The sequence below is a fragment of the Suncus etruscus genome, chromosome 8 (genome assembly GCF_024139225.1).
Source record: "Suncus etruscus isolate mSunEtr1 chromosome 8, mSunEtr1.pri.cur, whole genome shotgun sequence".
Taxonomy (NCBI): Eukaryota; Metazoa; Chordata; class Mammalia; order Eulipotyphla; family Soricidae; genus Suncus; species Suncus etruscus.
In genome coordinates, this window is record NC_064855.1 from 33548936 (window position 1) to 33601435 (window position 52500).

The 52500-nt window shown below is 49.5% G+C and overlaps 2 protein-coding genes across 2 annotated transcripts; one reads left to right on the forward strand and one right to left on the reverse strand.

The window, feature by feature from the left end:
• The first annotated feature begins 7406 nt into the window (after nucleotides 1–7406).
• On the forward strand, nucleotides 7407–17160 carry HNRNPH1 (heterogeneous nuclear ribonucleoprotein H1). Its single transcript, XM_049778352.1, is given in 16 exon segments — nucleotides 7407–7445; nucleotides 7447–7504; nucleotides 9894–9898; nucleotides 9900–9974; nucleotides 9977–10012; nucleotides 10015–10057; nucleotides 10272–10415; nucleotides 11900–12038; nucleotides 13012–13190; nucleotides 13287–13358; nucleotides 13435–13547; nucleotides 13846–13981; nucleotides 14316–14375; nucleotides 14468–14557; nucleotides 15196–15288; nucleotides 16396–17160. Coding segments are annotated over 16 exon segments (1404 nt in total). The 3' UTR covers nucleotides 16518–17160.
• A 2842-nt stretch (nucleotides 17161–20002) lies between these two features.
• Nucleotides 20003–45134, reverse strand: RUFY1 (RUN and FYVE domain containing 1). Its single transcript, XM_049778233.1, has 18 exons — nucleotides 45079–45134; nucleotides 44736–44912; nucleotides 43520–43637; nucleotides 41183–41284; nucleotides 39000–39123; nucleotides 37987–38048; nucleotides 36696–36761; nucleotides 34800–34869; nucleotides 29874–29975; nucleotides 27602–27718; nucleotides 26746–26913; nucleotides 24606–24703; nucleotides 23494–23613; nucleotides 23100–23229; nucleotides 21772–21866; nucleotides 20856–20904; nucleotides 20426–20503; nucleotides 20003–20340 (listed from the first exon to the last, which is right to left on the reverse strand). Exons 2-18 carry the CDS (start codon nucleotides 44896–44898, stop codon nucleotides 20194–20196), a joined length of 1809 nt encoding a protein of 602 aa, XP_049634190.1. The 5' UTR covers nucleotides 44899–44912; nucleotides 45079–45134; the 3' UTR covers nucleotides 20003–20193.
• Nucleotides 45135–52500: the final 7366 nt, after the last annotated feature.

Here is a 52500-nt window from a genome sequence, read left to right on the forward strand (position 1 = left end):
AGGATTTCTACAACTTTCACATATGGCACCTTGAAGAGACTTGAAAAGACTGCAAAATAGTGGGTGAGATGACTCCCAGGTGGGTCAGGTGGATAATTCCTTTGTGAATTGTTACCCCATCCCCCATTCTTCCTGTGTAACCTTACCTGCTAGTAAGACCTGCCCATTTCTGGGAGAGGTCTTTGGGAGGTATCAAGAAGATCACCTCAGGGTAAGGAAGAGATTTTGGAGGAGAGATTGGGAGAGATTCAGCAAGGGAGAAGAAGCAGAAGAGGAAATGGTGGAGAGAAGTTAAGATGCAGGGCTTACATATGATAGAAGCCACACCTGTTGGCTAGGGCCTTGAATAAAGCTGATGTCTCCTGAAACCTGACTGATGTGAGTCTTCCTTGCAACCACCCAGAACCCTCAGACCTGCCGGTTGAAGAAGCTTGCAGAGGTGTGGCCTGGGCTAGAGGAGAAAGGCCCCTCCCTCCATCCCATCACCATCCAGCCTCATCCAGGGCTGTTATTCAACAGTGGATCTGGGCCACAACCCCTTTTTGGATCAAGGCTATAATCATCTCCTGGCTTTGGAATGAGGGATTAGGCTTTTTTTTTCCATATCCCTACTATCTTTATTTTTTTTTGGGGGGGGGTCACACCCGGCAGCGCTCAGGGTTTACTCCTGGCTCTACACTCAGAAATCACTCCTGACAGGCTCAGGGGACCATATGGGATAGTGGGATTCAAACCATCGTCCTTCTGTATGCAAGGCAAATGCCCTATCTCCATGCTATCTTTCTGGCCCCTGTTTGTTTGTTTGTTTGTTTTGGTTTTTAGGTCACACCTGGCTGTACTCTGGGGTTACTCCTGGCTCTATGCTCAGAAACCACTCCTGGCAGGCTCAGGGGACCCTATGGGATGCCAGGATTTGAACCACCGACCTTCTGCATGCAAGGCAAATGCTCTACCTTCATGCTATCTCTCTGGCCCTCTTACTATCTTTTTAAAGCCCTTTACCATGTCCTTTAAAGGAGTGGTGATATGCATATTAGGAAGTTTCATGTTGGGGCCAGAGAGATAGCATAGAGATAGGGTGTCTTGCAGTGTTTGAATCCCAGCATCCCATATGGTCCCCTGAGCCTGCCAGGAGCGATTTCTGAGCATAGAGCCAGGAGTAACCCAAACCACACCCCCCAAAAAAAGAAAGTACTCATAGCTTTATGCTGTTGTGGTCCTTTTTCATATATAGTGTATTATGGGATGTATGGTCCAAACTTTCCAAAATGTCTTCCACATCAGAAAGTAAAAGTGCTCTCAAAAAATAAAAGTGCTCTCAATTGGACCATAGCAGTGATGCAAAGTGGTAAGGTGTCTGCCTTGCCGGCGCTAGCCTAGGAAGAACCTCAGTTCTATTCCCTGCCATCCCATATGGTCCCCAAACCAGGAGCCATTTCTTAGCACACAACCAGGAGTAGCCCCTGAGCGTCACTGGGTGTGCCCCCCCCAATAAAAGTGCTCCCATCTGCCAGGAGTGACTTCTGAGTGCAGAGCCAGGAGTTAACTCCTGAGTGCCACCAGGTGTGGACCCCCCCCCCAAAAAAAAGAAGCAACCCTAAGGCCAGTAATTTGCCACTCAGCACTGACCACCACTGGCATTACACCAGACGCAGGGGTCCTCAAACTTTTTAAACAGGGGGCCAGTTCACTGTCCCTCAGACCATTGGAGGGTCCGACTATAGTAGAAACAAAACTTATGAACGAATTCTTTTTTTTTTTTTTTTTTTTTTTGGTTTTTGGGCCACACCCGGTAATGCTCAGGGGTTACTCCTGGCTATGCGCTCAGAAGTTGCTCCTGGCTTGGGGGACCATATGGGATACCGGGGGATCGAACTGTGGTCCGTCCAAGGCTAGCGCAGGCAAGGCAGGCACCTTACCTCTAGCGCCACCGCCCCGGCCCATGAACGAATTCTTATGCACACTGCATATATCTTATTTTGCAATGAAGAAACAAAACAGTTACAAATACAGTATGTGGCCCGTGGGTCTTAGTTTGAGGACCACTGCACCAGAGGAACCATCGTCTGCTGGGACTAACATAGCAGATGAAAGAGATGCTGAAGATGAGCTGGCTACTACTTCTTCAGACTAAAGTGCCGAAAGTGGCTCTGTAGGAATGCTCCCCACTCTCCCCCAGAGTGGGAGCCAGTCAGAGTGTGCAAGAGATTCAGCTTTTTCCATCTGGTGGATAATCAACCCTCATCCTATGTGGGCATGAACATGGCCTCACTCAGCCAATTCAAGAAAACCTGTTCAGGGGCTGGAGTGATAACATAGTGGGGAGGGCATTTGCTTTACATGTGGCAGACCCAGGTTCAATCCCCAGCATCCCATATGGTCCCCCCAAAACCTGCCAGGAGTAATTTCTTAGCACAGAGCCAGGAGTAAGCCTGAATGCAGCCAGGTATGCTCCCCGGACAAAAAAAAAAAAAAAAAAAAAAAGCCTGTTCAGCATTTGGGCCAACTTCAGCATTTCAGCTTTTTTTTTTTTTTTTTTTTTTGGTTTTTGGATCACACCCGGCAGTGCTCAGTGGTTACTCCTGGCTCTATGCTCGAAATCGCCCCTGGCAGGCACAGGGGGACCATATGGGATGCCGGGATATGAACTGCTGTCCTTCTGCATGAAAGGCAAACGCCTTACCTCCATGCTATCTCTCCGGCCCCGATTTGTGAACTCTTTTTCAGGCAAAGGGCCTTAAGCAAATATTCAGATGCAGGCGACCCTACCTCGTGCTATTTTAGAGCACGTCTGTGAGGTAGTGCTATGAGCTTGGGAAAAGATTGGTGCTGATGATGAATTTAAAGGAAGTTATACTAGAATCTTCCAGGAAGTTTTGGAGCCATATGCAGTATTTCTGGGGAAACTTTGGATGCTTCTGAGGCAAATTAGAGGTATGGAAACACAGAAAAACAAACAAACAAACAACCTGATAAGACTTTCGAGAAGGCCAAAGAAGATCATCAGGCTACCTTGAACCCTAATAGAGAAAGAGAAAATGGAAAATGGAAGATTCAGGATAAGACTTGTATGAACTCTATGGAGGTTTATTCTTTTTATTTATTTTTTTTGGTTTTTGGTTTTTGGGTCACACCCAGCAGCACTCAGAGGTTACTACTCCTGGCTCTATGCTCAGACATCGCTCCTGGCAGGCTTGGGGACCATATGGAATGCCAGGATTTGAACCACCTTCCTTCTGCATGAAAGGCAAATGCCCTACCTCCCTGCCATCTGTCCAGCCCCCCAGGAGCGATTTCTGAGTGCAGAGGCAGGAGTAACACCTGAGCGCTGCTGGGAGTGGTTCAAAAACCAACCAACAAACAAAAAATACCACAAAACAAAATAAAGGGATAACTAGATTTTATCCTTGGAATCATAAAATAGTGAAAGTTAGGGGCTGGCGAGGTGGCGCTAGAGGTAAGGTGTCTGCCTTGCAAGTGCTAGCCAAGGAAGGACCGTGGTTCCATCCCCCGGCGCCCCATATTGTCCCCCCAAGCCAGGGGTAGTTTCTGAGTGCTTAGCCAGGAGTAACCCCTGAGCATCAAACGGGTGTGGCTCGAAAAAACAACAACAACAACAACAACAACAACAAAAATAGTGAATGTTACTGAAGATCCTTGTCAGAAGTAAGCCCTGAACACAGATGGGTATGGCATAAAAACCACACACACGGGGCCGGGCGGTGGCGCTGGAGGTAAGGTGCCTGCCTTGCCTGCGCTAGCCTAGGACGGACCGCGGTTCGATCCCCCGGCGTCCCATATGGTCCCCCAAGAAGCCAGGAGCAACTTCTGAGCGCATAGCCAGGAGTAACCCCTGAGCGTCACAGGGTGTGGCCCAAAAACCAAAAAACAAACAAACAAACAAAAAAAAACCACACACACGCATATGAAAGTAGAGCTTGGATATGTTTGTGTTTGAGTATTCTAGGGTGCCCTGTTTGGTGTTGAGGGTATTTATCCAACTTGGGCTCACTTTGCAATGCTGGGAATTAAACTCTAGACCAGGGGTCTTCAAACTACGGCCCTCGGGCCACATCGGCCCACCAGCAGTGAGCGCTGTTTGGTTGCCAAGATACCTGCCAGCATATACAATCAGTGTATATCCAAATATCAGGAACCATGCACTCAAAATGGAAACCATCTTTGGTAGCACTTATGCCTGTGAACAGACTTTTTTCAAGAATGAAACATCTGAAATCTCCAACCAGATCAAGATTAACTGATGCCCACTTGCATCACTTGTTATGGCTGGCAGTGACAAATATGGAACCGGACATTGACCATCTCATTAGCCAAAAGCAGGCCCACAGTTCCCATTGAAATACTGGTGCGTGGGCCGGGAAGGTGGCGCTATAGGTAAGGTGTCAGCCTTGCAAGCACTAGCGTAGGACGGACCTCGGTTCGATCCCCCGGTGTCCCATATGGTCCCCCCAAGCCAGGGGCGATTTCTGAGCGCATAGCCAGGAGTAACCCCTGAGCGTCAAACGGGTGTGGCCCAAAAAAAAAAAAAAAAAAAAAGAAATACTGGTGCGTGATCTGTTTATTTATAAATGGTTTTCATTTTATTTATATAAAATATGTGCAGTGTGAGTAGGAATTAGTAGCTCATATAGTCCGGCCCTCCAGCTCTCTAAGGGACCGTAATCCGGCCCCCACTTTAAAAAGTTTGAAGACCCCTGCTCTAGACCTACTGCTAGCGAAATATGCACTTAGGGCTGGAGGAAGAGCACAGCAGGTAGAGTGTTTGCCTTGTGTGAAGTGGACAGGGCTTGACCTCCAGCATTTCTTATGGTCTCCTGAATACCGCCAGGTATGATTCCGGACTGTAGAGATGGGAGTAACTGGGGCCGGGTAGGTGGCAGCTGGAGGGTAAGGTGTCTGCCTTTGCAAGCGCTAGCCAGGAAGAGGACCGCGGTTTCGATCCCCCGGCGTCCCATATGGTCCCCCCAAGCCAGGGGCGATTTCTGAGCACATAGCCAGGAGTAACCCCTGAGCGTCAAACGGGTGTGGCCCAAAAACCAAAAAAAAAAAAAAAAAAAAAAGAGATGGGAGTAACTTCTGTTTTTGTTTTTGGGTCACACCCAGCATTGCTCAGGGGTTACTCCTGGCTCCACGCTCAGAAATTGCTCTTGGCAGGCTTGGGGGACTGTATTCGACACCGGGATTCGAACCAATGACCTTCTTCTGCATGAAGAGGCAAATGCTCTTGCCTCCATGCTATCTTTCCGGCCCTGAGATAGGAGTAAATTCAGAGCAACACTGGCTGGGTGACCTCCCTACTAATATGAATACACTCAGATCCTCTTCCTCTTCAGATCCAGAACCGATGTTTAGATTTTTGTGAGGATGGAGCTATAAGACAGTGGCAGAGTGCTTGCATTGTTGCCCTTTTAATTTTTATTCAGGGGTAGTGTGGATAGATGATATCGAGAATGTTGGATCCTGGGCTTGCAGAGTGCTTACAGAGTCAATCCATCAGCAAGCAACTTCCGGGGAGATAACTAGGATTTTATTTAGATGAGAGTGGCTGGAGTGAACTGTGTGTTAGAGAAAGCAAGGGTGTGAGCTCTGTGTTTAGCTACAAAGTGGGATGGGCGGGAGACAGAGCACAGTGGTAGGGCGTCTGCCTTCCACGCAGCTGATCCAGGACGGATGGTGGTTCGAATCCAGGCATCCCATATGGTTCCCAGTGCCTGCCAGGAGCGATTTCTGAGCGCAGCCCGGCGGCTGTCCAAATGGCGGAGGGCTGAGGAACCGGTGTACCCCGGAGCTCCTCTCTGCTTTTAAGCTGGGGGTGCAGGACTGCTATCAATTCCTTACATGTGGGGGAGGAGCCTTGGCTTGGCTGGGCCCTCGCACACCGATCCCCCCAAGGCCTCTTAGGCGCATCGTGTATTATGGAGATAAGTGGGGGGCCCCCCAAGAACCAGGCACGACCACCCAAGGGGAAGGGCGGCGCCTGGCGCGCACGAGGCTCGGCTCCCCAGGAACCCCTTTTGTGAGCGCGCCAGGCGAACGTTGAGGGTCCGCAGCCGGCCTCAGTGCTGACGTGGGGCGACGGGCAGAGACCCCGAGGGCGGCAGGTAAGGGAGGTGCAGGCGCCCCGAGATGCTTCAGAGCCGAGGAGTCTCAGGGTGTCTGGGGGGGAAGGAAGAGTCTGTGAACCTCGCGCCTTCCCCAGCAAGGCTTTTTGTTTGTTTGTTTTTGGATTTTGGGTCACACCCTGCAGCGCTCAGGGGTTTCTCCTGGCTCTACGCTCAGAAATGGCCCCTGGCTGGCGCGGGGGATCCTATGGGATACCGGGATTCGAACCACCGTCCTTCTGCACGCAAAGCAAACGCAATATCTGCATGCTATCTCTCTTCCCACCCCCCAAAACAAGACTTTTGGGACAGTGGGGCGCTGAGGGGAGAGAAGTGGGGCGTGATTTCTGCACATCATCCCGGACCACCGGCACGAAGCAAGCTCAAACCATCTAACCGGGGAATCGGGGAGGGCGCCTCCTAACCCGACAGGTCCTGGGGGGGGGCAGCAAGGTCGCCGCCATTGACCCCTCCCCCCTAACCCGGGAGCGGTTGGCAGCCAGCAGGAACGCATGCGCAGTCCGGGAGCTCGCCGACAGAATGCGGGAAGGCGCAGGCGCAGAAACCCCACCCGCGTCGCCCACTCCCGTGTGGGAAAGGGCGGGGCCGCGTCCGAAATTCTCGCATAAAGGCCCTAGGCGGTCTGGTTCGTGGGCGGGGCGATCGCGGCCGCGCATTGCGCCCTACCATCGGGTGGCGCAAATGGGCGGGGCCGAGAGGCCTCTGGCGCATGCGCATTGCCGTCCAACCGGACCTTATTTAGGCAGCGCAGGGCCGCCCGCGGGGCCATTTTGCCTCAGCCGCCGTGGTGGTGGCCTGCATCCTCCTCTTGTCAGTCTTTGTGTCTCGGTGAGTGCCCTACTCCCGGGCCCCGGCCGCCTTTGGGGCCGCGGGGGATGCAGGGAGAGGGCTGATCGGCGGCCGGCGGCGCCCCTTTCCCCGCGCGGGCCGAGCCGTTTCTTCGGCCGCCGCGGTCGCCGTGGGGGCCTCCGAGGCCTCCGGGCCGCGCCGCGCCTATTGTGTGCGAGGCGGGAGGGAGGCGAGCGGAAGCGGCGGCCGCCATTTCCTCGGCCCCCGTGCGGGCGCTCCGGGTCCAGCCGGGCCGTGCCGCTCTCGGGGCCGGGCGGGATGCGACTGGGCGGCGCGCCGGGCGGGGCCGCGTGGCGGGGGGCGGGGGGCGGAGGGGAGGGGTCCTGATCCTGATCCTGATCCTGATCCGCTCCGCGGCCGCTTCTCGCCCCCGCCAGGGTCCGTCCGCCGCCGCGCGGCAACCCGACGCAGGCCATGATGCTGAGCACCGAGGGCGGCGAGGGCTTCGTGGTTGAAGGTGCGGGGCCTGCCGTGGTCCTGCTCGGCCGACGAGGTGCAGCGCTTCTTTGCGGGTGAGCGCGGCGGCGGGCGGGGGGGGGGTGGCAGGCGGGGAGCCCAGGGCGCCCCCTGGCGGGCGGCGCCGCAGCTCCGGAGCTCGCCGGCTTATGGCGCAATGGAAATTGCGAGAAGGGAGCCTTGGCGACGTCTTTTGCATTGGATTTCCTTCTCACGCGGGGTTTTTGTTTTGTTTTGGTTTTGGGTCTCACCCGGTAGTGCTCAGGGCTTACTCCTGGCTCTGTATTCAGGAATTACTCCTGGTAGGCTCCCTGCCTGGAATTGAGGTTACTGGAATTTAGGTTATATTCAGGAATTACTCCCTGGCAGGCACAGGGATTCGAACCACCGACCTTCCGCATGCAAGGCAAACGCTCTGCCTCCATGTTAATCTCTCCAGCCCCTGTTTTTTTTTTTTTTTCAGCCCTTACATAGCCTATTATACTCTAGCTTCTTTTGGGTCTTGCAATCCATCCTCCAGGAGGCTAGATTTGCGTGGGATGGATAATCGGGCTGAAGATTTTATTTTATTTTATTATTGCTTTTGGTTTGCTCGTTTTGTTTTGAGGCCACACCCGTTGATGCTCTTGGCATCGCTAAGAAATCGCTCCTGGCTTGGGGGGGGACCATATGGGACGCCAGGGGATGGAACCGCACTTCTTCCTTGGCTACCGCTTGCAAGGCAGACACCTTACCTCTAGTGCCACCTCTCCCGGCCCCTTTTTGGTTTGCTCTTTGTTAATTCCAAACCCCTAAATATTTGAGAAAATTGGGGCGAGGGGCCTGTTGCATGAGATTTTTTTCTCTGCTCTTCATTGTCTTCGTCCATGGGGATCCTTTGGCTCTTGTTCTTTTTCTTTTTTTGGCCACACCCAGCGGCGCTTAGGAATTACTCCCCCTGCTTTGCTCTGAGAAATCCTCCTGGTTTGGGATGTCACGATCAAACAGACTCTAGGCAAATGTCCTACCGCTGTACTACCACTCCAGCCCCAGATCCTTTGGTTCTTAAGCTTCAAATCCCTAACCCCCATCTTTACAGGTGTTCTGATAATGCCCCATACCTGCTCACTGCTGCTTTTTATCAGAAAGTCATTTATCATTTTAGTTCATGATAATTTTACTTTTTTTGGGGGGGTCACACCCGTTTGATGTTCAGGGGTTACTCCTGGCTAAGCGCTCAGAAATTGCCACTGGCTTGGTGGGGGGAGACCATACGGGACGCTGGGGGATCGAATCGCAGCCCTTCCTTGGCTAGCGGTTGCAAAGCAGACACCTTACCTCTAGCGCCACCTCACCGGCTATTTTACTTTTTTTGTGTGTGTGGTGTTTGGGTCACACCCAGCAGTGCTCAGGGTTTACTCCAGCTCCATGCTCAGAAATTGCTCCTGGCAGGTACGGGGCCATATGGGACACCGGGATACGAACCAATGACCTGCATGAAAGGCAAACGCCTTACCTCCATGCTATCTCTCCGGCCCCCCCCCCCATTTTTTTTTTTTTTTAGCATGGCCTGTACATCCCCCAATTAGGTTCTTCCTGGAAACTAGAGGTATTCCCATCTTAGTTGCCTGAGATGGCCTTTGTGAATTACAGGCTATTTTCCTAAGCAAGTCTTTGATGGTCGGTTAGAGGTTCCTTTGTTAAGCATCCTGGGAAACTTTTTAAAGCTTCCTAGTAAACTTGATAAGCTTTCCACGTTTTCCCCAATATTTAGTGTTTTCTTGCCTTGGTGTCCAGTTAGACAAAGGCTTGATAAAACTTGTTTGGGTTTTGTAAGGTTTTTAATTAATGTAGTTGGGTCACCTCTTGATGAGCTTAGGATATACTTCTGGCTCTTTGGAGAGGTATAACTTGTGAGAGTTTTATTCCACAATTATAATTCCTAATGTCAGGATTCAAACCCTTGTTGCATGCAAAGCAAGTGCTTTGACTTCAATCATTGCTGTCTCATATTTCTGGTTTTGTGGGCCTTTCTTGACGTGGGGTCAGAAATTGAGGTTTATTTATAGCTCAAGGCAAGCCATGGCAATGTTTTGTTTCTGTATGGCTGGGAGCTTTCTAGGTTTTTTTGAACCTCTGCCCATTACTGGCAGTTTTGGGACATTGTAATTGATAGTGGATATGCCTAGCCTAGTGACACTAGCAAGAAATGTTCCCTACTGAAAGGCTCAACAAACCCCCAGAGTTCTGGGCTCTACCAATTGGGTTCCCTGACCAAAAGGAGGGGTTCTTAGTTCTCAGTCAAGAACTTAGCTTTTTAGGAATGCAATTGAGTTTCTGAAGGTTAGATTTTGGGTTGTTGAGCCATGATAGTTTCAGGGTTGGCCAGAGGGCCACTTAAGCTGCAATTTTCCGGGGTTTATCATTGGTTTTTTGATTCTCTATTAACGGCTGTTTTCTTTCCAGACTGCAAAAATTCAAAACGGGCCCCAAGGTATTCGGTTCATCTACACCAGAGAAGGCAGACCGAGTGAGGAGGCTTTTGTTTTGAACTTGAATCAGAAGATGAAGTGAAATTGGCTCCTGAAAAAAGACAGAAGAGACTATGGCAAACACAGGATATGTTGAAGGTTTGGTTCTGAATGCCCTAGTAATGGTCAATCCAGCTATGCAGAGTGAGGTGTCCTCTCCCCTTCTGAGTTTGAGGTGTTTGTTGGACCAACATGGCAATGTTTTTCCTAGGGGAGTCTGGGTGCTCTTCCTAGATTTGTTCTTGACCCAAAATCCTGAAACTTAGCTTTCTCTCTTTTTCCAAAGTTGACTAATTCTAAGCACCTCTTTCAGTATTCAAGTCAAACAACGTTGAGATGGATTGGGTGTTGAAGCATACTGGTCCCAATAGTCCCGACACGGCCAATGATGGCTTTGTGCGGCTTAGAGGACTGCCCTTTGGATGTAGCAAGGAGGAGATTGTTCAGTTCTTCTCAGGTATGTAGTGGGCTCTGCTGCCCAGCAGTGAGTTCTGGCTAGCTTCTGACAGGATCTGAACAGACAGGCCAGCAAGTTCAGTCACTTAGATAAGTATATACTAGCAGTGGGTGAAGTGGCAGGTGAATGAGTTCTTCCTGGAGACTGAAATCATAGATGCCATCTTCATGGTGGAATTTGTACTTGCAAAATGTTCCCTTTGCCCCTTTTATTATTTATAACCAGTCATTAATTCCAAGTAGATCTCTTGAGGATTGCCCTCCAGAGCAGCCCTGCTCTTCTCAAGTGCAGTTGAGCAGTGTTACTTGGAGGTAAAGGTAAGATCCCTTCCCATTGAGAATAGTATGGACCCTAGTGTCTGGTATAGAGGACACACTTGCTTATGTTAAAACCAATATTATAGATGATCCCCATTATCCCCTGACAAAACTGCCCAAAGGAGTAGGTATAGTCCAGGAATTTAGAATTTACTAAGTCAAAAACATTAGAAGTATCTGGAATGTTTGTAAATGTAGTAACTTGCATAGATTAATCTGAACACTGTTCTGGTATTTGAATGTTTTTTATACTGAAGAGCTGATAAAAATTGCATGTTTAGCAGTGATAGGTTGTATTAAATGAATCACAGTCTGAGAAACTGGAATTAAGAAATCCTTTCATGGTTTAGCATAGATATGGATAACAATTTTGACTAATAGCTAATGTATCAAATCTATTAATATTTTGCCAGAATTTTTGAAATCAAGTCTGTTGATTGTTTTATCTAAATTGGTGAGAACTGAATGCTGTCTGTCAACGTTAAATATGAACATAATTTCATATCTTCTAGGAAAGTGCTTTAAGCCCTTTTTGTAAGCTTGGGAATGTATCCACGGAAAGGATTTTTCATAGACGGAATTTCCAGAAGTGAATCAAACTACTGTTAGAACATAAATAAGAGTGCATGATTGTGTTGTTGCTAGATCAGTTGTTTGTTGAAAGTTTAGATTGTATTTGTTTGTCAATATATGACTTAATGCTTAATTTTGTATTTTAATATGTTTAAATGTGTTAAGATATCTTTAAAAAATGAAGTTCCACTAACTTAAATAATTAAAATTAAAATGTAAGAGGTAAAGGTGTCGCATCGAATTTAAGTAAAACTGTTGTATTATATGCTTGAAACTTTTTATTGTTATGATTTGTATAATTTTCAACGTTAAAACTGCATAGATACTTGTTTCTTAATTGTGGAATTCTTACTGCTTCCTGATTTCTAGAGTTTTCTTTTACTCTGTTCTTGGGGTGCTTTAAGAATTCTGTATTTCATAATATTGGAACTTCATATTAATCTGCAATGCATATTTTAAAGATAATTGTTGTGAAAGCATACCATTCACCTAAAAGTTAAAGTTCTGGTTTATGTAAAGCTATAAGAAGACTCATTTCTGGGCTTGTGATGTTAATATTGCCCCCTACTGGGGTTATTTGTCCTTGGGTTGAAGGGTTGGAAATCGTGCCAAATGGGATAACATTGCCGGTGGACTTCCAGGGGAGGAGTACGGGGGAGGCCTTCGTGCAGTTTGCTTCACAGGAAATAGCTGAAAAGGCTCTAAAGAAACACAAGGAAAGAATAGGGCACAGGTGGGGATGGATGGTTGGTTGGATTTGTCGCTTTTCTTATGGTAAACCATTAAATCCATATTCTCTCTGTCCAAAGCCAGGCGCACCCTGTCTGGCTCCAAGAATGGTCCTGCCCCCCCCACCCCCTTAAATTTGCCCCGGGTCCCCCAATTTGCCTTCCTTCTAAATTTCAGGTTAATTTCATGAACCAGTTGATTTGGCCTTCCTTGACAAATCACCCACATCTCAATTGGCCCTAATGGAGTTGAGAGACTATGGCTTTAAAGAAGTCACTGAATCTGGCTTTAGCTGTCATAATACCCACCTAGAAAATGATTACTGTTACCATAAGAAAATGTGATACTTTCTGATCTTGTTTTTTTTTTAAAGTTGAAATGCAACAAACTTTCTTGCTGTATAAATATTCTGCATACATTATTAATAATAAGCATAGCTTTCAAGAAATTGTCACAAAGGTTTTTTTTTACACTTTGCTTGTGACTATTTTTCATTGAAGCATGCGCTTACCTATGCTGATTCCTACTAAAAGCATAGGCGGGTTTGAGCGGCGAAAGGAAAAGCGTGGTGTGGGCTACACTGTAGGCGGAGGCCAGCTTTGTAGCCTACTTGCCATGCGTGTGCCGCCAGTGAATGAAAAACGGCCATGTTGAAAGTTGAGCGGAATCTGTTCCCTCCTACCAATTTGTATTTGCCCACCCTCCTTTCCCCCTAAGGTGGGGTGTCTCGTGCACCCCAGAGGAGTGTGTTCTTGTAAAGTAGCCGTTGAATAAAATAATCATAAAGCTGAGTGACTTTTCTGATCATGGCCTATGCACTATTTGAAACCTGGCTTTAACTAGCAGTCAGTTTTCATGGCTATGACTCTTATGTGTTGTTATTCTTTGTGTGTGTTGTGCCTCAGGCTGGGATAGCAGGCACTAATGTTGGTCTCCCCTTGCTCCTTTTCCTTCCCTCGTGACCACCAATGCTGTAGGTATATCGAAATCTTTAAGAGCAGCCGCGCCGAGGTGAGAACACACTATGATCCCCCTCGAAAGCTCATGGCCATGCAGCGACCCGGCCCCTATGACAGGCCTGGGGCCGGCAGAGGGTATAACAGCATTGGCAGAGGCGCAGGCTTTGAGAGGATGCGGCGTGGGGCATATGGTGGAGGTGAGTGGGGCCTGGGGTGTGACTGGTCTGCTTTCCGCACTGCAGGGTGTGGGCTCCCATCGACTGACACAGTCCATATTTGTCTCTGTCCCGCAGGCTATGGAGGCTATGACGACTATAATGGCTATAATGATGGCTATGGATTTGGGTCAGATAGATTTGGAAGAGGTAAGGTGAGCCTGGAATTGCCAGCCAGAAGATACTTACCCCCTCGTCCATCTAGACCTCAATTACTGTTTTTCAGGAATGTCGGATCACAGATATGGTGACGGTGGCTCCACTTTCCAGAGCACCACAGGACACTGTGTGCACATGCGGGGTTTGCCCTACAGAGCGACTGAGAACGACATCTATAATGTAAGTGGGCAAGAACCCTGGAGAGGTAGTCTCAATTGTTGGCTTCTCCCTCTAGTCCCAGAAACTGCTGCTTAGCTCTTTGAACTTTTGAGCCAATAGTGCTCAGCTTATTCCTGGTTTTGCATTTAGTGATAACATCTATCACTGTATGTGTTGCCTGGAATTGAACTCCATGGTCTGCCATGTGCCCTGCCTGCTGAACTAGCTCCAGCCACTATTCTTAGCTTATAAATGAAACTAGAACGTTTTGGTCCCACTACGGGGTAAATTGATTGTTTCTTGGAAATGTTTCCTTCAGTTTTTTTCACCACTCAACCCTGTGAGAGTCCATATTGAAATTGGGCCTGATGGCAGAGTCACTGGGGAGGCAGATGTTGAGTTTGCCACTCATGAAGATGCTGTTGCAGCCATGTCCAAAGATAAAGCAAATATGCGTAAGTGCAGTGGAGCATGCATGGCGGTTGTGTGGGGGGTATGAAACCCTGAGTTCTGGGTAGCATGGTGGCAGCTTCTATGTGTGAAGGGTGGGTAGATGGAATGTTGAGATATGTGATTATTAAAAACCAGTTAGTTCCTGGGACATGCAGATGCCCAGATTAAAGTGATAGCAGAGGGTTTAACTTGGAGATGTAACATACTCAGCCCCACTAGGAAAAAGATGGTGTTTTTCTGGGTAAATTCTGAAAGTTCCTAGAATTTGTTTAGTAACTCATATCTGGACATCCTTTGCCAACAAACAATTCCACATTTTGTTTTCTCTCATTTCAGAACACAGATATGTAGAGCTCTTCTTGAATTCTACAGCAGGAGCAAGCGGTGGTGCTTACGGTAGCCAAATGCTAGGAGGCATGGGTTTGTGTAAATATCACTTTAGTGTCCTTTTTTTAAGCTAACCTTGTATGCCTTTTCTCTCATTTCAGAACACAGATATGTAGAACTCTTCTTGAATTCTACAGCAGGAGCAAGCGGTGGTGCTTATGGTAGCCAAATGATGGGAGGCATGGGCTTGTGTAAATATCGTTAGTTTTCTTAAAAACCAAAACATTTTTTATGCTTATAAGTCAGTCATAGAAGCTAAGTTGATTTATCTTGAATTCATTTTAGCATAACTTAAATCAAAGAAAAGTTTCTATTGAATTTTGTAAAGTCTGGCGTGTACCTTTGTGAGTTTCATTGCACTTAGAGAATTTAGAATGAGTCCTGAATTTGGGGAGGGTGGGACTTAAAAGAATGATGACTACATATAAAAGTTAAAAGTGGCAAAGTACATAAGAAAGCTTGAAAATGACAGTTTAGTTGGGTGTAACTAGGTATCCAAATGACACCTGTGTTGTCAAGAGCAGAGTATAAATTCTGGGGAACTCGCTCATATAGAAATGAACAAAAGGAAGCAAGTTTATAAGGTCACACAAATGGGCTCGTTTCCCAGAGTCCTGGAGTTAGTCCTGCTGGGCATTTTGCAACCTCTGTTGAGAGTTTTGTGGCTGATTACAGGTAACAGGCAAGCAGGCAGGCTGGAAGCAAGAGGGTACTAGTGACAAGCTCATCTGGAAAGCAACTATAGTAGCTATAGTGTTTAAAAAGCCAGGTACCACCAGGTACCACCTTCCCATAGGAGTGAGATGCTCACGTGCTTTTAACTCCACAGCTAACCAGTCGAGCTATGGTGGTCCAGCCAGCCAGCAGCTGAGTGGCGGTTATGGAGGTGGCTATGGCGGCCAGAGCAGCATGAGTGGCTACGGTATGTGCTTGGGGCCGGGCTTGGGCCCTCAGGTTTAAGTGAGCATCTGTAGTGGGGAAAATAACTAATGCAGGCTCTTTCTCGGGTTTGTTTTTTTTCTGGATCATTTTGGGGGAGGTAAAACTGGCTGATAAATGTATGCTTTTCAGTCTCATTGATGTCTTCATAGTGTTACGTTGAGAACAAGTTCATGGGGGAGGGAGGAATGGAGTTTTTTTTTCCCCCTATGCACTCAGAAGTCAGAAACCTCTGCCTCCATTTCTTAAAATGCCACTGTGTTCTAGTTCACATCTCTGGTTTGGCGCTTAAGTAAAATTCTCAGTTCTGTGGCAGAGGGAGAAAGGAATGGGAACTGGGGAAGGGGTGGGTGGGCTCAGACAGTTAAGTTAACCTCAGGGTTTGGTGTGATGCCTTTTTTTTCACTTGGGCTATAGAAGAATGATGATTTGGTATTTAGCGTCTTACCCTACAAAATCCTTTTGCAGACCAAGTTTTACAGGAAAACTCCAGTGATTTTCAATCAAACATTGCCTAGGTAAATATTTTCTCAAAAAATATAAATTCCCACTAGCACCTACTGAGAATGTCGTGGTCACACTTATTTTGCATCGCAGTCAGTGGCAATGACTTGGTCCCATTGAGGCCACTTCCTGCCTTCACCCCACTCTGAACCAGAGCAGTGGGGCACCCTGGCACGTTCCCTGCTCACACAGGCAGATGAAGGACAGACAGCTGGGCAGAGGCAGCATACTTTTTGCCACATGCCTCGCCAGAGGGGCCCTTTTTTTTCTTTTTGAAAAACTGAAACTAAAACCACAACAAAGTCATTTTGCAAACTTTGAAAAACACTAGTTTTCCTTTAAACTTCACATTTATCTTGAAGCATCCCATTCACACAAACCAATAGCACAAGAGTCTGGCGACTTGGTACTGCAGAGACAAAATGGGGTTATTTGAGATTGGGCTGGCAAGTCGGGATTTCCCCCTCCCTCCTCTTTCCCATTGGGGGTAGTGGCCATTTGCACGATTCAGTCACCTATTTCCTTGGAATGCTAAGCTGCCTCCCTGAGCTGTGTTCCTCATTGGTTCTTTCTTGTTTCTCTGCAGGCAGCCAAGGAGCCCTGAGCAGCAGCTACTACAGTAGCGGGAGCCGAGCTTCTGTGGGCGTGAACGGAATGGGCGGAGGGATGGCTGGAACCTCTGCTCTGAGTGGGGGTTGGGGGGTATGAGTGGTGAGCCCCATCTATTATCCTCTGCCCCACCTTTTTTTTAAATGGAAAAAAAATGAAATTTGAGTGTACAGTTTCAGTCCCAGCATTTGTGATTGATGCTTCTTTCTGGCAGTTGGCTTGTTCCAAGACTTCAGGTTCAGTATACTTTGAACAGTTGTCTTAGAATTCGCCTAAGTGAAATTCATGTTTAAAGCCCTTTTCTGCTTTTTCGAGTTAGTTAGGATGTACTTCAGTAAGCACTCAGTGTATTTAGGTTTCAAGCAGTTGAATTATGTTCCTATCTTTGCTCCTCTTCTATCAAACCTGACCTAGAGAAAAACAACACTAGACAGGTGTGTGGAAAGACATACATAGTTTTTGTAAAGCTATTTAGGAGCTATGTCTATAATGAGCAAGTGAAAAATATTTGGCATGTTTGTTAATTCTAGTTCCTTTAATAATAACCTAAGGCACGTAAGTGCATGGTTCTTTTTTAAGTTAATGGAAAAATTGAGGCACGATTATCAATACTTCAGGATTTTGATCTCTGTATGTTCAAAATCCTGAGACCTCAATTGCCATCTCATTGTATTGTGATTTCCTTTAGTTGTATTGCGCTAAGTGAAATGTGTCCAATAAAACTTCCTTGTAAAAACCTGCACTGGAGCTTGTCTGTTTCAGTGGCTTATTTTGTGTAGACAGGTGGCAGTGGGAGGAATAATGTGCCAGCTAAGATCTTCATTTTGGGGGCAAATCAGCCTCCCAGATGGGGTCTGCATGTGTGCTACGGACATGTCTGATGTGTGGTCATGTGGGGACCCTGGCTTCTCACTGACACTATGACTTTGGGTCAGGAGTGCCAAGGAGGAAACGGGAAAAAGAGCTGTAAGCTCTGGGGCCTTGTATCAAACGCTGGGGTGGGGTTGTTGTAGGGCAGGGGTCTCAAACTCAATTTACCTGGGGGCTGCAGGAGGCAAAGTCAGGGTGAGGCAGGGCTGCATAGGGATTTCACTTACTGAATATTCGCAATAAAAAATAGCATTAGTAAGAAAAAAAATCGCATTAAACATTTGCATACCCCAAACGGAACTGCTCGGGGTACGCAAATGTTTAATGGGATTTTTTTCTTCCTTATGCGATTTTTATTGTGATTATTTGGTAAACGAATAATCGTGAATACTGTGATATTTGACCACAAAATGTACGGAGGGCTGCAAACAGCCCGCGGGCCTCGAGTTTGAGACCCATGTTGTAGGGGATGCTGGAAGCTCCAGGTTAAGAAAACTATTGAGGGGGGGCCGGGAAGGTGGCGCTAGAGATAAGGTGTCTGCCTTGTAAGCGAACGGACCTCGGTTCGATCCCCCGGCGTCCCATATGGTCCCCCCAAACCAGGGGCAATTTCTGAGCGCTTAGCCAGGAGTAACCCCTGAGCATCAAACGGGTGTGGCCCAAAAACCAAAAAAAAAAAAAAAAAAAAAAAAAAAAAGAAAACTATTGAGGGGCCGGGAAGGTGGCGCTAGAGGTAAGGTGTCTTGCTTGCAACCGCTAGTGTAGGACGGACCGAGGTTCTATCCCCCGGTGTCCCATATGGTCCCCCAAGCCAGGGGCGATTTCTGAGCGCATAGCCAGGAATAACCCCTGAGCATCAAACGAGTGTGGCCCCCCCCAAAAAAAAAAAAAAAAAAAGGAAACTATTGAAAATTTACTACTGGAGAAGGCAGCATCTTGAATCAGGACTTTCCAGAGGCAGTACAAACCCTTCAGTGCCAGGGAAAGGTAGGATGTGGATGGAGAAGACCAGGATAGCATAGACTCCCCAGAGAACAAGCTTAGTGTGTTAGTTTGTGGTCCTTAAGGTAGTTTTGGGAAAAGGGTCAGTGGCTTTAGAGATGTGATTCCATTTCTGAAAGGGACAGGTCAGGGACGTTTAAGGAGTGGGCAAGGCCTAGGAGGAAGCAGAGTAAGAAAGCAACTAGTGTTGGGATGGACCAGACATCCCGGGATTGGTGTCCAGGGATTGCTGGCCTGGGTGGAAGGAACCTGCTGCAGGCTCTTATAACTAGCCAGGCAGTTTTTGGGAACTGCTCACATCTACATAACCCATTCTTTGGAGTACTAGGGCCACACCCAACAGTGATCAATTTATTCCTGTATTCTGTCTGCCCCCGCCTCCTCCCAAGATCCTATCAACTGGGAATGTCAGGGCTGCTTTCAAAGTAAGCTTCCCTAAACTGCATATGTGAAGTGGGCTGGAACCTCCAGTTCATTCCATTCTCTTAATCTTTTGGTATTTGGTGCTTGGGTTACTCCTGGCTCTCCTGGCAGGCTCAGAGGACCATATGGGATACTGGGATTCAAACCACTGTTGGCCCTGGGTAGGCTGCAAGGCAAACACCCCACGTGCTATGCTATCGTTTCGGTCACACCCAGCAGTGCTCAGGCCTTACTCCTGGCCTGCACTCCAAAATCGCCCCTAGCATGGGGACCATATGGGACCATATGGGATCAAACACCTTCTTTCTGCATGGAAGGCAAATACCCTACCTCCATGCTATCTCTCCTGGCCCCAGGTCTCTTTTTTTTTTTTTTTTTACACCTGGCTCTATACTCAGGAACTAGTCCTGGTGGGTGTAGGGGCCATATGGGATATGAGGGACTAAGTTGGATCAGTTGAATCTTTTTGATTTGGGCCATACCTGGTGATGCTCAGAGGTTACTTCTGTGTGCCCAGAAATCGCTCCTCTTAGGTCAGACTCTTAGGTCACACCTTACCGCTGTGCCACTGCTTCAGCCCCTGGATCAGTTGGAAAAAACATTTTTTTTGGGCCACAACCAGTGACACCTCAGGGTTACTCCTGGCTTTGCCTTTAGAAATCACTCCTGGCTTGGATCATATGGGACACAGGGGGTGGGGGTGTCAAACCTCTGTCCATCCTAGGTCAGATGCGTGCAAGGCAAATACCTTATTGCTGTGTCACCACTCCGGCCCCTGGATCAGTTGAATTTTAAGCAATTGGATTCTACCCCTTTTTTGCCTCCTGCCCTGAAGCTTCCAGAATGATCCCTCCTCAGGCCAGGCCTTTGGTCTAGGCTCTACCCTGGCAGCTGGGCCTCAAGGAGCAAGCTGCTTGGACTGGGTTTCCTTAGCACTCCATACCCCCAAGTCCACAGTCAGCACAAGTCTGCAGGTATAGCCCCAAGCCAACAAGAGACATTGGGCACTGGGATGGGAGAAATTGTTATGTCTTCAGCTGGGGCTTGGCTAATAATCCTTTTTCAGAGCTAGGGTATATAGCTGGCAGGGGAAAGTGGGGAGAGGGTTCAGTGTAGATGGTGTGAAATGGGCTGTACTTTTCTGGGTGTGTGAAAGTGTCAGACTGGAGCCTGAAAAGAACCACAGAAACATGGCATGGTTCTGGGGCACTCCTATCTTTGGGGTGCCTAAAATGTATGCCAGAACCCGAGATTCATAAGCCCTCAGTCTTGAACAACATAGACCCAAGAAGCTTGAAAAATAGATTTATTCCTGTTCATGGAGGGGGTAATGAGTCAAGGATGGGAATAGGTGAACCCCACCCTCCCAAGACAGAAATGCAGCTACAAAAGAGATGAATGCTTGGCCAGTTGGTGGTACAGGAAAGTTTCCCTCTCAAATGGGGGTGGTTGAGAAAGGGGGTGCAAGGTTCCGTTCCCCCTAGGAGCTGCTGGTAGATGTGCAGCGCTGTAGCAATAGCGTGTGGCAGTTGTCACACACACGCACAGGCTTGGGGTAGGAGGCTAGTGCCAGCTCGTTGCTGGAACATGCATTGCAGAAGATGTGGCCACAGTTGCGACAATGGTGCTGGGGAACAGAAAATGTGTTTTTGTGGGTGCATGCAGCCCTTTCAGTACCTCCCCACCAAGTTAAGACACTACTCCATCCCTACCTTTCTCCGTGAGATGGAAAACTCCTTCTCGCACTGTTTACAGTGGGTCGCTTCATCGTCCTTCAGCCAAGCATGGCCCTGGTAACATCCACAAATGTTACTCTATAGGCTGGTGGTCTTGGGCACTGTACTGGCCCCCATGGAGCCAGTCTATGGGGAGCTCTCATCATACACACACTCCTTGAAGATGGCTTTAAGTCACTCACAGTACAAGGGAGGAGATGCTGAGGCTTTGTTAAGGTGTCTTGTTTTGGAGGGGGTCCCTTCTCTTCAAAGCTGACATTAGCCTCCCACTAGTCCCCACCTTCCTGTTGGGCTGGGGGCTAGCACTTAGATTCTGCCCCTTCCTTGAGGGTCCCCAGAATCAAAATCTTGTACTGGAAGCTGAAGCCAGGGGTCCATTTATTGGGGCCCCATTCTCCCTCAGTACCTTTAGTGCTTTGTTTACTTCTTTGATGTCTTCCATCTTCAGCTTTGACCTGACAAATGCACATTCCACATTTACTTTTGGCTATTAGTGGTAAGGGAATGGTGGGGGACAAAAGCACCCCAGCATTTGCTGATGTCTAAAGGGGATTTTGCAGGGGCTGGAATGATATACAGTGGGTAGTGCGCTTTACACATGACTGGCCCAGGTTAGATTCTCAGTACCCCATATGGTTCCCTGTGCCTGCCAAGAATAATCCCTGAGCACAGAGCCAGGAGTCAGCCCAGAACAGTACTGGGTATGGCCCCAAAACCAAAAATAAAGGGAACTCTGGAGTAGCCAAAGGCAGTGGGACTAGAAAGGAGGCTCCCACTCTTGCTCCTAGTGTAAGATCAGCACCCCTTGCCACACTGCTTGGAGGAACCCAGGTGCTACCTTTTCTGTGTGGATCTCATGATTGAAGTAGGAGGGGGGGATATTCTCTTGCCCCCTCTCCTGGCTAGGGTTGAATGTCTTTTAAGGAGGTGGTGGTTGTTGGAGGGACTACACCAGGGATACTCTGGGAACATGCCATGTTGGGGATGGAACTTGGGAATGTCCTCTGGACTTGGCCAGTGATGTACTTTCTGGGGGTATCATCAAAGAGATTCCCAAACTCTCCCACTCCAATTATTTCTGCTCTTGGACAGGCTCTTTAGTTGCCCTGGACTCACAGCTGGGGTTGGGGTAGCCATGATAATGAGGGGCAGAGGCAGCAAACAGCTTACAGGGATCACACCATACACAGCTCTTGCTCCCCAACTGCTACTAGGTGAGTGGAACTGTTTCATTTTAACCAACACCGTGAGGGGCCCTCCGTCAGTGCCTCAGGATCTGGTATGGGTGGTGGGAAACATAGGTAGGCTTTGAGGTATCTTACTGGCTGAGGTGCAGTCCCATTTCCTGTAGGGCCTGCTCCTGCTCCCCGCAAACCTTCTGGAGCTCCTCCTTCTCATCCTGGAGTTCCTGCATCTCCTACAATCATACAGCAGAAACCACACTCAAAAAAGGAAGTACCTTCTTTTGGGGGTTGGGTCCCCCCACCAGCAGAGCTAGACTGTGCTTGGGGATGACTCTTAGTTCTGGGCTCAGGACTGAGTGCTGGTATAGTGCTCAGAGATCATTCCTGGCTCTATGCTTGAGAAACCTATGTGGTACCAAGGCTGATCATATGCAAGGCAAGTGCCTTCCCCCTGTACCCACACTCTGGTCTCTAGGTCCTTCCCTTTATTTTTTCCTGGTCTGTTCAGCCACAGCAGCAAGCTAATGGTTTCTTGGCGCCCAGCAGTTTGAGAGTGTGAGAGCATGGAGAGGTTTACTTGTGGGGTAGTGCTTATGATGAGCCTGAAGGGTGCTTCCACACATCAAATACCTTCATAGGCTCATCTATGGTGGTAAGTGCTTGTGAGAGGCTTTCCCCCATCCAGTTCTTGGAGCAGAAGCTCCAGGCATGACCTTGCACATCAGCCATGGCTGATTACTAAGGTGACAGATCTGTGAGGGCAGTGAATTCTCAAAAAAAGGCAGGTGTACTTAAACCTGGGTGTGAGGGAGTTTTCAACAGGGTGATCCTCTGTTGGGGTTATCTGACATGATGTGTGTAAGGTCAGAGGTTATCTATGGAGGCTGTGTGAAGTGAGGGTGTCTGAGGGTGAGCCCCAAACTCTTATGTCAGGACTTCTAAGTGTAATGTGTAAGTTGTGCATGTAGTCTGTGGGTGTCTGACAAGGTTTGTTGGGTGTGGTGGCATTATGGGAGTGTGTGGTGTTTGTGTGTGAGGTTATGTGAGGTGAGAGTGTGGAGATATGTAGGGGGGATGGAGTGTCTGATGTGAGGTGGGGTAGTATGGAGTCTGATATGTGTATGCGGTATGGAGATGTTATATGGGGCGTGGAGAGCATGGAAATGTATAATATGGGGGTGTGAAGTATGGAGGTATTTTTGGGCCATACCTGTTGAGCTTACTCTTAGCTTTTCACTCATGGATTATTCCTGGCAGGCTTGGGGGACCATATGGAGTGCCAGAGATCAAATCTAGGCCTCTGTGTCTAAGGCAAACACTGTCCTCACTGTACTAGCATTTCATCCCTATGGATGTTTTGTTATATGGTAAGTGTGGGGTGTGTCTGGGCATGATTGTGGCGGGTATAGAGGTATGAATGGTGATGGTGAGGCTGTCTGCCGCCCATGTGTGCCCGTGTCTCACACCTTCCTCAGCGCCTGTAGCTCTCGCAGTTCAGCCTGCAGCCTTATGGCTTCCTCTCTCTCCTGCTGCAATTCTCGCTGGAGTGCTTGTCTCTGTTCCTTTTCCACCTTCAGCTGGGTTTCCAGGCTGGAGCTATGGGGCATACACTACTCAGCGGGGGTGCTCCCCACAGGAAAAGAGGTGCAGGGGCTGCTAGCAGAACACAAATACCCTCCTCCTCCTTCCCCACCACCACATTGGAGAGGGGTGGTCAAGATTACCCACGGTGCCAGGAAGCTGGGGAACTGAGATAGGGCCACTCGGGCAGGCAGGCAGCCAGGACAAGGAAGGTTCTAAAACAGCCTGGGAAGATCACAGGGGCAGGGTTCCCCCTTTCCCAGGATTCTGATTTCATACCACTGCTCCTGCAGCTGGGTCAGCTGCTGCTCCAGGGCCCTGCTCCGCTTGTCCAGGTCTTGCTGCAGCTGCTGGCTCCGCTCCTCTGCGCCCAGGCGAGCCTGCTCTGCCAGCTGCAATCTTATGACATAAGGAGGTGCTGGTGGTCAGAGGAAGGAGCCATTTCCATGACAATGCTCTCCCAGCAGGGTTTGGAGAAAGCTGGGGTGAAAGCACATACCTTGTATCTCATGGGACCCCAGAGCATCATGAGGGGTCGCTTCTGAGTGGAGCCAGAACACTCAGGTGGAGCAAAGTGTGACCAAATCCCTTCATCCTCTTTCCACAAAATAAGTTTTTTTTGGGTCAAAGAATATAATGGGGAAGGTGCTTGCCTTGCACAAAGCCAACCTGGGTTTGATCCCTGGAACCCCATATGGTCCACCACAAGCACTGTAGGAAGTACTGAGGTTGTATGAGCACCTCCAGGTATGACTTCAAACAACAAAAAGGTACTTTTTCTTTGGGTCACACTTGGCAGCGCTTAGGGGTTACTCAGAAATCGCTCCTGGGGGCTGGAGTTGTAGGACAGCAGTAGCAATTTCTGAGTGCAGAGCCAGGAGTCAGCCCTGAGTGTTGGCATGTGTGGACCACCCCCACCAAAAAAAAAAAAAAATCCTGTCAGGCATGGTGGACCAAATGGGATGCCAGAATTCAAACCACTGTTTGTCTTGGATTGGCTGTGTGCAAGGCAAACACCTTACCGCTGTGCTATCTCTCTGGCCCCAACAAGAGGTACTTTCATATCATTCATTATACTGCAGTTTTGGTTTGGTTTGGGGGTCACAATGAGTCATGCTGGGGAGATATACCTTGCTGGCTTAGTGCCCAGGGTCAGTGGGGACCAAGTGATGCTAACACTTTGTACAGCCTCTTGCAAACAAAGCCTGCTCTTTAGCTGGCTAAATTCTCTTGCGTACTCCATATGACTTTTTCCTGAATGCTCAGGAGTAGGCTCATGGGACCCCTTTGTAGCACTTCTCTGTCCTTCTGGTAAAGACTGATAAAACACTCAGAAACTGATGTTTGTAGGACCTAACCAGTGGGGAACTGGGGACACACAAAGAGAGTACCTTTCTTCCATTTGCTTCATGCTAGACACTACTTGATTGGTTTTGTCTTCAAAAGCCCCAATGGCTTCATTCTTCTGCTGCAAGCTGCTCTCTGCTGTCTGCAAAGGCAAGGCCAGGGAGATTTCTCCAGAGTAGGCAACATTACATGCTAAAACTGTAATAAAGCACGTTTGCCTTGCACATGGCTGACCTAGGTTCAATCCCTGGCATTCCATATGGTCCAATGGAGCACAGCCAAGAGTAAATTCTGAGTGCAGAATTAGGAGTAACTCCTGAGCATATCTCCAGGTGTGGTCCCCAAACAAATATAACAAAAAATAAAGTAGGCAACATCGCCCTCTGGAGGGACAGGGGAATTGCATCAGGTGGTAGTTGCCTAGGGTGGCCACTGGGGGTACTATCTATGCAGTCATTAAATAAGGTAGATCAGGGTTAGTGATAATGGGATGGGTTCGCCTGATTATTTCTTCTTTTTTTTTTTTTGGGGGGGGGGATGTCACACCCAGCAACGCTCAGGGGTTACTCCTGGCTCTACACTCAGAAATCGCTCCTGGTGGGGCTGGGGGACCATATGGGATGCCAGGATTCGAACCGCCGTCCTTCTGCAGGCAAGGCAAACGCCTTACCTCCATGCTATCTCTCCGGCCCCTCGCCTGATTATTTTACAACTTCTAGAAGCTTTAGAGTATTTTTTGTTTGCTTGTTTGTTTTTGTTTTGGGGCCATAGCCATAAGTGCTTGGGCCTACTCCTGACTCAGTGTTCAGGAATTAATCCTGGCAATGTTCAGGGAACCATATGAGGTGCCAAGTATTAAACCCAAGTTAGTTCTATGCAAGGCAAAAAGCCTTATCTGCTGTACAATTACTCCACTGGCCTCCCTCCTCCACTTCTTTATGGCTTTGGGGCCACACCTGGTGGAGAAAAGTGAGCTATCCTGGCTCTGGGCTATACAGGTTTTAGGAGTCATTCTTTTTGCGGGCGCTCAGGGGACCACATAGAGTGGCAGGATTGGACCTGTGTCAGTCATATGCCATGCCAACACTATCCCTGCTGGATGATTCTACCCTCTGTGACTTCTGTTTTGAAAGGGAGCTTAGGATCAGATGTAGCTACGTGTTAAGGTGCTACCTCAGCATGGTGGCCTTAGTATGGAGGCCTCAGTCATGAGTCCAAACCACTGCTGAGGGGATGAGGGAATCAGCTGGTCCAAATCCACTCCCTAGGAGTGAGATGGAACAGAGTGAGAGCATTTTTTTTTTTTTTTGGGTCACCCGGCAGCGCTCAGGCTACTCCTGGCTCTATGCTCAGAAATCGCCCCTGGCAGGCTCGGAGGACCATATGGGATTTTGGGATTCAAACCACCGTCCTTCTGCATGCAAGGCAAATGCCCTACCGCTCTGCTATCTCTCTGGCCCCCAGAGTCAGACCATTTAACATACCCTGAGACTGAAACATCTCCTGAAACCCTTTCAACGCTGATGGGAGGAGACCCCTATAAAGGAAGATAAAAGGGCCAGAGCCAAAGCTCAGCAGGGAGGGCACTTGCTTGCAAGTAACCAGCCCGGGTTCAATTCTTGGCACCCCATATGGTCCCAAAGCAGAGCCAGAGATCCCTAAGCATCGCTGGGTATGGCCCCCAAATAAAAAGAAGATTAAAAAAAAAAACCGGAATGTGCATCCAGATGGGTAAAGTACTGGCCTGACATCCTGCCTATCACAGTTTAATCCCAGCACCTCATATAATTCCCCCAACCCCCACCAAGAGTAATTCCTGAGCAGAGTCAATAGCCCAGCCAGGACAATATAAACTGGTTGCTGAGCTCAATCCTGGACGCTGCTCTGAAGTCTCTGATCCCCTTTCAGGGCTGCTGGGAGATTAAATACCAGCAGGAAGGTACTAGGGCCCAGAACCAGACAGGCTCATCTCTCCCAACACTTCCACTGCTACTGTTGAGTTGGAAGCAGAGTGAGTTTGCCAAGCCAAACCCACCACCTCTACCAAACCTAAGCCATGTTCACAACATATCAGAATCCTTGCCATGCCCACCCATCTCTGCCAGGCCCAGGCCACGCCCACCTACTTGATCTGGCAGCCCATGCCCCACCCACCTACCATCGTCTCACCAAGGCCATGCCCACCTGCACTTTATGGAACATCTGTAAGTTGATAGCCTTGACGTCCTCCAGCTGCTGTCTCAGGGCCACCAGGGTGTCTTGCTTCTCGTGCGTGTCTTTCTCCAGCAGCTTCATGGCGATCTCCATTTCTGTCTTCAACCCAATCTGTAGCTCCAGCTCTTTCTCCAATTCCTGTGGGAGCAGGTCAGCCAGGCAAAGGCATTGATGGGAATGCACAGGGAGGTTGGGGGGGCTTTGGAGCCAGATGTGAGAGCTAGATGGGTTGTGTGAAAGGCAAGTGCCTTAGTCTCCTAAACTATATCCGTCCAGACCTTAGCTATAATTATTTTTTATATTATTTTTGGGAGATACCTGGCTGTGCTCAGGGATCACTCTGGCAGGCTCTGGGGACCATATGGGGTGTCAGGAATTGAACCCAGGTCAAACTATACTATCACTCTGCACCCTTGTGCTTTTAATTTTATTTTCTGTTTTGGGGCCACATCAAGCAGTGCTGAAGGGTTACTCTTGGCTCTGCACTCATGGTGTTTGGAGGGATCGATATGGGATGTAGGGGATCAAATCAGGGTTGGCCACTTGCAGACAAGTACCCTCCCTGCTGTGCTACCACTCTGGGCCCCATTCTGTGATTTTATTGTTAGCTGCTTGGGGTAGGGGGTTGGGCACATGCAACAGTGCTCTGAGCTGACATTCCTTAGGGATCGCTTTTGGAGGAGTTTGGGGGGTGGGGAGAATCCTAAGTGTTCCAGAAATTTAAGTTAGGTTGGACAGTGCTAGGTTAGCACCTTCCCTCTGGTGACCCCATCCACCAAGCTCCCCAATTCGTTCTGCAGACACCCAGTTCTCCCAGTATTCGTACCAAGCGGACTTTCTTCTCCTCCTTCAGCTGCTTCCACACATCGCTGTACATCTCGTCCAGCCCCTGACGGGTTTGTCTGTATGTTTCCAGTTCCACTTTGGTGTCCTGTTTTGTTATCTGGAGCACACAAGAACAAGAAGGTGGGATGGCTGGTGGCTTGTGATCCCTTCTGGTGGGACCCCATCCCAGCACCCTTGGCATAAGTAGGACACTAAAAATGAAGGATACTAAGGCCCCTATGTGCTTCCAGTGGTACAGAGCTGTTCTCCAGGTCCCCCTTTCTTTGTCCTTTGAGTAGAGGGATATGCCTGGGGTCATTCCTAACGGTAATTAAAAGTCACTCCTGGTGATGCGTGCATGTGTGTGGTATTCCTGTGTGTGTGGTATTCCTGTGTGTGTGGTATTCCTGTGTGTGTGTGTGTGTGTGTGCGCGTGTGTGTGTTATTCCTGACTGCTCAGGTGCATCTCTTGGAAGCTAGTTTTGGTTTTGTACTCAGAATGGTGGTAACTGGGGCTGTTCTTGGTTCTGTGCTCTGAATTCACCCTTGGTAGTGCTCAGGAGACCCTATGTCATACCAGGGGTTTGAGCTGCGGCACAGCTACCATACAAGTGCCTTCTCTCCTGTGCTTTCTGTAGCCTTTTGGGCCATTTTTTTTTTTTTTTTTGGTTTTTGGGCCACACCCGGCGTTGCTCAGGGCTTACTCCTGGCTGTCTGCTCAGAAATAGCTCCTGGCAGGCACGGGGGACCATATGGGACACCGGGATTCGAACCAACCACCTTTGGTCCTGGATCGGCTGCTTGCAAGGCAAACGTGGCTGTGCTATCTCTCCGGGCCCCATTTTGGGCCATTCTTACAGGGATCCCTTCCAGCAGGGGAGTCAGATTACCTCAGTCCATGGGCAGCACAGGGTTCCAATTCGCCACCTTCTGCTAAACTGGGTAAGCCACTAAGTCATGTACAGAGCCCTCCCCCCCCCATATACTCTATTATTTAAAGAGGAGTTCGCTTAATTTTACTTATCTCTGCAGATTCTCTACTGCTGGGTGTTCCCAGCTGTCACCCAGTCTTAGGTTTTGGGCCACACCTAGATGTGCTCAGGGGTTACTCTTGGCTGAGCTCAGGAATCACTCCTAGTGGAATGTGGGTGTATGTATGGTGTGTGTCTGGTATGAATGTATATGTGTGATCTGTATGTGTGATGTGTTACTGTAGGTGTGTAAATGTGCATATGTGTGTGATGTGGGCGTGGTATGAATGTGTGGCAGATGATGTTTATGTAGGGTATGTATCTGTCTGGTATGCACAGGTATAGGTATGTAACTCCACCCTGGATTTAGGTGTACCTACCTGAGACCCTCCCATTCCGGGGAGTGGTCTTGAAAGGTTATATAAGGCCTTTGACCCAGGGGATTGGCCCTTTTTGCCTTTTTGGTCTTTGGCCAGGATGGAGGTCAAATGGAAAATGGCTGAAAGGAGTTAAGATGCAGGGCTAGCTAAGAATGGCTGTGCTTGAAAGGTTATAAGCCACACACATGTGGTGAACAGGGCATGAATAAAGTTGATGCTTCCTGATGCCTGTCTCTGGATGAGTGATTCCGCCGTTCACCTAAACCTGGGACCCGCCAGCTGAATGGGGATTTCGGAGCCACGTGGCCTGGGATGGCAGAGAAAAATCCCTCCATCCCTCTCCATCTAGGTCCATCATTTTTTTTTTTTTTTTTTGTGGTTTTTGGGTCACACCCGGCAGTGCTCAGGGGTTATTCCTGGCTCCAGGCTCAGAAATTACTCCTGGCAGGCACGGGGTACCATATGGGGCGCCGGGATTCGAACCGATGACCTCCTGCATGAAAGGCAAACGCCTTACCTCCATGCTATCTCTCCGGCCCCCTAGGTCCATCATTATTAAATGCAACATAGGTATATGGGGTTGCGTCTATGTATGTCTTTTCTGATGCGTGTGCAACATGTATATGTGTGCATGGTGTGGCATCTACATGGAAATGTGGCCTGTATATATCTATGTGTAATATATGTATATGTGTGGCATGTCTGGGTAGATGTGATCTGTGTGTGTGAGATGTGTATGTGTGGCATGTCTGGGTGATGTGGCCTGTACATGTGTAGGGTTTATGTGTGAGGTGTCTGAATAGAGATGTGGCCTGTAGTGGCATATCTGGGAGATTCGGTCAGGGTGTGGGGTGTGTCTGGGTGCAGTGTGGCTACTGAATGGTAGGGGTGCCCACTGCTCTAGGAGGTGGTGCTTTCTTACCTCCACACTCTTCTCACTGCGCTCCCGAATCAGCTCATTCTGCTCCCGTAAGCGCTGCTGTTCCTCTTGGAGTGAAGAAATCCGGTCGCTGGCAGCGGAAAGCTGAGGGAGGAAGGCAGGGCTTCCCCTTAGCACTGCAAGCCAAGTTCCTGATATCTGGCCCTCGTGTCAAGCCAGGTACAGGGCCATTGAATCTTGCCTCCCCACTGCTTCCTCACAGACCATGAGAGCAGATGGCCCACCTAGTGTGGCTCATGGGAAACTGGTAATCAGATCAGGCCCATATAGTCAATGGCACATAAAACATTTCCTGTACCACCACTGAAATGTTTTTGTACTTCTTTTTTTGTTTTGTTTTTGGGCTATACCCAGAAGCAGTCAGGGGTTACTTCTGGCTCTGCTCAGAAATTGCTCTTGGCAGGCTCGGGGGAATCATATGGTGCCAGGGTTCGAACCTGGGTCAGCCATGTGCAAGGCAAATACCCTACCACAGTGCTATCACTTTGGATGCTGTTGTACTTCTGTGTGTATAAATGCTTTTCTTTTTGGGTTTGGGGCTACATCTGGCTGCGTTTAGAGACCACTCCCAGCTCTGTGCTCAGGAGTTCCTTCCTGGCATGGCTTGGGAGATGCTCTGCAGTGTTAGAGATTGAGCTCAGAGCCTTCTGCAAGCCAAGCCTGCACTCCCTGGCACAGAAGCTTTTTTGCTTTGTTTTTATTTGGGAGGCCATACTTAGACTGACTTCTGACTCTGCACTCAGCAATCATTACTAGCAGGGTTGGGGGACGCTATAGATCCATGGTCCTCAAACTACGGCCCCTGGACCACATACTGTATTTGTTCCTGTTTTGTTTCTTCACTTCAAAAATAAGATATATGCATTGTGCATAGAAATTTATTCATATTTTTTGTTTTTACTATAGTCTGGTCTCCAACGGTCTGAGGGATAGTGACCTGCCCCCCCCCATTTAAAAAGTTTGAGGACTGCTGTTATAGATGCTTGGAATTGGACCCAGATTGGATACAGGCAAGGCAAGTTGCCCTATCTGCTATACTATCAGTCTAACCCCCTTCATTCCATTTTCTTTTCTTTTTTTTGGGGGGGTCACACATGGCAGGGTTCAGGGTTTACTCTTGGCTCTACACTCAGAAATTGCTCCTGGCAGGCACGGGGGACCATATGGGATGCTGGGATTCGAACCACTGTCCTTCTGTATGCATGCTATTACCTCCATGCTATCTCTCCAACTCCCCCCTTCATTCCATTTTCTATCCAATAAACAGAAAGGTTACTTTGATGACTAGTGAAAGACAGAACAACAGACTTTTGAGGGGGTGAAAGTATCCAAACCCAGAAGGCTGTTGCTCACATTCCTGAATAGCACTGTCAGCCATATATGAGAGGCAACACTTTTTTTAGGGGGTGCTGTGGAGAGGTGATTCAGAGCAAGACAGAGCACAGCCTGCAGAGAAGGGGAGTACAGAAGAGGCAGAGTGAGCACAGAAAAAAAAAAATTTTTTTTTGTTTTTTTGGCCACACCCGCGGTGCTCAGGGGTTACTCCTGGCTGTCTGCTCAGAAATAGCTCCTGGCAGGCACGGGGGACCATATGGGACACCGGATTCGAACCAACCACCTTTGGTCCTGGATCGGCTGCTTGCAAAGCAAATGCCGCTGGAGCACAGAAATTTGACTTTGGTACTTGGCTGTACATTTTTTTTTTCCTGAGAAAGTTGGGGAAACACAAGGTAATGCTCAGGGATTACATACTGCTATATTTCCTTTCAGGTATAACTCCTGGTGATGCTCAGGGACCATATGGGATGCCAGAATCAAACCTAGGTTGGCCACATGCAAGGCAAGTGCTTTCCCCGCTATACTATCTCTCCCTTGGCTGTACATTTATTTATTTATTATTTTTTGGGCCACAGCTGGCAGTGATCAGGGGCTATTCCTGACTCTACACTTAGAAATCGCACCTGGCAGGCTCAGGAAATCATATGGGATGCCAGGGATCAAACCCAGGTTCATCCTGGGTCTGCGTGCAAGGCTCTGATCCCTCTTGGCTATACTTTTAGCATCATTCAAGCCCCTAAAACTCAACACCTCCTTACTCTTCATCAACAGACATCTACACCCCTGAGGTCCTACATCCCTGGGCATTAGATATAAGTGCCCAGGCTTTCAGCAAAGTACCAGGGCAAAACCCTAGGTAAGCCCCAAGTCCCTCTCTGGGGACACAGTGATCTTGACCTGCTGAGGGAAGCTCATGCTTTAGCACTTTCTAGAACTTTCCTTGATTTTGAAAGGAAAAGGAACTGGAGAGGTATGTACCTTTGCCTGGCCTCCATGTGGGGGGTTCAATCCCTATCAATGCATAGTAATCCCCATCTGAAATTTCAATGCTTCAAGGGGGACATTTCCTTAGCAGCACCTGTGTGAGCTGAATCCTTACTGGCTCAAAACACCAGATCAGAGGTCAGAGTGATAACACTGGATGAGATGCTTCCTTTACATGTGGCTGACTTAAGTTCAATCCCCGACATTTCGTACGATACCCACTAGCCCCACCTGGAGATATCCTGAGCTCAGAGCTTGAGCGTGGCCCAAAAACAGAAACAGGGGCCAGAGCCATAGTACAGTTGGCAGGGTACTTGCCTTGCATGTGGCTGACCTGGGTGTGGCCCTTGACATCCCAGTTCCGAGCACTGCCAGGAGTGATTCCTTTTTTCCCTTTTCTCTCCTTCCTTCCTTCCTTCCTTCCTTCCTTCCTTCCTTCCTTCCTTCCTTCCTTCCTTCCTTCCTTCCTTCCTTCCTTCCTTCCTTCCTTCCTTCCTTCCTTCCTCCCTCCCTCCCTCCCTCCCTCCCTTCCTCCCTCCCTCCCCACCCCTCCCCACCCCTCCCCTCCCCTCCCCTCCCCTTCCCTTCCCTTTCCTTCGCCACACCTGTTTGACGCTCAGGGGTTACTCCTGGCTATGCACTCAGAAATCACCCCTGGCTTGGGGGGACCATATGGGACACCAGGGCATTGAACTTTGGTCCATCCTAGGCTAGCTCTTGCAAGGCAGACCTCTTCGGCCCCTCTTTTGTTCTGTTTTTTTTTTTTTTGAGTCATATCTGACGGCACTTAGGGGTGACTCCTGGCTCTTCGCTCAGAAATCTCTCCTGGCAGGCATGGGGGACCATATGTGATGTCGGGATTTGAACCACTATCCATCCTGGATAGGCTGTGTGCAAGGCAAACACCCTACCACTGTGCTATCTCTCCAGGCAGCCAGGAGTGATACCTGAGTGCAGAGCTAGGAGTAACCCCTAAGCATTTCCAAACAAATAACAAAGCCAAAAACTCCGACAAATTATCTTTCTGAAGCGGTTTCTTTTCTCTGGTTATTTTGGGGTTTGAGAGGGCCACACCTAGTACTTCTTGATAAACTATGTCTGGTACTTGAACCAAACTGGGATTGGTCACACGTAAGGCAAGTGCTTTCCCTGCCCACTCTCCTTGATTTGTTTGTTTTTGAGCCACACCAGAAATACTCAGGGGTTACACCTGGCTTTGAGCTCAGGAATCACTCTTAGTGATGTGTACGGGACCATATGGAATGCCAGGATTGAACCTGGGTTGGCCTCGTGCAAGGCAAGCACCCTCCCAACTGTCCTATCATTTTAGCAATAGTCTTTCCATCTCATCCTCTGAATGGGCCACATACAATTTTTTCTTGTTCTATATCTATTTAGGCTGCCCCAAAAGAGATGGTGATGGAGTGATAGCACATCAAGTAGGATATTTTTGCCTTGAATGCACCAACCTAGGTTTGATTCCCAGTATCCCATATGGTCCCCCTAGCCTGCCAGGAGTAGTTTCTGAGCACAGAGCTAGGAGTAACTTCTGAGCGCTGCTGGATGTGGCCCAAAACCCAAAACCCCCAAAAAAGAGAAAGGGTGGGGCTAGAACCTTGCGTGCCTGTCTGCACTGCTTCCTGGGGCTCCAGCTCTTTGAGCTCAGTCATGGGGGGGCCTTTGGGGAGTGGGTAGCATTGGGGCTTGTGGACACAAAAATCCTTCTAGCTTTTTACAGCCTGAGTTAGGAGAAAATCACCATCTCATTTGCAGGTGAGAAAAGGAGAGGTCCACAAGGATGGCCCAGTTTTCCACCTCCCTGGAGCCTAAACCATGTCTCTGCTGCCCCTCCAACCCCTCTTTGTGTCTCTAAAGACAGCTTTGTCCTGTGTGCTACCACACCTGTTCTAGACCTTTCCTTCTGGCTATGGCCTAACTCTACCCTGTGGTGGGATGGGGTCGGGGAGGCATGAGCAGCCAGGGGACCGACCACTACCTGTGGCTCAGCAAAGCTGGGCTTGGCCGAACCCCTTCTGTTAATGGGGGGGGGGCATCCACCAGCGTGCCCTCGGGGCAGCCAAGCCTTCATCCTCAGCTCCGCCCTCCAGGTCCTGTCCTTTCAGCCTCTCCCTAATGAGAAAGGAGACAAGAACCAGGCTGGGGATAGGGGGCAGCAGAAGTGGGGTGTACGTGAAGGAGGGGAGCCCTGTGAGGGGCGGGGAACTATCTTCTCCACCAGCCATGGGGCTGGAGAGCAGTGAAAAGGACAGAGCAGGTGGGAGGAGAGAGAAGAGAGCAAGAGATTCTGGATGTGCAGCATATGGGGGTAGGGTTGAGAGGTGAGTGTGTGTGTGTTTTATGTGTGTAAGGTTTGTGATACATTTTTCTGAGTGTGTGTGTGGTGTATGTGTGTGTGTGTGTGTGTAAGGTTTGTGATACATTTTACTGTGTGTGTGTGTGTGTGTGTAAGGTTTGTGATACATTTTTCTGAGCCCTAACTGCTGGAGGTGGGGTGTGGGGAATAAACAGGTCCACTGGCCACACGTATTTCTGGAATGCTCTAAAACATTCTAGAAAGTCACCCACCTCTTCTTGGAGCTTCAAGTTGGTCTTCTCCAGGCCATCGATTTTGGTCTGGAGATCACCCACGGTGCAGCTAGGAGAGAGAAGAAAGGACATAGGTGAGTCTGTGAGCCTCAACATAGCAAGAAGAGAGTGGCCATGAAATTAGCAGCCAGAAGCTGGTTTAGAGGGTTTGGACCCCATTTTCTTTTTTCTTTTTTTCTTTTTTTTTGTGGTTTTTGGGTCACACCCGGCAGTGCTCAGGGGTTATTCCTGGCTCCAGGCTCAGAAATTGCTCCTGGCAGGCACGGGGGACCATATGGGACACCGGGATTTGAACCGATGACCTCCTGCATGAAAAGCAACCGCCTTACCTCCATGCTATCTCTCCAGCCCCCCATTTTCTTTTTTGTTGTTGTTGTTTTTTTTTTGTTTTTGTTTTTGTGTCACTTCTGGCTCCACGCTCAGAAATCGCTCCTGGTAGGCACGGGGGACCAAATGGGATGCCAGATTCGAACCACCGTCCTTCTGCATGAAAGGCATCACCTTACCTCCATGCTATCTCTCTGGCCCCATGGACCCCATTTTCAATCACCAGCACAATGTGGGCCCTGAGAACTGTGGTATCTTCCCCCCACCCCCGGAAAAAAAAAAAAAAAAAGGATAAAAGTGAAGTGCACGCAGATTTTCAGGCAGAGATGAGGGTGGATTTGTTGGAGTGTAAAACCTGGAAGGGGGGGGGGGGCCCCCCGGCGAGATGGCGATAGAGGTAAGGTGTCTGCCTTGCAAGCGCTAGTGGTTCGATCCCCCTGCATCCCATATGGTCCCTCCAAGCCAGGGGCAATTTCTGAGCGCTTAGCCAGGAGTAACCCCTGAGCATCAAATGGGTGTGGCCAAAAAAAAAAAAAAAAAAAAGACCCAAAAACTGAAGGGGATGTAGGGGAATTGTAGGACAGTGAAGGAAAGTGACTTGGAGCAGAAAGGAGTGATAGGAATCAGATCAAGCCCAGAACATGCAGAGACTTAAACCTGGAATGGCCACGTGCAAGGCAATCCTTCTCCCCAACTTCCTGTCGAACCTGAACAACTTTACTTGTTTTTTTTTTTGGGTCAGACCCAGCAAGGCTCAGGGTTTACTCTTCATTCTACACTCAGGAATTACTCCTGGTGGGTCTCGGGAATAAAGCCACATCTAGTGCATGAAAGGCAAACTCTACTTACTGTTCAGGTGACTTTGCACTGCACCACTTAATTGGAGATTTGAGTTCAACCTTTAAAGGAGACCCAGGAATAGGCAGGAGGTGCTGAGTTATTTCCCAGCCAGGACTCGGATCCTAGGATCCTGCATAAGTCCCAGGAGGCCACAGGGATTGACCCTGAGCACTATAGCAAGAGAAGTCCCTAAGCATCATTAGCAATGGCCCCAAATCCCAAAACATAACAGGGTCTGAGAAAATGGACACTGAGGAAGGTACTTACTTGCCTTGCAAAAGGCAACCCAAATTTGATCTGTGGCATACCTAAGGACCTTTAAGTCTAGCCAGGAGCACACAGCCAGGAGTTTGCTGTGAGTAATCCCAGATGTGGCCTCAAACAAAAATAACAAAAAAAATGAGGCTCTAGGCCAATTGCAGGCTCAAAGTTCGCTAATGCTTCACATGCAGGTGGCCCCGGGTTTGAGCCCCAGCACTGAGTAATTCCCTCAAGCGATGCCAGGGAGGTTAGGGTTAAAGAGTGGCAGAGAGTGCCACAGAGAGTGGCACAGACAGATCCAGTTCCCACTCCAGCCCCTCTCCCAGCAGTTCCATAGGCTCAAGCTCTCAGGAATCCTTCCCCCATTCTAGTAAGTACCCCAAAGTACAGAGACAAACCCCACACTGAAGTTCTCGGGGGTGAGAAAGGAGGGTTTGGGGGCTGTACCTCAAGTGTCGGTTCAGCTCCTCCACGTAGTTCTTCTGGTCCAGGACATCTGTGATTCGTTCTTGCCTTACAAAAACATGAGACAGGGTATGAGAGATAGGGTGGCGGGAAAGGTGCTGGCCCAGTACATGGTCAACCCAGGCTTAATCCCCAGCACCCCATAGGGTCCTCTGAGCCCTGACAAAAGAAATACCTGAGCACAGAGCCAGGTGTCAGCCCTGAGAACCACTGAGCATATCCCTCCACAAAAAAAAAAAAAAAGTAACAACAAAAGAACAGTCTAGCATACTAGTATAGCAGGTAGGGTGTTTGCCTTGCATAAGGTTGACCTGGGGTTTGATCCTAAACATGCTATATGGTCCCTCAAACCTCACGAGGAGAGCCCGAAGAGATAGCACAGCGGCGTTTGCCTTGCAAGCAGCTGATCCAGGACCAAAGGTGGTTGGTTCAAATCCCGGTGTCCCATATGGTCCCCCGTGCCTGCCAGGAGCTATTTCTGAGCAGACAGCCAGGAGTAACCCCTGAGCAACGCCGGGTGTGCCCCCCCCAAAAAAAAAAAAACAAAAAACAAAATACCTCACGAGGAGTGATCCTTGAGCACAGAGTCAGGGGTAAGCCCTGTGCATCACTCGGTGTGACTCAAAAATAACAACAAAAATTCTCTCTCTATAAAACATTCTGGGGTCTGTTCACAAAACTGACTCCTATGCCTGCCTGTATTGTATTTTCTGAAAAGCATCTTGTGTTGAATGCCATTACACCAGGGCAGGGGGTGGGGGGTGGGGTGTCTGCCTTATGGGCAGGAGGTCTCGAGTTTGATTCCTGGCATACCCATATGCTCACCTGCTGAGGAGGCCATTACAGTTGCAGCCCCCACAAATGACAATCACAGGCATGGGAGAGTCAGAGAAACACCTCAGAGTTCAGAGGCTATATAGCTGCAGGCACTCTTTGACAGCACTTTTTGGAGCCACACCCAGTGGTGCTTATCAGGTATCACTCCTGGTAGGCTCAGAGAGTCATATGGGGTGCAAGGGAATCAACCCAGATGGGTTCAGTGCAAGGCAAGTGCCCTCCCTGGTATACTAGTGCTCTGAACCAACATTTATTCTTTTTTGTTGTTTTGGGGCCACACCTGGTGATGTTCAGGGTTACTCCTGACTTTGTACTCAGGGATCACTCATGGCAGGTTCAGGGGACCATAGAGAAGCCAGAGACTAAGTCTGAGTCAGCTTGTGCAAGGCAAGTGCTATCCTCACTGTACTATCACTCTGGCCCTCGTAGCACTTACTCTTTGCCAGACTCCAGGTCCTGAAGGTCCTTCAGGTAGAGTGAGAAATCGATGACCCCAACCTGGGCAGAAAAAAACGCCAATGAGAGGTGGACCCTGCAACCTCCCATTTTCCAAGTACAAAGAGCACTGGGGACCAGTAGGTGTTCGAGGTCCCATGTTCCATTCTGCGTCTCTTCTCTTCCCTCCAAGCACCGAATCAAGCTAGGGCCATCTGGTCAGATTGTCTCAGGACAAATATTAGAAGGAAGAGAAGAGCTGCTTTCTCTCAGTATTACAGGATTTAGGGACAGCTTGGAAGACAAGTCACTCCTCCAAGCTTCAGACACAACAAGATTGGGTCACTTGATGGTGGAGCAGTGTCTTTGCATTCATTTGCCTTCAATCCCCTGCATTGCTTAGCTCTGCTAGGAGTAATCCCTGAGCAAAGAACCAGGATTGAGCCAAGAGAAGAACCAGAAGTCAGTCCTGAGCAGTTTTTGGGCAAGATGTGATGCAATCTTGGTCTTTAGATATAAGTGGGAACCTGCCCTCCTCAGCCCAAATGGTCTGACCAGATTTTCAAGGGAAATTGTTTAGCATTGTGGGGAATGAGTGGGACCGAAAGCCACTTTCCTCGAACAGGGCTGATCCCTGGCACAGGGATCTATGGTCTAGGAGTGATTCTTGAGTGCAGAGCCAGGAGTATGCCCTGAGCATCACTGGATGTGGCCCCAAAACAAACAACAACAAAAACAAAGAGGCAGTGAGAGAATGGGGGAAAGAAAGGAGAAGGAGGAAGGGGGCTGTATAGGATGGGGTCAGGAAGGCTGTGTGGAGGGGTGATAAGTATGGTGCACACCTGCACCCTGGTTTGTGTCGGAGACACCAACCAATGCCCTGGAGGGGCATTGGTGGAAACGGCTCGAGGTTTTTGAATGGGAAAATGGTTTTGTTTGACCTCCGAGGCTGACCCCTCTTGTGTTACAAATCCTGAGGGACACCTGCACCCACCATCCACCCCTACCCCATACCTGGGAATCCAGGTCTTCCCCTTTCAAGCAGAGATTGGCATCAAGCACGTTGAGTCCTACTAGTAGCCCGACGATCACCGTTCCCTCTTCCTCCATCATCAAAGCCTGTGGCTCATAGAACTCACTGCAAGAGGGTGGGAGCAATAGGACAGCAAGGAGGGCACCTGTCTGATTCCTAGCGTACCATCTGGTCCCCTGAGCATCACCAGGTGTGGATCCCCAAAATAAAAAAATTAAAGAACTCTCCAAAAGAGGGCCATATTTGGGAGTGGGGAAATCTGGAGGTGCCCTCCTCCCACCTGCAAGTACCTTTAGCTATAAGCTCTGGGAGGTCCACCAAGGCCTCACATATGCAACTGACAAACTCAACTCCCAAGCTTATCCCTTCTTTTTTTTTTTTTTTTTTTTTTGTGGTTTTTGGGTCACACCCGGCAGTGCTCAGGGGTTATTCCTGGCTCCAGGCTCAGAAATTGCTCCTGGCAGGCACGGGGGACCATATGGGGCTCCGGGATTTGAACCGATGACCTCCTGCATGAAAGGCAAACGCCTTACCTCCATGCTATCTCTCCGGCCCCAAGCTTATCCCTTCTGAAGAACCTATTTTCTATAATGTTAAGACTGCCTGGGGCCAGAGTGGTGGAGCAAGCGGTATGGCATTTGCCTTGCACGCGCTTAGAATAGACTGTGGTTCAATCTCCCAGTGTCCCATACGGTCCCCCAAGCCAGGAGCAACTTCTGAGTGCATAGTGAGGAGTAACTCCTGAGCATCACCGGGGGTAGCCCAAAAACAAACAAACAAAAAAAAAGAGAGAGAGAGAGAGAGAGAGAGACACTGCCTGGAGGGTCAGAGTAATATAACCATGCATGCAGATTCCATTCCCAGCACCCCATATAGTCTCCCAAGCACCACAAAGACTGATTTCTGAGTGTAGTAGAGCCAAGAGTAAGCCCTGGGCACCACCAGGTGTGGCCCAAAACAAAACATAAAAATAAACGAGCCTGGGGCCGGGTAGGTGGCGCTGGAGGTAAGGTGCCTGCCTTGCAAGCGCTAGCCAAGGAAGGACCGCGGTTCGATCCCCCGGCGTCCCATATGGTCCCCCCAAGCCAGGGGCGATTTCTGAGCACATAGCCAGGAGTAACCCCTGAGCGTCAAACGGGTGTGGCCCAAAAACCAAAAAAAAAAAAAAAAAAAAAAAAAAAAAAATAAACGAGCCAACTCTTTATATATATATTTAGATTTTGGGCTACAGCCAGCAACGCCTAGGGGTTGCTCCTGGCTATGTGCTAAGAAATCGCTCCAGGCAGACTTGGGGAATCATATGGGATGCCGGGGGATTGAACCTGAGTTGGCTGTGTGCAAGGCAAATGCCCTACCGCTGCTCCAGCCCCGAGCCAACTATTTCTTATTAAAATTCAACAAATTAATTCTTCTTTTTGTTTCTGGGCCTTACCTAGTATCAGAGCTTACTTCTGGCTCTGTGCTTAGGGATTACTCTTAGAAGGGTTTGGGGTGCCACATGGGGTGTTGGGGATTGAATCAGGGTTGGATGGATGCAAGGTAAATGCCCTGCCTGTTGTATTATCATTCAGCCCCAAACTCATTCATTTTTCTTTTGTGGGGAAACAGTGAACAGTGATGCTTGGGCTCTCTCAAAATCCAGGTCTCACTCGTGCAAGGCAAGTCATTGCTTCACACTGAGCCACATCTCTGGCCACGATCAAAGATGTGCTAATTATCAATGTTCATGTATGAAGGCAAATCAGACATAGACACACAGAAAAAAATCTCTCAGAAAAACTGAGTTACATTAAAAGGTATCTGTGGGCCGTGAGCACTCTTAAGAGTTTGGTCAGCTTCACTGTCTGTTTGTCTCTGTCTGTCAGTCTGTCTCTCTCTGTCACACACACAGACTCACTCACTATACTCACCAGTCACATAGTAACAGGTACTCATCCCACATGCATATATACTCACACACTCACCATACACCCATACACTCACAGACTGATATAGTCACACCACTTATCATATATTCACAGCCACCCACAGACACACATTCACATTTACCATACACCCACACAAACCCTCACTTTCACACCTGTACACTTCCAGACACACGCTCATCTGTGAAGGTGTCTGCCCTATCAGCTTCACACACACATGTTCATATACACACCCTCACCCGAGCAGGTGTCTGTTCTCCACCAGCACACGAAGGTAGTCGGCCAGCTTCTTCTGCATCAGTGCCAGGTACAGCCAGGCTCGGCCCCGACCCAGGCCTGTCCTGGAGGTAGAACAGGGCCCACAGTCAGGATGGGGTGGGATACCTACTGTAAAACCAGGAATCAGAAAGAGCAACAGAGCCAAGTGCTGACAACCCCTCTTCCTGCGTGTCTGGACTGATGGCTAGGAGCACTATCGGAGAGTACTCTGGAAGCACCATCAGAGGAATACTTAGGATACACCAGAGGGATAGTACTTAGGGAACATTGTCTGGAGAATACTCAGGAGCCACTGAAGGGAGGGCACTTAGGGAGTACAGGAGGAAAAGTATTTAGGGAACACCAGCAGTATTATCTGGAGCATTCTCAGGGTGCACTGTTGGGAAGTATTGGAAGCACTGTCAGAAACATATTTGGGGAGAACTATTGGGAGAGTACTTAGGGAATATGTCCAGGAGAATGAATAACTAGGGATCACTGTTGGGAGAGAACCCAAGGAACCCTATGAGATTTCTTGGGATCCTGGGGAGGCAGATTGAAGAAAAAGTTCACTGCCTGCTTGGGGACTGTTCAAATATGGGTCATGCACGCTGATTAAGAGGGGTGCCAGAGAGTACAGAGGTTTAGACACTTGTATGTGACCAATGCTCGTACCACCTGGTTCCCAGACCCCTGTGCTTGGATTGATCTAGCCCCAACTTCCCATAAGAGAAAAACCATTCTTGCAACCATCTAACTGGAAACATTTAAAAAACAAACAAACTCAGAAACTATTTATACTGAAAACAACAACAAAAAATAAAAAAAAAACACCAAACCAAATAACCCCAATTAAAAAAAGTCCCATTTAGGCTCAAGCAATTGTACAGCAGATAGGGTTTGCCTTGCATGTGGACGACTTAGGTTCAACTCCCAGCAACCCATTTGGTTCCCTAAGTCCAACAGGAGCAAGCACTGAGTGTAAATCTAGGAGTAATCCCTGAGCACGGAGAGTTGTGGCTCCCAAACTAGCAGAAAACCAACCAATCAACCAAAAAAACACAAAGAAAACCATATCTCTTTGGGCAGAAGTTCAGCAGACAGGGTGTGTGCTTAAATTCTTTTTTTTTTTTTTTGGGGGGGGGGCACACCCGACATTGCTCAGGGGTTACTCCTGGCTGTCTGCTCAGAAATAGCTCCTGGCAGGCGCGGGGGACCATATGGGACACCGGGATTTGAACCAACCACCTTTGGTCCTGGATCGGCTGCTTGCAAGGCAAACGCCACTGTGCTATCTCTCGGGACCCGTGCTTAAATTCTTCTTCTTTTTTTTTTTTTTTTTTTTTTGGGCCACACCCATTTGACGCTCAGGGGTTACTCCTGGCTATGCGCTCAGAAATCGCCCCTGGCTTAGGGGGACACCAGGAGATCGAACCGCGGTCCGTCCTACGCTAGCGCTTGCAAGGCAGACACCTTACCTCTAGCGCCACCTTCCTGCCCCCCCCTGCCCCCCCCCCCCCGTGCTTAAATTCTTAACTCTTTTTTTTTTTTTTTTGGTTTTTGGGCCACACCCGGTAACGCTCAGGGGTTACTCCTGGCTATGCGCTCAGAAGTCGCTCCTGGCTTGGGGGACCATATGGGACGCCGGGGGATCGAACCGCGGTCCGTCTCCTAGGCTAGCGCAGGTAAGGCAGGCACCTTACCTCCAGCGCCACCGCCCGGCCCCAAATTCTTAACTCTTTATTTTTTAAAAATAAACCCAGCATCTTTGACAGTTTTTTTGGGGGGAGGGGCACACCTGACGACGCTCAGGGGTTACTCCTGGCTATGCGCTCAGAAATCCCTCCTGGCTTGGGGGACCATATTGGACTATAGGGATAGAACTGAGGTCCATCCTGGATCAGCCATGTGCGAGGTAAATGCCCTACCGCTTCGCTATTGCTCCAGCCCCTTTTGTTTTTGGCCACATCTGACGGTGCTCAGGGATCTTCGATTAAAAATCGCTACTGCAGGCCGGGAATCAAATTCGGGTCCATCCCAGATGGGCCGTGTTGAAGGCAAACGTCCTACTGCTGTGCTATCGTTCCAGCCCCAAATCCCTTACTCTTAAGTACAGCTCTGGAAATCACCGAGTTCCACAAGACTGGTTTTGTGAACCCAACCCTGCAAGGCACAATCAGTATGGTTTCCCAAAAGCCTAGCATTAAGTGACTGGTTTCATAGGGCTGGGATATAACACCAGGGTCCCTTGAACACTGTTGGAGAGCAATCCACCCATATCAACCAGTCACCACATAAAATCCGTGGTTCTCACTCACTTGAGTTCTGGGAGATTCCTCACACTTGTGGCAATATCTGCAGCCTCTGGGCAAAGCTTCTCCACTAGCTCCAATGGGCCAAAGAATGACTTGTTCTGGCCAATGAAGCTTTTCTTAACTGCAAGTGCAAAGATTCTTTTATTGAAGCCACTGTTTGATTTTTTTATTTTTTGGTTTTTGGGTCATACCCGGCAGCGCTCAGGGGTTACTCCTGGCTCTATGCTCAGAAATCGCCCCTGGCAGGCACAGGGGACCATATGAGATGCAGGGATTCGAACCACTGTCCTTCTGCATAAAAGGCAAATGCCTTACTCCATGTTATCTCTCTGGCCCCTGATTTTGTTTTATGAGGGGTGGTGGTGGTGATCATCCACCAGGGGTGCTCAGAGTTTAATCCTAGCGGAGCCTGGGGGTCCTTTTGGGATGCCAGGGATCAAACTGGGGTCAGCTGCGAGCAAGGCAAGTGCTTAACTCGCTTGTACTCTGCAGACCTTTTAAAGAATTATTTTGAGGGGCTGAAGAGATAGCATGAAGGTAGAACGTTTGCTTTGGATGCAGAAGGACGTTGGTCAAATCCCGGCATCCCATATGGTCCCCTGAGCCTGCCAGGAACGATTTCTGAGCATAGAGCCAGAAGTAACTCCTGAGCACTGCCGGTGTGACCCAAACCCCCCCCCCCCCAAAGTTATTTTGATATAGTGACTGGCACATTAAAATTGTCCTCGGGAGGGGAAAGGTGAAGTCTACATGCCTTGTAAGCAGTTGACCCAGGTTCGATTCTCTGAGATAACCCCACCCCTGTACCACAAGCACAAAGCTGAGAAGAAAAGGCGCTCACTCACCTTAGCCGGAAGATGGGGCATTGTAATACAAGTTCGAATCCTGACCCTGCTAGGTGTGACTCCTGAGCACAGAGCCAGGTGTATGTGTAGCCCGAGTACACCGGGTGTTGCCCCCAACCACCCTTCTTCCCCCCAAATGGGAAAACTGTTTTGGAGCGGTGAAGGCCTGGCTCACTGGGTTGAGGTCCCTGTTTCACAGCTGTGCATGCAATAAAGGATCTTCTGATACCAAATCGAGGGCAGCGACAAGGCCGCCGGGCCAGCGGCTCTGGGACAGTCTCATTACTGATTAGCTGCACACACTGCAGCGCTCCTGGGATCTGAGTACCATTCCCCCGCGGCGGAGTCCACAGCAGGCGGGGCCCCCGCCTCACCTTTGAGCCCGTGTTTGAGGCAATGCTCCAGGACCACGAAAAATTGCTGCAACGGCGCATGCTCCGCGTCCAGGCTACGGCCCAGGCTCAACGCAGACTGCAGCAGCACCTTGATGCTCAGCTTCAGCAGGTGCACCAGGTGGGCGCGCTCCTCCGTCGTCATCTGACTCTTGGAGACTGCGGGGACAGGCACCGGAGGACAAGGTCTAGAGGACCCAGGTGAGGCGGGTGGATGGCAGGGGGCGAGTGTGCGCGTGCGCGCAAAGTGGGGGCGGTGCTCAGCTCCGAGACCGCGGAGGAGGGATCGGGGCCCGCAAGCCCACGGGCTTTCCCAAAGACCCACCTGCCTCGGATCCCAGAGGGCGTAGATGCAACCAGAACCCGCCTAGGTCAGGCCCGCCCTCGACTCAGCACCTCGCAGCAACGGCGACGCCGGTCAGGGCTCACGTTCGACCAATAGAAGGGCGGAGAAAACATGCAAGCCCCGCCCAATACAGTGGGCGCACCCCGCTTAGAATGCAACCTTAGGAGGCGGCGTTAGCTTGAGGGTTGCTTACTTTAGCGCTGCTTCCCCCGTTCCCCCGGTTTTTGGGCCACACCGGCTCAGGGATTACTCCTGACTGCGCTCAGTAATCGCCCCTGGCACGCTCGGGCGACCATTTGGGATGCCAGAGACTGAACTCGGGTCTGCCCCAAGCCGGCAGCATGCAAGACAAACACCCTACCTACCGCTGTGCTATCACTCCGGGCCCGGCCCCGGCCCCGTTTTGCTTCCTTTTTGCAGTGGCAGGTGTTTTTTACCACCGGGCCCAGGCGGTTTACTAAGCTGGTGGCGCCTCACTTTCTGACGCCATTCTGGTTAACCCCTCCCTCCTGGCCAGCCTTTTAGGGATTTTTTTTTTTTTTTTTTGGTTTTTGGGCCACACCCAGTAACGCTCAGGGGTTACTCCTGGCTATGTGCTCAGAAGTTGCTCCTGGCTTGGGGGACCATATGGGACACCGGGGGATCAAACCGCAGTCCGTCCAAGGCTAGCGCAGGCAAGTCAGGCACCTTACCTTTAGCGCCACCGCCCGGCCCCTTTTTAGGGATTTATGCCCTGAAATTCTTTGAGTGGCATGTGACAAGGGGTGGAGGAGATGAAGTTCTCTCCCTCTCCAGGCCATCAGCCCACGTTTCTTTCCCCATCTACAGGCTGTGAGTATGGTGAGTGTGTGATGAAGAGAGAGAGAGAGAGAGAGAGTGTGTGTGTGTGTGTGTGTGTGTGTGTATGGTGAGTGTGTGATGAAGTTCTCTCTCCCGACCCCGACGTTTCTTTCCCCATCCACAGTCTGTGAGTATGGTGAGTGTGTGAATGAAGTTTTGTGTGTGTGTGTGTGTGTGTGTGTGTGTGTGTGTCCGTCAGCCCACGTTTCTCTCCCCATCCATAGGTGTATGTGGTCGTCCACATCCGAGTGGGGGAAGCTACTTGGAGAGCGCAGGAAATGCTGGAGACAGTGCAAGGGAATTACAGAGGATGCGGTGCAGTAAGCTCCACAGTTGGTATTGTCTTTTGGGCCATACCCAGTGATGCTCGGGGTCTACTTCTGGCTCTGCACTCGGGGATCACGGTAATATATGGGGTACTGGAAATCAAACGCAGGTTGACTGCATGCAAGGCAAGTGCCTTACCTGCTGCACTATTGCTCCAGCACTTGGTTAAGGACAACTAAAATCAGGGTCAAAGAGCTAGTATAGGGGCCGGGTAGGTGGCGCTGGAGGTAAGGTGTCTGCCTTGCAAGCGCTAGCCAAGGAAGGACCGCGGTTCGATCCCCCGGCGTCCCATATGGTCCCCCCAAGCCAGGGGCGATTTCTGAGCACATAGCCAGGAGTAACCCCTGAGCGTCAAACGGGTGTGGCCCAAAAACCAAAAAAAAAAAAGAGCTAGTATAGCATAAGGTGCTTGCCTTGCAAGTAGCTGACCCAGGTTTAATCTCAGCATCCCTGAGCACCATTAGGAATTATTCCTGAGCAAAGAGCCAGGAGTGATCCCTGAGTACCTGAGGCCACAAGGTGTGGTTTCCCGCCCCCCTAAAAAGGACAACTGGAAGGCTTGTAATCTTCTGTTGGGTACTTCAACTTCACTTGGGGAATGCACTAAAATGAACTAAGCAGTGTTTAGGGCAAATTTCTGGCTCTGTGCTCAGGGGTCACTCAAAGTTTTTTGGGGGGGTAATCATTACCGGTGGTGCTTGGGGGACCATATGGATTCTCAGGATCAAACCTGCACCAGCTATGTGCAAGCGTGCATCCTACCCACTGTACCTGGTATCACTTGGTAGACCCCATAGGGGGCTGGGGGTTGAATACACAGGTTAGCTATAAGGCAAGTGCTTTCACTGTGGTGCTATCTTTGGCCCCTGATGTGAAACTCACAAAAACCCTATTTATGGAAGGAAGGAGGCAGAAGCGAGATGGCAAATCATCTGCTTTGCAGGCATGAAGCTCTGAATTTGACCTCTGGCACCACCCACAAGCAGAGACATGAGATTAAAAAGGGGCATGATCCCTGGAACACCACAAGCAAAGATGCAAACCTCTGATCCCACATGACAGAAGTGATCACTGAGTAAAGTGCCAGGAGTAACCCTGAGCACTGCCAAACATGACCCAAAAATCAAAAACAGACACAATGCATCAGGGGTCAAGGGTTCCTAAATGGAGACCTCCCTGATTTCATCAATACAAAACACCCGAAGTTTGACAAAGCAACCCAAAGGGGAACTTGGGGTCTCTCCACAAGCAAATCCTACTTCTTTTCTCCCTCTTCTACCCACTAGCCTTGGAGGTGACACCCTGGCTATGAGTAGGTCCCAGAGCCTGTAGGAAAGAGCAAGGTAGCTTCTGGAAAATCGTGTGAGCATGCTCTGTCCAAGCCTGTACCCCTCGCACACATTTACTGGGAAAGGGGCCCTTCAAAGTACAGGCTCTAATACTCTTAGTCCTGGTGTCTCCCCAACCCACAGGGCCCCCCACTGGCTAAGCAGGTTGGTGGGCTACTTCCACCAAAGGAAGATTGGTGACCTTCCTCAGGTGTGTCCTGAACCCATCTCTCTACTCCCAAGGTTAGCCTCTAAGGACCCAACAGTGTGTGTCCATCAGGGATGTGTGCCTGCAGTCGAGACCATTCCAGATGGGCAGGGGGTGCTCCAGGAATAGGCTCCAGTCCAAGTGGGGCCTTTGGTCTGATGGGATCTCTGATCCAGGGTCTGTGCTCCACTCGGGATCTGACTCACTAGGTTACCAGATCTAGTTGGGGTATTTAGTTCATGTGGTATGTCTATTCTGATCCTCTTAAATCCATGATCCCAGAACTTAAGCCGTGAAAAGACCTCTGGGCTGAATTCAGCCCTGCCAAAATCAGTGGCCTGTTCTCACACTTCCCCAAAGCCTGCAACCCTACTCCAGGCAATCTGCCAAAAAGGAATGGGGTTCCCAGCTCGCTGGGTGAGTCACAAATACACCATACTACATTGAGGCTGCCCAAAGGAGCGACCCTGTTTTGTGGAACGTTTGGGACTTCCTCCAGGGGCTGAGTCATGTTGGAGTTGGGGCGAAGTGAGGAAGAATGTTAAGGGAATATGGGGAAAAGGGGGTGGCATTTTTTAATATGTGGGGTATGAAGGGGACGAGCATTTCTAAATTGTGGGGTGTGAGGGAGGCTGACACTTCTAGCAAGCGGGTCAGGGGACGCTGATAGAAATTTCCTCTTTGTAGACTGTGCCCGTGCCGGCACGTCCTAACATAGAATATGACACAGAAGAACTCTTTGCAGTTCTTTCGGAAGTTCCGAAAAAGTAGCTCTGCAAGAATGCTCCGAGAAGCGTCGAGGTGGCCTACAGGGTGCCCTGCTCTTAGGGCAGGGTGCTCACGACGGGCTCACGGCTTTGCTCCCTCACAACCGGAGCAGCCCCACGTCCACCCTCCGGGCTCCCTCCAGCCATCACCGAGGGACCGGTCGGAGGCTCGGGAGCGCGGGGCCGCAGCCTACCTGCGCGCGCCACGCCGTCCGCGCCGCCATCCGCGCTGCCGAGCCCCGTGGCCGCGCGCAGCGCGTTCCCGCAGCTGGCCGACAGGTTGCCCGTGGCCCGGCGCGCCAGGCTGAGGATGGGCGCAGACCAGCTTTCCGCTGCTGCCGCCGCCCGAGGCCTTGCCACGCTCCGCAGCTCGCTCGGGCCGGGAAGCTGACTGTGGTCCACGAACTCGAAGTCTTCGCCTCGCTCCGGGTCCCGCGGCGTCGAACTCGGGGGGCTCTCCTGTTCCCGCCTCGCTGGCTTATCCCCATCCTCGTCAGCCATGTTGACCGTGTCACGTGATCACGGAGGGGCGGGACCGAGCGCGTCATGTGATCGGGGCTAGTCCGGTAACGTCTAGCAATCTAGGACGGGGCCGGCACATCACGTGGTCTGCGGTGGGCGGGGCCTGCGGGTTCTGCTTGGGTCATTTTGCTGTCATCCCTGGACTGCCTTCACTCCCTACACTGTATCCTTGCACCTGACTTTTCTCCTCTATTCTACCCCAGCTTTGCTTTCTCCTTCTTTTTCTCTCTACCTTGCTCTCACGTTCCGGATGGTCCTGGAAAGTACAGCTCGAATCATACACTCGTCTTCGCAGTTCCCGTGACTTGTTTCTGCTAGTTTCTCCTGAAGTGGCCACGGTCTCACTATTTGCTCTCTTTTCTTTTCTTTTCTTTCTTTCTTTCTTTCTTTCTTTCTTTCTTTCTTTCTTTCTTTCTTTCTTTCTTTCTTTCTTTCTTTCTTTCTTTCTTTCTTTCTTTCTTTCTTTCCTTCCTTCCTTCTCCTTCTTCCTTCCTTCCTTCCTTCCTTCCTTCCTTCCTTCCTTCCTTCCCTTCCTTCCTTCCTTCCTTCCTTCCTTCCTTCCTTCTTCCTTCCTTCCTTCCTTCCTTCCTTCCTTCCTTCCTTCCTTCCTTCCTTCCTTCCTTCCTTCCTTCCTTCCTTCCTTCCTTTGGTTTTGGGCCACACCCGGCGGTGTTCAGGGGTTACGCCTGGCTGTTTGCTCAGAAATAGCTCCTGGCAGGCACGGGGGACCACATGGGACACCGGGATTCGAACCAACCACCTTTGGTCCTGGATCGGCTGCTTGCAAGGCAAACGCCGCTGTGCTATCTCTCCGGGCCCTGCTCTCTTTTCTTTGCGTTTTAGCTTTAACATCTCCTTCCTCATTTTTTGGTTGTTTGTTTTTCCTGCTGCAGAAAAAATAAAATCAATCAAAAGAGGGCAGCTGAGAGGAACTGGGCAAGGCCTCTTGGAGCACATTCCTTGCAAAACACTGTTAGAATCTAAGATTTATTACTAACTGTGACCTAAATGTTGATGTTAGAATATGGTGTGAGGGGGCCAGAGCGGTGGCACAAGCGGTAGGGCGTTTGCCTTGCACGTGCTAACCTAGAATGGACCGCGGTTTGATCCCCCGGTGTCCTGTATGGTCCCCCAAGCCAGGAGCGATTTCTGAGCGCAGAGCCAGGAGTAACCCCTGAGCGTCAACAGGTGTGGCCCAAAAAGAAAAAGAAATAAAAAAGAATATGGTGTGAGATATTTGCTTAGAGATAGCAGTGCTTTAGCTTCTGTACTCCGCTTGCTTAAGGAAATTAACTGCTATAAACCTGGTTTTGGGCTTTTCTGTGAGTCCAGTGCTGCCATGACAGGCTACACTTTTTTTTTTTGACAGGCTACAATTTTTTTTGTTGTTGTTTTTTTTTTTTGGGTCACACCCGGCAGTGCTCAGGGGTTATTCCTGGCTCCAGGCTCAGAAATTGCTCCTGGCAGGCACGGGGGACCATATGGGACGCCGGGATTCGAACCGATGACCTCCTGCATGAAAGGCAAACGCCTTACCTCCATGCTATCTCTCTGGCCCCGACAGGCTACAATTTTAAGGTAGAAAGACAAGGCCAGCTCCTGGGACCAGATCCTAGGGGTAAATGCCAGAAATTACACCCATATAGGGCCTGGAGAGATAGCACAGCGGTGTTTGCCTTGCAAGCAGCCGATCCAGGACCAAAGGTGGTTGGTTCGAATCCCGGTGTCCCATATGGTCCCCCGTGCCTGCCAGGCACTATTTCTGAGCAGACAGCCAGGAGTCACCCCTGAGCACCGCTGGGTGTGGCCCAAAAACAAAACAAAACAAAACAAAAAAACCAAAAAAAAAAAAAAAGAAATTACACCATATAAGGTTAAACAGCAGTTTACAGAAAGCCAGATGACAACCAAATCCTGGGTCTGCAGCAACAGATAGCTATATGACACTGCACCCTGGATCTGGTTTAGGGACCCTTTAAATTTGACATATGAGCCATTTTTGGGGTCTTCATTTCTTAGGAGATGTTGGACCCCATCTGGAATAAATTCCCTTGTACTTACATTACTGCATAAACATGCTAGAATAAACTCCCTTGTACTTATATTACTTCCTGTTGAAAGGCTCGGTAGTCCAGATGCTGCTCTGACGCGGAGAAATGAAGAGACAGTCAAAGCTCAAGTGGGTTCTTTATTCTGGCCCGACAGGGTCCAATGCTCATTCAGAACTGAACAGAGGCAAAGGACCATGTGACTTTCTTTGTTCATCCTTATATAGCATAGGAAGGGGAGGAGGAAGAGAGGGGTGGGTATGACTTCCGCTAAGGTAATACGAGTCCCTCTTTAGGACAAAAACGGTTAGATACAAAAAGGCACGTATAAGTGGGGGATGGTGTAACTAGTTGTTGACTTCCCTTTTCACTGTCTCCCTGATGGTCTTTTGGGTGGCAGATCCTGAGTTCCAGACTTTACAAGCACTGAGTCCAGTCCTGTGCTGTGACCACCACCAGCACTACTTTGGCTAAAGTTTTTCTTCTTCTGGTTAAGGCTAAGATATTGTACAGGAATTTCAGGCACTTGTCTTTAACCCAGTTAGATCCCAGATTTGAATTCCTAGCACTGTATAGGCTGTCCCATGGACTACCAGGGTGAGCTTTTGAGCACAAAGCGAGGAATTGCAAGGAATATTACCAAGGGATGCTCTAGGTCACAGAGCCAGAAATAGCTTCAGAACCCCACCAGGGGTTACTCCTGAGCACAGAGCCAGGAAAGGCTTGAACACCACAAGGTATGTTTCCCCTCAACTCAAACACTGATGCAGAAGCTAGAGAGATAGTACAAGAGGTTGGGGAGTTGGCTTGCACACTGCCAACCTGGGTGAAGTCCTTGGCATCCCATATGGTCCCCAGAGTCTACCAGGAGTAGTAAATCCTGAGTGCAGAGCCAGGAGTATCCCTTGAGTACCCCTCAGAGTGATCCAAAGTCCAAAAACCATCACCACCACCACCACCACCACCAACAACAACAAAAACAAACCCAAAACACCAAACACACATGTAAATTTTTTCGTTAGTACTTTGAGAGAAGTATTTTTGTGAGGGTGGCCCACACTTCGAGGTGTTCATGGGTCACTCCTGGCTTGCTGAGGAGTGAACATGATGCTTGAAATTCAACATGGAGTCAGCTGCATTGGATGTCTGCCCTTATCTAAAAAAGTTAAAAGGGAGCCAGAGAGATAGTACACAGGGCACTTACCATGATGTGACTGACTCGGGTTCAATTTTCCACAGCCCATATGGTCCACTGAGCCTGCAAGGAGTGCTTCCTGAACACAGATAGGAGTAAGCTCCAAGCATCATGTGTGTAGCCCCCAAATCAAAAACAAAGTTTTAATTCAAGAGTCAGTCATGAA

Bases quoted from the DNA above. Each gene is read 5' to 3' on its own strand.
- RUFY1 (XM_049778233.1), bottom strand. From the start codon at position 44,898: ATGACGACGGAGGAGCGCGCCCACCTGGTGCACCTGCTGAAGCTGAGC. The intron at 21,867-23,099 runs GTGTGAGACACG...GTATGATTGTAG, and splicing joins AGCTACAGGCGCTGAGGAAG to GAGATGCAGGAACTCCAGGA. The intron at 20,905-21,771 runs GTAAGATACCTC...TGCATTTGTCAG, and splicing joins ATGGGACTGCACCTCAGCCA to GTCAAAGCTGAAGATGGAAG.